The 72,089-nt window shown below is 36.9% G+C and overlaps 2 protein-coding genes across 8 annotated transcripts in view; both read right to left on the bottom strand.

Annotated features, from left to right (window-relative positions):
* Window positions 1–12,672: 12,672 nt before the first annotated feature.
* SCFD1 (sec1 family domain containing 1) lies at window positions 12,673–70,235 on the bottom strand. Of its 4 annotated transcripts, none has more exons than XM_026068885.1 (25): window positions 70,169–70,235; window positions 65,172–65,242; window positions 64,228–64,316; window positions 63,133–63,223; window positions 62,175–62,297; window positions 60,857–60,944; window positions 56,495–56,584; window positions 54,944–54,999; window positions 53,901–53,986; window positions 51,946–52,045; window positions 48,380–48,519; window positions 47,326–47,416; window positions 46,887–46,960; window positions 44,605–44,686; window positions 36,462–36,558; window positions 32,542–32,612; window positions 31,416–31,495; window positions 30,794–30,856; window positions 27,937–28,012; window positions 23,839–23,892; window positions 20,147–20,199; window positions 16,740–16,773; window positions 15,564–15,629; window positions 13,582–13,650; window positions 12,673–12,881 (listed from the first exon to the last, which is right to left on the bottom strand). In XM_026068885.1, exons 1-25 carry the CDS (start codon window positions 70,197–70,199, stop codon window positions 12,858–12,860), a joined length of 1,899 nt encoding a protein of 632 aa, XP_025924670.1. In that variant the 5' UTR covers window positions 70,200–70,235; the 3' UTR covers window positions 12,673–12,857. The 4 variants fall into 4 exon arrangements, with proteins under 4 accessions (XP_025924670.1, XP_025924671.1, XP_025924672.1 ...); XM_026068886.1 differs by having other exon boundaries at window positions 32,542–32,609; XM_026068887.1 differs by lacking the exons at window positions 63,133–63,223; window positions 65,172–65,242; window positions 70,169–70,235 and having other exon boundaries at window positions 64,228–64,298.
* Window positions 70,236–71,223: 988 nt separating this feature from the next.
* The window catches only part of G2E3 (G2/M-phase specific E3 ubiquitin protein ligase), a 23,405-nt gene continuing 22,539 nt past the window's right edge, over window positions 71,224–72,089 (bottom strand). For all 4 annotated transcript variants that reach the window (XM_026068867.1, XM_026068870.1, XM_026068869.1 and 1 more), the window contains one exon: window positions 71,224–72,089. This exon is cut by the window's right edge and continues 3,778 nt beyond it. The gene's annotated coding sequence lies outside the window, so the exon portion shown is untranslated.

Genomic DNA, 72,089 nt, shown 5'->3' with positions numbered 1-72,089 from the left:
TACAAAAGTGTCTGCTATTAACCACCCCCTGAGAAATGACTATATCTGTAGGCAAACTGAAAATTACATTTCTGTTGCCAGATGATCTTTTAGTTAAATTTTCATCACAGTGGAGAAGGGAAAAAGGAACATGAAGTTACAAAAAACACTTTTATTAAAATAAAAAAAAAAGAAAAAAAGTCTATTTCAAGCTGATTAGATTCCATTTTAAGAATTGCTTACACTACCCACGTACCAGTCAGGTTCAATGCAATAGCAAGTAGAATAACTTGATGTCATTTGATTAGTAGTAATTTTATTTTAATTCACATCATTAGGTAAGCTCTTTTCTCATTTCCAAACAACTGACTTACTGACTTTTTAAATTTAGACATGTTCTAAATTGATATGTGATACTTCTAAGTATCAGACACAAGTAAAATAAAGAAGACAACACATTCATTTAATTATAACTTGGATCATGAAAAATGTTAACATTCCTAAAACCCTGTTTTGTTTTGTTTAATTATGAAWTTGCTTCTGTCCTTACATGTGTGGGAATATTTATAGCATACCTGCCATTGTAGTACATGAAGTACTGAAGTTTTAATGAATTCAGAGATGAGCAAAAGAACACACACAACACTGTTATAAAGATCCTGCATGTAGATACTTCTTAACTGTTAATCTTCCATTATTTTTCAAGAATTTAATCTACAGAGAGTTGCGCATACTTATAGGAATACTGGAGTACTAAAAGACTTGAGAATTCAATTCTCTGTATCTCAGTGCAGCCTGTTGGCATAAACTAACATTTTCTTTTGCTTCCTGTCCGAAGAGCTGGAATGCATAAATTTTTGTAGCAAAAGATGATTTTAGTTTTTAGTGAACTTCAGTCTGATACTTGGGCCTGGTTAGGATTTTCTTTCCTTTGAATCCAGACTTTTTGGTAGGTAGCAAGAACAGCAGGACCTACCTAATGTTTTTAATCTCCATCTTTTGTTGTGACTGCCAAACCATCAAGTCTTTTGTGTCCCCACAAAGTCTTATACAGTGGAAGTGCAGCTACAGCACCAAACAACATGCAAGATCTCAGAGCCACCTGTAGTCCTTTGAACTGTATTTTCTTTGTGCTTATGGCTTCTGTTGACAAAAGATCTGCAAATAGTCTTTGGGTAGGCAGCATTCATTTTTGCTGGTATTCAGTACCGTCCCGAAATATGTGAATTTATGTGCTAGTTCCTCAGTAGCTGAATCTTCTAGTGATGCTTGCAGAGTGTCCCCTAATCCCAAGCCGGGCCCAGCCTGGGCCATGCGGGATGTACTTGGATGCTGGGGGCTCTCTCTGCGTCTGTTTGGTAATGAACGCTGAGGTACAGAGCTCAGCGCCCTGCTCCTCTCCTGGCTGCCCACGTGGAAGAGAGAAGGGGGGAGAGATGGCTCCCATCCTCAGCCCATCGCATGGGATGGGGCCCACCGTTACTGTTGGGCCCCCTGCTCATGGCTACAGCGTTGAACGTGTGGGAGCCGGAGCCCAGTGCCTCTGCAGGCATGCTGACCAGCAGCRGCATTGCTTTCTGCCCCTGCCTTTTGCTTCAGGGGAGAATCCCCCGCTTGGATTTGTGCTCCTCCCAGTGCTCCTTTTGAGATCCATCGCCTCTTCCACACTGCTGCTCAAGGAGTCCCTGGCCTCTCTGCACCCAGGCCTCTTGGCAAGGGCCTGATTCGCCCTTTTCCCTTTGCAAGACAGGCTGAAACCCCCTCGGTATGGCAGTATTCCCTGGTTACAAATCCTTGCCTGTGGATACGCTGAATAAAGATCCTTTTAATATTTGACTGCTCCAGAGCTCTCAATGAACCAAATAAGTTACCTCTGAGCTTTGCTAGCCCTGCAAGCCCTTCTGGCTGCTTGTATTATCCCAAAGACTTCTAATCTGGGCCTTCAGTTGGGAAAGGGCAGGGGGCTCATCTGGAACATACACTGCCCGTTTCACTGTCCCTTTCTGACCCCAGCCAGATTCCTACCTACCAGCAGGTAACAGTGTTGTCTGTGCTGTCTGACCATGGTCCTGGGTCTCACTGATCTGTGTATTCTCTTGGTACTCCTCAAGCTTCTGATGCACTAGAATTTGAGCAAATGTGCCAACCTCATTGCAGAAAAGGCAGGTATTGCACAGCTGAGATCCAGGCTGTGCTGTGCTGAGGCTTGCAGCTCTAGAAATCGTGAGGCCACAGACACAGTCTGAACTAGTCTTCAACTAGCAAGGAAACTAAGATGGTAATCAAAACGCATCTGACAAAGGAAACTGTCAGTAAGTACTTCCACCCCTTCCTTGACAATTTTACTAGTGTGAGGAGGAAAAAAATAGATCCCCAAAACTCAAAAAGTATGTTTGAAAAGCTGGTCTTGGAAACAGTGACTGGTTGCTTACAGATACAGAATTCTCAAAGATACTGGTGCAAAACTGCTCTTCATCTTACATTTGGGAGCAGTATGCAGTGCAGCCTTATTGGAAAAAGACAGAACAAAGCTGGAATACTGTGTATGCAGGCAAATTTGGGGGAATCAGTAAAATATGTGAACAAAATGGAATCATTTTAATGTAATAATTTTAAGTAAAAGGCAGAAGGAGACTAGAGTAAGATTGCATCTCAATTGATATACTTTGAGGACATTTCGCTTTTTAATTGTCATTGTGAAATTATATATCTCAACAGCATGAAAATGTCAAGTATTAACAAAATGATAGAGACATTGGTTCTTGGTCTCCTGCTGAGAAAGCTTCCAAAGTATGCAGTCCTGATTTCATCTTATTTCATCTTTCATCTTCCTGAATCTAAGTCAGCCAGAGTTAGCTTTATTTTCATAGCACTGTTTTTCACTCCCCAAATGGCAGCTTATTAGAAATAGGTAATGGAAAGTAAGGTCATCCTGAGCCAAAAGATTCTTCTAAATATGGCGTGTTTTTGCTTCAGGAACTTTAGATGTACAAATATTTCTGTGGTTTGGGGAAGGCAGCTAGCTGTTTCCTTTGATCAGGTATCAATGCTAGCATTTTGGGGCTAAATCCTTGTCTCTGTTGGGATGCTGGAACAAGTTTGAGGCCTGCATGGAATTCAGGGCTCATGCCAGTGTAGATGAATGGACCTGAAAAACTGGCAGGCTTCACAGAAAGGCTGGCTAGGAAACTGGTGAGCGTTGGCACTTGAAGCCCACATGCTGACAAGATAGAGATTGTGAGTAGGGAGACCAGGCCAGGAGAAAAGCAGAACAAATTACAAATGACACCTAAAGGGGGAAAATGAATTTGGAAAAATCACGGATTTGGTGCTTGTGGTTTGAATACCACAATTACACAACTACATCGGTTTTCATTAAGTTGTCCCTGAGTGTTTGACTAATCTGAAACCTATCCTGAAGTATGTGGACTGTGGTTTTGATCATTTATATTCCAGTGAATTGAGGGGAAAGAGGGGAAGAAAAAAGACATACAATTAATTCTAATTAATAAGAGAGAAATTGTCTCACAATAAATAATGAACTTCTGTACAAGAATGACCTCCTTTTGGTTTACCTGGTTTCATGTGACTCGCTGAGTCTACAGAAGCTCAACTTTTCCAGAGAGGAGTAAGATGTGGCTACAGGTATTAGCACTCACGCTTCTCCATGAGAGCACTGAGCTGCTGRTAGCACTGCTTTTTCTTGGCCTACACAAATCCTGGCCTCCCAGGCGAACACACACTCTCATACCCTTTTTGTGATCCCAGAGGTGGCTGTGACTGTGTCATTTTAGCTATTAGAGTTTAGCTCTGATAATTATTGTTTCTCATAAAACAAGAAGATGTTTAATACCTTGTACATCTCRGTACTTGCAGCATGGCATGTATTCTGTTGTATCGCAGGACAGCTGAGGTTGAGAGGGACCTCTGGAAGTCATCTGGTCCAACCCTCTTGCTCTAGCAAGGTCAGCTAGAGCAGGTTGCCCAGGACCATGTCGGGTTTTGAATATCTCCAGGCATGAAGACTCCATATCTCTCTGGGCAACCTGTTTCTGTGCTCAGTCACCCTCACAGTAGTGTGTTGTTTGTTTGTTTGTTACATTCAAGGGGAATTTCCTGTGTTTCAGTTTGTGGCCATTGCCTCTCATCCTATCACTGGGCACCACTAAGAAGAATCTGGCCCTGTCTTCTTTACACTCTCCTATCAGATATTTATACACATTAATAAGCCTCCTTTTCTCCAGGCTAAACAGTTCCAGCTCTCTGTCTCTCCTCATATGACAGTTGCTCCAGTCACTTAATCCTCTTCATGGCTCTTCACTGGACTTGCTCAAGTATGTATGTCCACGACTCTCTCGTATGAGGGAGCCCAGAACTGGACACAGCACTCCAGATGTGTCTCACCAGTGCAGTTTTTTTTTTTTCTTTTTGTTGACATAAAATGTGGGGATTTGAGGGAGAGGAATGTAAATATTTGACGGTAAAGATATCTTTAAGCAAATGCAAGAAATAGAAATTAAATCATAAATGGAAGGATTTGTCATGTTGCTAACGGCAGCTAACATTTCTAACCTTATGTTCCTTCTGCAATATCTAGAAAAATAGAATAACGCAATACTGAAGTGCAGAATATTTAAAGGGAGTGAGTAGTGAGGTGACAGTTTTTTGTCTGATACTGAGTTATTCGGAGTACTATAGATGAGAATCTATTTTTAAGCCTGTGGAGAATAGGAAGATCATTGGGAAYAGACCACATGGTTATACCAAGGACAAATTATACTTGGTTTAGCCTAATTGCCTTCTTTGAAGTCACTGGCTATGTAGATGCGGGGAGAGTGGCAGATGTAATATACCTTGCCTTTCGCTAGGCCTTTGACATAGTTTCTTTGTTCAGATGCGGCAGAGGTTCGGGTTGGAAGAAGGGACTGCTCTGTGGGTAGGTCGCTCCCACAGTGAACAAGGCAAACTGCATTGGACTACATCAGGAGGAGCATGGCCAGCAGATTGAGGGTGGTACCTTCAAACTAGGCTGTTCCAGTTTTGGGGTCGTAGCTCAAGAGAGGTGGTCTAATAGAAGGCTACTTTGGTGGGCTGCGACCTAGAGCACACAGCTTGTAAGGAAAGGCTAAGGAAGCTGGGGTTGTGTAGGCTGGYGAAGAGGACATTAAAGGATAATCTAATAGCAGCCTACAACTACTTAAAAGGTAGTTACAAAGATAATGGAACCAAACTGTTTTCAGTAATGTCAGATGACGTAACAGCCATGAACTTGTGGGGTTGGATGTTAGAAAAAGCTTTTTCACTGGGAGGGTAGTGCAGCATTGGAACAGGTTCCCCAGAAATGTTGTGGCATCTCCATCCTTGGAGATTTTCAAAACTCTTCTAGATGAAGCCATGCTGACCTGAGCACATCAGCATGATATGTTGGCAATACTACCACTTCAAGCAGCAGATTGGATTAGATGACATCCAGAGGTCCCTTCCAACCAGCATTTCTATGATTGTTGCAGAAGAACCTCTTTTGAAATTGAGTGGCAGTAAATGCTTGGGAGAAAGGAAGAAGGAAACATATAGGATGTCTGCTTGACTGGGTTTCTGCCTCCTTGAGCTAGAGCATATGTGTGTGTGTGTGTGTGTGTGTGTGCGTGTGTAATATATATAAAAATAAATAGTAAGAGGGAGACTAATATAGCAAGCTAAGGAAGCTGGTTTTCATGTTTGGTTCCTTTTCTTCATTCATAGCTGCTATTTTCCTGAGCAGATAAACAGTTTCAAAAATATATTTCAAAATATAACACAGGACAGCTCTCTGGAACAGGAAATAAAGCCTATCAGGCTGCTATAAATAATAACAAATTACAGAACAAGGTGAGGTCCTATAGGCTGCAGAAGGGCTCATACTCTGGAGCTGGCCCAGACTGGGCCACAAGAAATTGCCTGTTGCTACAACTGTGTAAGAAGAGAGGTGCGTGCAAAGGACAGATTCAGGAGCTTATACAGTGAACCAGAGCTACGGTTTGTATCTCTTGGAGACAGTTATGGCTGAGGAGAGTCCTAGTGTGGCTCTGCTGACCAGCCACGATGGCCCAGCTGAGAGCACACCCAGAAAGGTTTGCCAGGTGCAGAGGGGAAAGCGGCAGYAGGGGCTATCTGCACAGCCTTATGAAATCCTAATTCAACAGCAGGAAAAGGTCAAGCAGCCCTGTTTGCTTCAAACCCCAGGGCCCTTGTACTTCTCCAAGGACCTCATTTGCTATGGTAGCTGGATACAAATGGTGTTCAGGAAGGGGGAGATGCAGTCTGCAGGGCTAAATATATCTCGTAATGATCAAAAAATGCTAAACACAATAAAATTTAAACATTTCAATATTCAAAGGAGACCCTGTGAGCAAATTTCCTGTCAGGGATGCCACAATGCAGAGGCAAGCCACCTTGTATTTTTTAAGGAAAATATAGTTTTTAGGAAAGGGGAAGCCTTCTTGCACAGGTAGCACACTGCTTAAAGCGTAAACTCTCGGGTCTAACAAGAGTGAAGTGAGCTCAGCAGCGGGTTGTCTCAAGGCATGAGCTCTGCATCATGTTTGTACAACTGGGAAAAAGCAGTGAGGGAGATGATTTGCTACACTGTTATTCAGGTTAGTAAAGATGAAGGCAATCTGTTAAGGACTCTTTATTTTATTGTCCTTCAATCTCATAGCAGATCACATTCACTGGCATGGAAATATCAGTTCGGCATGGGTAGCAGTTACAAAAGCAAATAAAATGTTAGGTATTATTTGGAAGGGAATAGAGAGTAGAATGGAGACTAGTACATAGGCATTATATAGCTGGCGGGAGTGGGGGGAGAAGCTGTTGGGGAAGGGTTCAGGAAGGTAGGCTGCGTGACATGACTGGAAACATCAGTTACAGTATTGCTGTGAGCCATTTCTATTTAAATAAAGAGCCAATTTCCCTGTATTGTAGTGCTTATCTTCAGGTTGGCTGCTTTCGAAGCACTCACCTGAGGGTGAGTATGCTGGCAGCAGGCTAGTGCACCAGTGCTCTTTCACGGGGCAGAACAAAACTAAAAATAGTCCTCTGTACTGCAGTCATTAACATTTTTGATTTTTTTTTTTTTAAAAAATGGATAGACTGTGGCATTTAAGAGCAGGTAACAGGATCTTTCCCCACAAGTTAACAATTCACAAAATGTTTGCATGAATAGGGCCCACGGCTGATTGATGGATGAGCTATGTGAAACATATCGCTGTTCTTGTTCAGGCGTGCGCTGCCATCACAACTAGAGCCCAGTAATGTAGCTGTCAACAAATGAAGCAGAAGAGCTGCTGTCCTAGAGGACTGGAACACATTAGTAAGGGAATCTGAAGAAAATATTGTGCCAGCATTGTCTTGCTTCATTCACTTATAAGTAGAGAGGGGTTTTTCAGTGCTAGGGAAAACTGGCAATACAGAATATTAGCAAAGCTAATATACAAGCTGTACACAAAGAATCGTGTATTTACCTGTGTAACGTTTTGTGATGGATACAAGAACAAAGAAACCAAAGAAAGAGGACTACTCTGATCATATGTGATTCACAGATGACAGAAAATGATGCCCTTATTCAGTCTATTTCATATGGTCAATATTTATGGTCTAGAAAAAGTCAGCATGTGCAATGCATGAACAGTTATTTGCATTTGAAACAGACGGATAGATACAAACTATATTTATTTGTGGTTTAGAAAATTTTTTGGAGAACCTTGTGTAAGACTGAATACTTGGAATCTATTTTAAAACAATTTAATTTTATGTTTGAGTTGAGTTGAAAGAAAAACTTCTGAGCAGAGCTCCTGATATCATTCATATATAAGGTGCCAAACTTGAATCTTTAAGATGTTGCAGTTACTCTCCTTGTTTGAAATGCAGTAAGAACTGAGGAAAAAGCTTTGCTACGGTAGTTGAAGATACAAGTGGCTCTAGTACACTTCAGGGAGTAAATTAAACAGCTTAGCTAAATCAACAACTAAAAATGGTTTTTACTCTTTTTACTTTTTAAATTTTACTCTCCAAAAAGAACTAGGAGTAATCCCATTATTTGTTAAAACCAAAGATAGATGTCAATATAATTTCAAAACCTTTTCAGATCTATACAGAGAGGGAAGCCATTTAAAATTTATTTAGGGGAGGGAGGGGGAAGGGGTGAAAAAGGCTAAGAAGAATGAAAAGTAAAAACTTCTGCAGTAAGTACTTCTGTTGAAAGAAGTAAATAGAACTTAGTTTCACAATAAGAAACATTTTTTACCTATCATCAGTTATATAAGAAGTACTGATTGGTGACGTTCAAGAAATGTACTTAAAATTCCTTTTTAGTAAGTAAAACTTTATCCATGAATTCTTATTCAGAAGTAATAGAGGTGAGGCTACACTTTCTGCTTATTGCTATGTTCCTAAAATAGGGGGAAATTAAGATGTTGCAAAAAAATTTTTTTTTACTTTTTTAGTTTTTGCACAATATTGAGAAAGTATAAAACAGCACAAAACTGTTTCAAGAGACTTGTATTCTTATCAGGTCACTGTGTTCATATTATGTCATTACTACTCAATCCAAACCAAAACCTCCCAGCAAAATATGTCTAAAGTTTCAGAGTGGAGAAATCATTGTCACTATAGCTAATATTTCCGTAACACTCAAGCACTCGCTGAGCTTAGTTCTCTATTAACAGCGCTAGCTGTCAGCAATGAAACCAACCAACCAACCAAAGATGGTGACTAGGTCTTGCCCTTCCCTGTCAGGAAACTAAGGGCAGGATCTTGTTTTGTCTCAACAGCTTTTATTTCAGATCTAAAAAACTCAGTCTTGAAAATTTGGAAGTTAATTCATAATGCATCTACATATAAACCTTTTATTCCTATTTCCAAAATACTACTAGGATTGCTTCAGTCAACACATCGGACTAACAATTAAGAAAACATTTTGGAATATATCATTTAATATCATTAAATCCTGCACTTGCTTCAGCTCTAGTCATGGAACTTTTTATGCACAGCTGTGTTGGATCTGCAACTGAACGACAGAATAATTCCAGTTGTTGGAAGTACTGATACATTTTGTGAAAAAGCTGAAGTTTTACATTCCATTTAGATTGATACAAGCATCAGCAATCTTAGCAATATTTTATCCTAACATAGGAAAGAAATATTGATTTGTAGCAGTAAGTGATAGTGTTGTGCTAATAAGGGCATATAAATCAAGTAGTGGTCTTCAGAGGCTTTTTTTTTTCTCATTCTGCTCATTTCTTTTTTATTGTTATGGACTTTTTCTAAAAAAGGCTCTTCTAAAAAACAAAGGCAATAAATTAATTCATCATTAATTCACAAAACAGCCATCTAAATATTCACAACCCTTTGAAGTAAAGCAAGAAGAAAGAAGGATTATTGTTTCAAGCTGTGAGTTTGAGATGACAAGTATATACTTCTTGGAAGACACGTGCAGATTTTCCACAGCTGAAGACCAGACTGCTTATTTTCTTCCTGAGAACAGATACAGCACTTTGAAACCCAGCCTTGCTCTGCTTCTACTTACCTAACTGAGAAGGTAGAGCCCAATGAATGGTTGCCAGTCCCGAGCCACCAGAGCTASAGTTACTGTGCCGGAGGCCAGAGCTGCCTGTTGGCACTGCCCTGCCAGCCAGCCCTTCCCCAGGTTTATTAACAAAGAACAACTGTGAAAATGTCTGACTAAGCAGCGAGGTTAGAAAAGCTCCCAAACCTGCTGCTCCTCCATGCACCCACTTAACATACTTAGCAACATGAATACTGCTGGGATTGCTTTACTTAAATGTTCACTCTCAGAGCCCAGGCATGTGGCTCCCTGGCCCTGATCTGTCTTTTATGCAAAGCCTTTGAGGATGTGAAGGGTATGGGCACTGGCTGTACATTCAATAAGCTTGCAAAGGGGTCAGTTTACTTTTAATTTCATTTGCCTCTGGAAATCATGTACAAGCTTTTACATTCCTCATTCCACAGAAGTATATAGGGAAAAGGGCCACAGAACAAAAACAGCATCTAATAATCAGGTTGTGTCAGAAAGGAAGACCCAAGATGAGCATGCTTTTACAAAGACATGGTAGTAAATCTGAGATTTTAATGTTAACACAGAGCTTTAAGACTACTAATATACCAAATACAAAAATCAAATTTGGGGTGGAAAGAGAAAGAGAAGAATGTTTAAAATACTAAAATTGTATTTATTCATTAAAAAAACCCCAAAACCTTACTTGATCAGTGCATGTTCACAAAACGAACCTGAAGATCCAGGTATAAAGCTGGACACAAATTAAATCTGTCTCCAGATGCAATAGAAAACTTAATTTGCAACCTTTATGAATATGTCAACCAAACAAATTTCTGCTATTTTAAACACTCACATTTTTAACAAGCAAAGGAAGAGGGAACAAGTAAAAGCTGTATAAAAACCTGTATCTTACCTGTCTATCAAAAGAAGCAACTGATACCGCAACTGGCCTGCGATTTTATTTTCAGGTACCTTATTGCTATATATGCCAGGTGAAGTGAGCAATTCTGCGCACCATTCTTGTGCCATTCCTGTTACCTGCCAGAGACAGCTGATGTTGGCCATTGCTGGAGACAGGCTGCTGGGAGAGATGGACTTCTGTGCATACCAGCTATGGGTGGCACTCACCAGGTATGTGCTTTCACAAGGGCAATCGGAGTGAGACCATGTTTGACTGAGTTGTTAATGAGCAGCCATTTGAAGAATAAATAAATAGCATAGTCTTGTTGGCTGGTAGTTTACAGCCACAGACCTGAATGAGCAAATTCTGTAAGCTGTGATTTAGCTCCCAGACTGCTTGCTCTCAGATAAGATGATCTATAGGATCTACTGCTTTGTCCTTTTGGGCAGCGAAACAACTTTGCTTATATGTACTTTTGACACTTCCTGGCAGAAAAAAACCAATTATTACCTAGGCATGAATTGACCATCCACAATTGACTGTAGAACCCAGAAACACGTGTCAGCAGGAGGGATTGGTGGACACCTCTGTGCTTAGTCTGAGAACTCCTAGAGAACAGTGTTATTTCAAGTTGTTCTTTCCCCTGAAGATATTAAATTACCAGGGTCTGTCATATCACTGACAACCGAAAGTTCTAGACAAAAAACAGTCAGCAGATTTTTCCAGACCTTGGGTGTCAGCTGTGAGGTTCAAGCTGTTTTAACTGATTTTACAGGGATTATTTCAAGCTCCTGGAACACCTCTTAACAGGAAACAAGAACCACCTTAAACATAATTTTCTTTTCTGAATGCACTTCTTTGACTTTGTTTAACAAACACAGCATATATGTAATTATAATGCACATTAGGGAATTAGAGGAATAATAAACCGCATTTGACAGAGCAAATCCTCTAGTTGGCTGAACTATTGGAGAGTGCTCACTTACAAGAACTATAATTAACATCAGCATAAATACATTTATTGTATTAGTGAAGTTGGTAGTTTAGAGCTGTAGTGCAGAGCTTGCATTGCTCTGCTGAGATAATTAAATAACATTATTACTTTTGGATAACATGGACTAGATTATGCATATTTTTATTGCAATACTTCTATTTTAAGGAAAAGATCAGCTGCACTTCTTGTATAGATGTTCTAAAAAAATTCTACTTGGGGAAAGAATATTGCCTGTAATGCAAAATTAACATTAAACATCGTCTGAGGAATACTGCAAAAAACACTTCTAAAAATTTAAACTAAGTCAATAATTCTTGTGTATTAACAGACTGTGAAATCATAATAAGTGTTTTCTTTGCATACACTGTGTTAAATGTTTTCTTTTCACTTTTTGACTATGTTAGGCTTCATTTGGAATACGCTGTATTATTGCTTCACCTGTAGCAGTGCAATTCTCTGAGGGGACATTTCCAGAGGCAGAGAAGCACTATAAAGTAATTGTGTTGCCTTCTTTAAATTCCCATTCGTATACTCTCCAGACCTATCACTACTGTGAAAACTTAATTATAGCAAGAGATTTGCTAACATACTGCCCACACCTAAACCAGCTCTTCCTAATGCAACTGATAAAGAGTGTATTTTAAATGTGTGCTTATAAAACAGCTAGGAGTTGTACTATGAGTGTGGCTTAATTTCTTCCCAAATGTAACAGTGAAAGCAGTTACAATAAAAAGTGCAGAAAAAAGTATTAAAGTTTTCACAGTTTTACCAGTTGAAACTCTGGCTAGGTTGGCAGGCAGACAAATACAGATGCTCAACCTTAGAGAGGACAGCTCAGTTACCGTATCAGAAACTTGTATTGAAGTGACTTCAAGTACAGCTTCAGACTATCGAGTTAAAGACTGCACAAATCCAAAGTCAAAGTATAAGGACTTTGGTAAATATTAAAAGGACAACAACTAGAAGTAGTAGTTCTGTCATACTAAGGCTGTTATCTGTGGTCCTAAAATGCAGTTGTCCTTTTCCATTTTGTTAAATAAAGATAGCCTCCCTTTCAATAAGAACATGTCTCCTAAAAACACAGTTGACTTTTCTTCAAACTATTGTTTTTATTTACTCTAAAAAAAATTATATACAAGACCCTGAAAATGCTAAACTGTGCAGATAGCTCTGTCATATGCCATAGCTAGTACTGCATTTAGAAAGTAATAATGTGAAATTGACCCCCACCAAAAATATAGCATGTTTTAAGGTTTATTTCTGAAATGTTGTTATACACTATATTAAGTATAGATATTTTAAAAAATATATCAAATTAATGGAACGGTTTAAGTTTTAATGTAATGACAAAGTTATAGATATGAAGATACGAGTGTTGTAACAATCCTTTTTTGTCAGGCCACCACCCAGGTAATGGTGTTTCAGTCTTATTTCTGGCCAAGTTGGGACAACTAAAGAGGAAGAGACAAAAAATAACATTAGGTTGCTAATCTTATTCATTCAGTCAAACTAATAACCAGTTCATAGAGTAAACTTTTTCTGTCCTACAATGTTTGGTTGTTTCTTGCAACCAAAAGCATGGTAGTAATAGAGAAAATATTTAAGGCATACACTCACAGGAAGGGATCTGAACTTCTTTAAAATCATAAAATATGAATAAATGTAGGTGGTAAAAGTCCAGTACACACAGCCAGTCTCTGAGGAATGAAAAAGTTAATTAAACTGACTGAAGAGCTGTAATCTGATATGTACCATTTGTTTTGTCTCTTTCAGGTGCAACAAGAATGAGTTTAGTGCTGTAAAATGTAGTTCTGAATAAGAATGAATTTATTCTCATGTTAATAGGAAGTAAAAGCATAGATGGTGACAGGCACTGAAGGACTATTAGTTGCTGACCAAACATGAATAATTTGTATTTTGCATCTGTATTGGAAAAAGGCATGGAGAAGTAATGGCAATGAGAACTTCATTAACAGCATTAAAAGACTGATTTTAATAGGTATGGACAACTTTGAGCTCCCTCTATCTAAGTTGTTAGAATAACCTGAAAAGACTTGCTATTTGTAGAGAGTGCCAAGAACTATATAACTCAAAATATAGTTACATAAGTAATAAAAATTACCGAGGTGTTACCAAAGGTAACCTACCTACCTGTTTTATAAACTGCATAGCATTAAAGAGTTCACTGCAGCCATAGAGCACGTGTTTGCCTTGTTTACCCTAAGAAAAGACAAAAATGGGAAGAAATCAAGTTTTTAACAGAGTTAGCAAAAGTGCTAAATTAGTTTAAAACTAATTGTACACCAAAAAAAAAAAATCTCTATAAAGTCCTACATTGTTGGCCAGGAAAAGAATAATAATTTGTCCACCAGGAAAAAACCCTGTAATGAAACTGAAACAGAAAACAAGAGACCAGAGGCAGAAAAAAAAAGTAGAAAAAAATGAAGCATTTTACACATTTAAACCCCCTGGAATCCTAAATTCTTTGATGTATCTATGAATGGCACAGTGGGGGAGGGAGGGTAACAACTTTATTGGGAAGGTCATCCCCTCTGTTGCCTCCCACAAAAAACAGCCAAACCTCTGCCCCCTAAACTAACTGGACATTGCTGTAAGAATAGGAATGGCATATTTACTACTACTGTTGTGATAGAACCAAAAACCCTCTATCTGTAATGCATTTCTGTACTATGGTGAAGTTAGAAGCAGCATTTTTTGTAAAAGGATTTTGAAACAGAATGTTATGATTAATTCAGTTAGATACATAATAACCCTAGCTTGCAGTGAATGCCTGACAGTAAAAAGGCTGCCAAAGTGCTACATTAGCATTTTGAAAGTGAAAATTAGTACAAGTAATACATAGTTTCAAACTAAGTTTATTTCCAGTGTTGAGCTATTAACACCATCGTTCCTCAAAGTTCAGGGATAGTCTTGAGAAATCAAATTAAACAGTTTCACTGTTAAATTATTTTGCATTTTTCCATATTACTTAGCCTTCTGTGATTAGAAAAGGAGAACCCTTCTAGCTCTGTGTTCATGACTAACAAACGAGAAGTGGTCAGGAGAACTGGCAAGACAAAAACAGCCTAGAATGAGCCTATCTGCAAAGACTGCTAGTTTTTCTGGCAGGAAGGTAAAACTGTACTTATTAAAGAACGAAAAAGGAACATAAGCCTTCACAAAGTGTTTCTGTTTCATAAATGCTATGAATTTTGCTGTTTCAGCAGAAAGTAAGAGGAGGAGATGCTAACAGTCCACTGTTGGTGCTTGCATGCTAACTGGGGAGCTGGCAGTCCTGGTTTGTCTTCACCTTTTCTTAAATTTGAGTGATTTCTRATAATATGCTATTCTTTTCCCTAAGCAGGGTCTTGAGCTTGGGTCTTCCCACATTTCAGGCCAGCTGAGGTGGGGTTGCTTTCTGTTTGTATCCTTGCACCTGAAAAGCTCAGTTTTTGATCTAAACTGGTATTTTGACAGGTCCCATTTTCAGCAGTATGACTGAATATCATTTGTTTCTCCATAGTACCAAATACATTTTTAAAAGACAGAAATAATTGTGAAATGGGATTGTTGCCTTCCAAGTAGCTAAAATACATTCATGTACGCTTGCAGTGTGTCATACATATTCTTCTAGAAGGGTAATTTTAAATAAAAACACTTTCAGTGTTACTTAGAACACTTATACAAAGGGAATTATAGCTATATAATTACTGGAGACAAGTTTAAACCCCTTAACATCTCAAATAAAATAACCTTAGTACTCTTCAAAGTCTGATATGTTTTGACTGAAAAATTATGTTGGATCTAAATTTCTTGGGCTAAACTGTATTGTCTAGCACAGGTAATGACTGAAACTTAATGCCCTTTCTGCCAAAATAAAACCTGATGCATAGTAGTAAATTATAAAAGACAAAATAAGGCAGAATTCTGTTTAACTCAATTCAAAAGTGCAACACGAGCAAAATTAAAAATCCTGATTTCCTACTGACGTTTTCTTATGTATTTTTTCCCTGATTGCACATATAATAAAGATGTTAACTTCACAGAAGCAGTCTTCTAAATGTTACAGAAAGTCTGCTAAAATTGGTTGCTATCAGTGTGTTACACAATATAACTGTCAAAAGTGTACGTACCTTTATGTAGTCAACAAGATTTTGATATTCAATATAGTTGCCTCCTCCGACTACAAATACTATTGCCTAAAATGCAACAGACAGATATTCAGAATATGCAATTAAATCTTAACATTTCAGTAGTAAAATATATACTAAATCATTAAACATAGAGCAACAGTCATCCTGATCAATCATGTTTCATTCTAAGAAGGACTGGAACCAGTACTGGCTTTCTACCTGAAATATGGTGATAGAAAAATTTTGCAGGTATACAAAGGGGCAAGCAGAGAGCTTCTAATATGTCACTTTTTTCTAATAAGAAATTTTGGAAATTTATGCAGTTTCAACATGTTACTTTTTTCATGTGCAGATGTCTCCAGTGTCCAAAAGAACAGTTAAAAATATTTTTGTGGACCATTAAGAATTAATTTGGGAAACAAAATACTTTTGTAATTGTTTGACTACCTTATATGAATTTTGTATAGTAACAGCTTTGTTAATACTGTCACAGCTGCTATGACCTTCTGTTAGTCATACATGATGCCTCATGGTATATTCTTTTCTTCAAGAGGATAATTAAGACATTTCAAGAGAAATAAAAGACACTGACAAGGCAAACATTTTGCATCTGAAACTTGGTAGTAGGTTGAGGTAAGACTGCTACTATTTCCAAAAATAATGACAATTACCAGCATAAAATTTATCTTAAATGGAAAGGGAGGAAATGATAACAATTGCAGGTTTTTTTTTCTTAAATTACAGAGACTGTCTAAAGTACAATCACTTATATCAATGATTGACTGTTTAAGGACATGCAAAGGATGAAATTTAGAGAATATTATAAAAGTCTACTATAACAATGGGAGTTTTAAATCCGAGTACCATACTTGGAGCAATAATGCTGCAATCAGTATTATTAAATTCCTGTACTTGCCTCCAGAAGCATTTTCTATTTTTTTTTCTCCAGGATTAGTTAATGCTTTCACAGTCCTTTGAAGATGAAAAGATTACTTCAGAGCAAGTGCTAAGTACAACTAATGCTAGATGTAATTAGACTAAGTGGTTTTTGCAAACAGAAACTTCTAATTTTCTTAATCATGATCATTAAAAATGACTGGTACTTTAGGGAAAAAAATTTTTTTTGTTTTTTTTTTGATATATGAATACTGAAAAAATAATTTCTACATGACTTACCTCCTGGAATGGATTTTTGTTTCTTGGAATTGAACTATAAGAAAAATAAACAATTTAACTTGAATCTTATTTGACACTGATATAAATACACAAAATAAGTTATCATATACACATCATGTTTATGGAATGCTATATAATATTAGGCAAGGACTTAAAATAGAGCAGTAATTGCCTTTCTGTGTTCATCTTAAGTAAATGATTTATTATATAAAATCATTCACCCTACCGGAATGAATACATGAGTAAATAGGAATTCTTCTACTTCCGTTTTAAAGCTGTCCTTTGAATCATGAGCTTTACAACACTTTTGTGGAGCTTGAGCACAAATACAGTGACGGAGATGTTAGCTAAAAACCTCATCACCATTAGTTAAGTTCATACATAAAAATCATGGTTCGTGACACTTAGGAATCCTCCCTACCGGAACCTTCCCTTGCTAACCCGGCAGCTCCCAGTGCCTGCCCTGCCTGCAAACTTATTCGTSTTTCAAAATCTAAACAATTCCTACAGGCAGCAGCTGTCTGTGTGCTCCAGCGTCAGGTTTCACAGCAACAACATCAGGAGTAAAATGATTTAAACAGGAAGTGGCAAGTTACAGTCTGAGTGGTACAGCTGCCTCCTCTCCATCTGATGACATGGTTAGCCATGGGCAGGTAGCCGGTGAGGGAGGGAAACCTCGCCTCCTGCACCACCTGGCATACGGGAGAGGAAAGGAAAAGGAACAAAGGAACAGGAATGCTCTGAAGCAGCAACCTGCTCTCCTTCCTTTGGCTCGCAGGCTCACACTACTTGCTGCCTTGTACTGGCCTGCAGACCCAGGCTAGTTTAATCCATCTTAGATCCTAAAACAAAGCACCATATTTCCCCTTCCAGCTTATCTTTTCTCTTATTCCAAGAAGTTTTTCCCAATCCCTGAAGCGACCAATATGAGTTCATGTGACATAGCTCCCAGTGTACGACGAAAAATAGCTTTTAAGAGGCAATGGCTATCTTTAAATATGTTGTTTTGAATGTGTTGTGAATGCTACAAACCCCACGTATGCAGAATTGCTAGCCTAATTCTCTCCTTATTTGAATATGATATGACAAATCCACACATATTTCGGGTCATCCTTTCAGATGGCAAGCCCTGTTTATGCTTTACATAGGCTCTGCATGGGATATAAAGGTGTTGGTTTGCTAAGTCCGAATTAGAGTAATGTGATCCCCACTTTATTTAAAAATAAGGCAGAAATGCCTGGAAGGAGTAGGTTAGAACAAAATGAGTCCTCTTAAGCAACACTTTTTAAATATTCTTGCATTAATTATTCTGCTGAATACTGATATTTTAAACTAGGAATATTTTGTCAAGCCAGTTAACCTACCTTTTTGGATAATCTATGAATATTTGTGCTACCGTCTAGATGGGAAAATTAGACAAATGTCTCTATGGCTATACTAGAGTTTTGTTGTCATGCTCAAATTTGATTTAAGGCAATCTGAAATCTTTAAAATAACCATGCAATGGATGATATATATTAAAGCTGTATTATTAGTGGCTGTGACAAATCTTGTCACATGAACAAGACACACATCAACATACAGCCCTCCAAGCATCTCGTCTCTATGAGAAAACTAAATACATCTGACATGCAGATTTGGTTTAATGACTTAGTGCTCGGTTTAACGACCATTATATTTATGTAACTACGTATTCAAACTGCATGGAATGCACTAAAAATAATAGTAACTGTGAAAGCAAAAAAAAGTCAATGACTTCTGCATTAGAAGTCTTAAAAGCTGATCCTGGACACTTGATTTTGATAAAGTAATGGTGCCTATCAGTCTATTCTGTTGAAAACCCAACTACAGAATGGAAAAAGACACATTTCGTATCCCACCAGTATAATTTATAATGGATACATCAAGTGTAGGGTATAATTCCGATGAAGTGACCTTTGGCAGGTAAGCCTCCATAAATCTGTTCAAACAATCCATATTTTAGCATTATATAATGAAGTTTAAATAAAAAGTACATTGCATACCGTTAACTTAAATATGCTATTAAAACAGATTCCCAATATTTTCTCTAGGACATGGGTTTTCAACATGTATTGTCTGTGAACTACTACTATAAAGTCTTGAAAAGTTACAAGAAAACCAGGCTAGCTAATTTCTGCACTTCCAGCGTAGGGGCTCTCCAATCGAGAAAGGTTAAAAAAGGTGCAGGAATATAACTTGAGTTCATTTAAAAAACAAACCTCAAACCAAAATTTAAAACCTTCTTCCTGTAGTAATTATTACAGTCACACAGAATGACACATTTATGAACTGCTGTAGATGATATCATTAAATTGGTTAAACTAACAGAAGCAACACATATAATGGGTAAAAATACACATTTATGTAAAAAGAATTGTCTTTAATAAAACAAAAATCTTTGCTCTCAGACAAAATACTAGGTCTAAAATGCTACAAAAGGAGAATGAAACACAACAAAAGATGCAATTAAAATAAAACATACTGTCATTTTTTTTCTTTAATGCTTTCAAAATCTGCTTAATTTTTGAAGTTATAAAGGCTGAAGTAATACTTTCAAATAAGACATTCTATGGAATTTGTTTTTCATTACCACTTTTGCTATTGTAAATATGCAATATGCAAATATTGTAACTATTAGTCCAATAATAAACTTCTGCAATTAAATGAGCTGATTATTTTCCCACAGCTCAGATGGAAATTATTAGAAAGATACATTAAAATGAAACATCATCTTCTTTTCTAGAATATTAGAGGTGAGCTTATCAACCATGGGTATTACTCACAGAAGCAAAAGTTATAATAATAAGTAAGTCTACTAAAAATTTATAAAGTTATTTTCCTCTCTTTTTAGTGGCAACATAAATTATATCCCTTTCATATGTACATGAATATAAAATGTGCATCTGTCTACAAAAGCAAACGCACTCAATTTTTAATTATTTTTAGCAAAGTTACTAACAAAAGAATTACTAAAAAAAGAATGTATTCAAATTAAAATTTTAACTGAAATTTGATAGAAAAGTTTTGGTGCACTATCAAATGACTTCAGTTTAATAATGAATGCACAGTTTCAAAAAAACAATTAGTATTACTGTAAAAACTTCTAATTTTTATTACTGCTAAATGTTAGTACATATTCCTGTGTCTCCACAGATGTAGATTTTAGCGGTATGTTCAATCATTGGAACAAAAGTTTTTGTGCAGTATTACAAAAACGTAACTGGTTGATCCAGGTTCTAACTGTAAATTTCTTCAACATCAACTTCCTTGACTTAGCATTAACAATTAAATATCTTGTGCAGTCAGTATATAAAATAAAAATGAATTTCTTAAATTATCCATTTCATGTAGCAGAAGGAAAAAAGCAAATTTCATGGTAAACTCACCTGTCACTACCTCGGAGCATCTTGGGGTCAAAATACCTGTAGTCATCTGTCTCCTATTAAAAAATATGCTTTTAATCATAATCTCAGCTTACAAATGCTTGCTTATATATTAAACACAATTCAGACCAATGCAATTTTCCATGAAGTATGAAGTTTGCATGAAGTTATATCATACAAAATTAGTTGTGATGTCCACATATATTTATAATGCTTATATATAACTGAACCAGTACAGTACAAACAATAGTTCTTCCACAAAAGTTAGAGCCACAAAGGGTGCTATTGAAGTGACTCTTTGTTTCTGGTTCATCTAAAATCCACTATTATGAACTTTCCAAAAAATATATTGGTTGCATAATAAATCCCAGCAGAAAGGGAACAGGCAGAAAAAGAAAAAATTAATGTGTCACCAGCTTTAGAGGAATATCATGTGGTTAGTTATGAATGTTAAAATTTTCCAGGTTACAGTGATCTCCTATTGATTTAATATTGAAAAACAAAACAGTTTTATGGCAATGAAAGCTAAATGCAGCATAGATCAAAATCTGCTACTATTATGAAACTTATCCTTTTCATTTCATGATTTATGACTATTATTAAAACAAAATTACGTTTGTGAAGAAGCAAGTTCTACAAGAACTGTCTAAATTACACAAAATTTTTTTCTTCATGCAAAACATTGAGACATATCCAATATTTTTACTGGCAACATGCAAGATTTTTGCCAGTTATTATAGATGAAAAACAAAGCGTCTTAGTAACCGCTTCTGACAGCTAGYTGGCTTTCATCTGTTTCTATACTACATTTTCAGCCAGGTACTGTGAAGTTTAGTTTATGGATAAATTGCATGCAGGAGTTAAGCTGATTTCATTTGTGTGCTACATGCAGGATCTTTGTGTTTTGATGGTTCTGTATAGCAGAAATAATTCTTCTTGATTTACAGGATGGTTAAAAAAAAACACAGGATGGTATTTTTTGCCTCTAAGAGTTGTTCTTTCTGTTCCTGCTTATGAAAAACTTTGAAACCACAACTGTGGACTTATTTGGCCTTCCTAGTAGTTGTCCTTCAGACAAAACAAGCAGCAGGGACAAGCACTTGAGTAACACACAGAGTGATTTAAAGACAACTGTGCATTAGTTATGCACAGAATACTACTCTGAATAATTTCAAATTTTTAACTGACACAGTAATATTTGTGAACGGCTGTGGCACAAGTTTTACCTTTAGTATATTACTTTATGCTAAATATAAAAAGCAGCAATATAATTTAAATTTATTTACACTCAGTTAGCATGACTTCTGAATAATGTTTTAATTTTGCATAAAAGTGTAAACCTTTATCTGTGTGTACATTTCATACACTGACCACTGTGGTTAGCTAGTAAAATTCAGTGAATTAAAAAGGAGATTTTCTTCTGTGTTGGAAAAAAAAAAAAAACCTTAAAAATCTCTCTGCCACGTCTTTTGCCAGCAGGGCAACGGCTGTCCATTCTGAGAATGGAAAGGACCTCAAACATCAGAAGAACAGAGGCCACACAGGTGTAAATCTACACACTGTCCTTTTCCAGATACACTTTTGTTAATCCAAAAGCAAGCCTAAACATATTTCACAATGACTCTCTGGCTTTCTTCTATTAGCTGAAAGGGAAAATTTTCCTATAGGTTGAGAGAACTATTCTTTAGGGCTTCCCTGGTCTCCTAAGACTTGATAAATAGGATATCCATTTTTGGGTCATGAATTCTAGTGTCTGACATGGCAGTGAAAGACGAGGCCTCTGTCTGAAGGACTGCCTCAATCTCTGCTTTTTCAAGTGAGAAGGTCAATGTTTTCTCCAAATTATCCAAGTGATCTAGGCTGTTCTCTACTAAGTGCAATTTGACAGTATTAAGTCAACAAAAATAAAGCGTATGACTTACAAACTTTTCCAAACCAATTCCTAAACTTGTAGGCTGAGGAAGTTAGTGTTTATCAGAATTTTTTTGGTTTCAGTTTTCACCAACTCTAAGTGACCAGTAGCTTTTAATTTCAGTTTTCCATATTGAGCATTTTTGAGTGACCTCTACTGGTTGACTATATAAAATTGGTTAAAAGGTCTTTTCAAACTTGTTGACATTTTTCTTTCATACAGGCAGATTTACTAGAATGGTGGGGCTGGATAGCAGGTGAAGGAGACTACAGCTCTGTTGACAGTGCTGTCCTGCACAGCGTATCTTTTCCAAGTCTTGCATATAAGCACAACAATCCCCCTTAGCCCTGAAAACATCAATTTCTTGGTTTGTTAACAGAAAGCAAATTTTCTGCCTAACAATCATGACATACATTATCTATAAAGTAAAGTTTAAGAAGAGGCAGGATTACCTGCATGTTGATTACTTTCTTGTTTTACTATTACTTATCTCCCTATTACATATGATTAATGCCTTATTATTAATACTAGGCATACCTACATTTCTGTCATAACCAATGCAGTAAAGAGTAAAACCTATCATTAAACTTGCTGGACTTGGGTAGCTCAGAAGAGGATGCACAACTGACCAGGGAAAAGCTAGCTAACTAAAGTATAGGCATATCTTATTAAAGAGGCAAAGATGGATCAGTGGATGCAAATAGCCCAGGTCTGAACAGCCAGAAAGTGTGAGACATAGTTAAGCTCCAGTGTGAAAATCCAGCTATTGCCAAAATTCAGAACTGCCATGTCCATATATTCTTTGTACTTCTTTAAAAACATGGTTAACTAAAATAGTGTAAAAACTTGCTTTTGTAGTGCCAAGAATGTTGTTCAAATGATGAGATCGAAGCAATTTCCCCTTTTCCTTATCTCTTTCTAGGTATACTGCTAAACCAACTTGAGATATTACAGTTGTATCTCTATCTGATTTTAACGTCATTAAAACAGGAAGACCAATGAAATGTGGCAGGCATATTAAAGCTTTTAAAGTAACTTTCAAAATGTGATTTTTCCAGAAGAAGTTAATGTACAGTATGGTCATATGCAAGAACRCTGAAGGAACTCAATATATAGTGAGAATAAAGCAGCCTTGACCATACACTATGTAGACAAGATTTGGGGCTATTTTTTGCTTTAAATTCTAGCAAATCTCTTGACCATGTATCTAAAATTTAAGCTTTTCAAAAGTTTGTAACTTAGGCAAATCTGAGTAAATTTTCATAGAAACAAGGGCATTTCTGACACAAAACCAAACCTGCTTGCAAACTGAAAGACCCAGATAATGCTATTTTCCCATAAATATCTTTAAAGATGTGGAAAACACAATTTTATGCAATATACTCAGTAACTGCTCAACTTCCAAAATTGCACTCTTGGAAAAAAAAGTCATCTTAATGCAAAGAAAATTTCAGGCCCCTGATTAACTTCAAGAAATTTAAAAGCAACACAAGAGTATTAGAAGCCAAGAACTCAAAAACAGTGCTTCCACTCTCACTTCCCTTAACAGAAATATAGTAAGAAAGTGATAAATAGATCAGTGATATACAATAAATGGTCTTCATTTAGAAACTATTTTTATGCTAAAAATTCTGATGCAATAGTTACAAAAATGGTTCTGTTATTGAGACACAGCGTCATTAGATTTAACTGCTATATCAAAGAATTGCCATGACTATTATGTATCACAGCTTAAAGATTTTGTTTGTCCCATCTCTTTCCACTTGAAGGCAGTTATACTCACAGGGTTTGACTTCATCTCCATAAGGTTGTCCAATATACGCGTGACTGGTAGATTCTGCGAAATAGAATGTGAAACTAATGGAATACTGAATTGTTTACTATTCACAGGCACACCATCATTAATGGAATAAGATGTTTGACATTTGAAACATTTGAGTCATTTGTCAACAGAACATTTGAAAAGTTACTTTAAAGTGTTTCTCATGTTTTGTAGAGGTTGAGCATTTTTATCATTACCCAAATTACTTTCTGTACAGCACACTGACTATTTTTTTCCCCTAGGCTACTTCTCAAAGAACAAATATAAAGCTACTTTAAAAAATTACTGAATCAAAATAAAATCTCTGCTATAAAGCCCAGTATTTTCCTCAGCAGTCCACATTTAACACAACCCCCTTTCTCGCCCCCATTCTCTGTTTAAATAAGCAGCCAATCCAAACTGGAAGACTTCTAGGAACTCAAACATGAATAGCTCTCCCAGAAGTGATATGTTGTGTAGCTATATATGCATTGTAATATAGAAACTTTCCAACACTGTAGGTCTAAGAAGGTTGACTTTGTTAGGTTTCATGACATGAAGGAAATGTGTTAAAACATGACTTATTTCATCTAGTGCTTTTCTTCCCCATGTGTATTTTGTAAAGACTGGCTGAATGCTCAGCTAATAGCTTGCAAGCTGAACCACTTGGGATCCACAAAGGAGCTATACGGTACTTTCTAATTCTAGACCCCTGGGTTACAAGATCTTCATCTTGTAACAGCTTGCCCACTAGCCATTGTAACGGTCAATCATGACAGACAACCTATTTTAGGAGAGTTTTAAATTCTCATTGTACTAACAGGATTGGGCAAAGGAGTTAACAAGAGGACCAACATGTTAGTAATCACAGTGGTTAACTAACTGTACCATTATGCTTATGAACAACATTTGTTAACATCAAGTTCTTTAACCTTGAATTCCACAGATGTTCTTTGTATAAAGAATAAACAGAAGTTCCACATGAACTAGTAACACTGGCAGAAGATATAGCAAACAACAGAAGATAATGCAGATACAATAAATGGTCAGAGTTTCATGTAATGTAGACTGCTATTAAGCATTTTTTCTGTAGGCCAAACTACTTGAATTTCAGGAAGCCTTTTGAATGTTGAATGTCAGGAAGTGAACCAAGTGAAGAATCTCATGTCCAAATGTATTTATAAAGCTGTCTTCTAATAGCTAGCACAAATACAATCCAGACCAGGAAACTCAACTGAGTAACTGCACTTACCTGGAATGAGTTAAGAAGGGATTTAACTTACTGTATTGCAAAATAATATACTTGAACTGTGTTGGCAAAGCATTATTTTTGTGACTAGTTTTATTTCAATAATAATACAGTATGTCATAATCTAAGAAATTTACATTTTTTATCCAGCTGCACTTTTTATGGTACAGTATTCACTGTACTACTGCTTCCGTATTTTTATTATAGTAAAKAGAAAGCCTTAACGGAAAACATTTCTTCCTCTTTAATAAAGTAAACATACCTAAAGTTTAGGAGAGAGAGTCTGTTACATACAGTTAGTACAAAGCTGTGTCCTAGAACCCCCAGCAGATGGCACTATACTAGCAAAACTGTTTTCCTGGAGTAACTGGTTTTGGTTTGTTAGAAATCATTACAATTTTCTGATTACGAAGCTATAGTTGCAATAATAGGAAGTATCCTAATGCAGAGCTAGCATAGAAGAACAATGTTCCTATTAAAAAAGGAAACATTCATTTCAAGTTTTGGTTGTTCAACTGAAATGGTTGTACCATAAGAAACCAGACCACATTGCACTTTGGTTTACATTTTAAATTCCTAATCTACATAATACTTAGAGGTATTACAAATGCAACGGCATTCAGAGAATGAGAAAACTAGTACTTGTAATGGACAAGCAAAAAAAAAAAACCCAGACCCCAGAACAAATGCTTTTTTTCTTCTTTAAATAAAAAAGCATTTGGTTCAAGAGCATTCATTGGTAGGGCATGGTAAACACAAAGGAGACATTCTGTGATTAGATAGCAGCACTGTCCTCTGGATGCCTAGCAAAAGCTTGGATGGGCTAATACATAAATAAAAACCAATAAAGGCTTACATGAGAGACAAAAGAAAATAATAAAGAAACAGCAGCAGTGCTTGTCAAGCAGAGTGAGGCAACTTCAGACAGACTAAGGTTTGCAGGGTCAGCTGCTTTCAGAGCCTAGTTCCACGAGAGCCCGATTCTGTGTTAGTAGAAGTTAAGTTTCAGACAAAGAATTCCTACTCCAGAGGTGGAAACAGAGCTACATTGTCCTGCTCTCCATCGCAGTTCCCACCAATAGGCCCCCCAGTTGTCATGCTATTCTAATTCACCTAAGTTCTTCTCAGCTCCAGACCACACTGTCCTTCGTCTACCAATGGCAACCTCCAATCTGCCACTCAGTTTTTATCTTTCTGCCTCAAAGCAGCCACAACCTCCATTACAGTTTGTGTAAAGCAGCTTGCTCCTATAGGATATTTTTAGCCATTTTTTGGATGTAGATCCAAAACCAAAGAATTTTTGACCCAAAGATATGTACATCATGCTACATTTTTAAATTCAAGCCTGAAGCTACTATGATGCTTGTTCTATAACTAAATGGTAGCATCAAAACCTATGCGGGCTCAAAACATGCTGAAACAAACCAAAATGTAATCTGGTACGGCAAAAAGGATTACAACTCCCAAGCTAAACGCAGATGAAATAGCTCTGCTGCAAGAGAGACAGTCATTCCCTAGAATTGCCCAGGAAGTAAGAACAGAGGAAAAAAAGGCTCAAGGGTAGGACACCATCCTAGGACTTGGAAGCTACACATTGAAAGAAATCACATAACTTTTAATACAAAAATAGGAAGTCTCATATAGAATGTAATTATTACTACTATTAAGAAAACCAGTTTATCTGAAGTTCTGTATAAAATAAAGAGGCAAGCTTCAAATTTAAAACAGACTCTCTCAGTTGAGATTCTTTCAACTGAGTATTTCATGACACTGCACTGCTTTGTAACTGTGCAATACGATTTATCAGCTCTAGTCATAGTGAAATTCCTGCAGAATTACTTTCACTGACTACCTTATAAAAGCTATGGAAACCAATTTTAAAGCTTTCCTGTGATAGCTGATACTTTTCAAGCATCAATTAGCAATGATTAAAGGATCAACAGCTATGATCAGGTTAACTAGGTCAAGCAGTTGTATAATCTAACTAGAGTTGAGATTTTCTTTTGTTTAGTACCTACATTACACAACCAAAGGCATTTACAGTATGCTTTATTTCTAAATTAATTTCTGGTGCTTCCACTGAGAGTGATAATATGACTAACAATCTTTTTCTTAGAAATCCTGATGTTCAAATATTTCAGAGTTAAGATTTTAACAATCAATATTCAGCAAATATTTAGTTATTGTCACCTGACAAAAGTGTGTATCAGATAAAATAACGTGTCCTTTACAGGAAAGCAGGTTTCTGGTAACCAAAATTTGAAATTCAGCTACAAAAATGTTATACAAAGTACATAGAGATGTCTTGAAGGTACCTTGAAATTAACTTGAGAAAACAGAGTATAACTCATGCAAAGTGAATGTTCAAAGGTATAACACATCTCATAACACACTGACTTTCAAGCACATTTCAAGATTGTGCTTGCGGTAACCGAACAGGCAGAATGAATGCTTTCAGCACTTCAATCTCTCTAGAACAGTTGTATTTGATATGTGCTGTCCTAAGCAGAAACATGGAGGGGTTTTTGGCTTTATAAAGGTCTAGTCTGTTTTAAGTATTCCACAGCTGCTCTTTTTATAATGCTGAAATCAGTCTTAATCACCCATATTGGGATCTAATTCCTTACAAATGGAGGTACTCAAAGACAATTTGAACATTATTCATTACTTGCCTAAAAGCTGAAAGCTACAAAGTGGCAAATCTATCTACCAGCAGTTTTTTTTTAACTGCACAACTAATTTCATTAAAATTTGTCAGAGATAGAGTCTCATTCTAAGTGTTCACAATGCTCACTAGTCTAAAATTTTTATTTAGTAGTATTTAAACTTACTTGTTGTTTCAGTACCAAGTTCTTCACTCCTTCCATCACAAACTGTGATCCAGTATTCATAACACGTGAAAACAGACTGAAAAAACAAGATAACGTGTAAAAAAAAAAAAAAAAAAAAAAAAAGATGCTCACTTCATCAACATCCTTTCTTTATTCGATAAGAACAATTTTGGAGTTGAGTACAACTTCGAAGGAATTTCACACATATCCTGTTTTTAATCTGACAGGCGCTAAAAAAATGTTTTAATGTAATAAAGGAGTGCTTTCAATCCCTGTATCAGTTAAAGTTTGCATAAAACTCAACTTTTTTTTTTTTCCAAAAAACCTATCATCTTTGATGGAAAAAAACCCAACAATGCATTCAGGAAGTTATTTTACTGTTCTGAAATTTCAACTAACTTTACAGCAATAAATAGTCCGCATTAATCTTTATACATAGAAGATAACTGCTTTTTTTAGTAAACATTTATTGACATCTATGAAAATAAATTTTATATTTACATATAAAAATACATATTTTGTGAATTTAACTGAAAAAATAACATACTTCATATTTGTTGTTTACTGAAACAAATTTAGAGGAAAAAAAATAGTTCTTTTACAACACCAGTTAAAAATAAAAGTCATGCATATAGCCATGGCTCTGACTTCCAATAAGTTAGGTGCTATATTTACATAAAAACTAGCCAAAAGCAGCCAGACAGTTTTTTTTAAGTGAAAAAAAGTTCAATAAACTGCTGATCTATCATCATGATCTCTCCTCTTTGATGCATACTGCTGAGCAGTCAAAAAAGAGCTAAATCTTCTATCTGTGCTGCCCCCCTTTCTCAGTTACTCTGAACATACCACTCTTCCCTRTCATGACCTGTAACATACATATTAAAAACTCCAAATTTAAACATCCTAATTTCACAGGCAGATTAAATATGAAAAGTTGTTAGTGAATATCTTGTATTCTTTGTGCTTCCAGATAACTTTTCAAGAGAAATGCAAACCAAAACAAATACTTTTCTAATAAGGTCTGAATTTGAAAATCCACATTTTTATATGCATTGTTAGCTTTATGCTCATATCCAACTCCCACAGAGCCGATGGGAGTGAAGCACCTGTCAACTGAAATACTGCTCAGAACCAACAGCTAAACAGACTTCATAACAGCTGTAACATAGAAGTCAACAATAAAAAAATTAGATATTTACAAGGAACCTGAATATATTAGTACAGGACTGCTATGTGAAAACTACATATTTATAAAGAAATGACTATAAAAAATATGTTTTGTTGTTAAGAGCTGAAGTAGGAAAAATTCAGATTAACCCTCTGCCTCCCACCTACATATACCTAATATAACCTATAATCATAGACTAAGTAGACTTTGATTAAAACTGTCATTAAATGGTCATTTTCAATGTCAAATTACTTAAAAGGAAATGTTCTTCACTAATGAGATGCACATTTCACATGATGAAAAAAGTGTAAGGGATAGATTCAAAAAGGGGTTCAGGCACAGACATCCTTCATCAACTTCTATTTTAGGTGTCTAAATCCAAACAGAAAATTTTAAAACTGCTCAGTTGCTGTCTCCCCTGAATGGCACATAATCTTCCAGCTCCAAAAAGCTTTGCATCGGGGTATACTCAGAACAACCACAAACTTAAAACTCAGTCTTTGCCTTACACATAGATTTTCAAAGGAACTCATAAACTAGTGTTTTCCTCCACCTTTGCTGCCTGATCTAAAAAGACGTTCTTATAATCATCAAACTAGGAAGAAGGGGATACACAGTGGCACTATTCTTTTACTGAAGTCAGTCAGTACAGGCAAGATTCACCAAGCTGTGAAAGGGCTAAAATATCCTACTTGTTAGATAATTTGAACCCCATAGTTCCCATAACACCCACATATTTGTACCCTAATCCTTAAGTTACAAAGGTAGTCTGTTGTGATGGAACTCATGCATTGCTACCCAAGTCGGTCAGGTTTTCATGAAATAAACTATCCTTCAAACCAGAGGGCAAGCAAGTGGAATGGGAATACACCTACAACATAGCAGTTAGATCCTCACCTATCAATGGAAGTCTTGAGTTCTAGTCTCTGATCCACTGAACAAGAGTGCTCCTTTCAAGTGGATGCCCTAGTAACAGAGATGCTCAGAATCTCCAGCCTACCAAACAGTAATTTTTCCAAGTGAGATAGCATCAGTGAACATGACGGAATTCCTAGCCATACTACCCCAAAGCCTCCTCGTGACAGAGCTTTTTCAGAAAGAATGGGGGTAATGAAGATTCAAATCCTCTCAAGAATGGAGTGACTCAAGTCCCATATCCTGTATTCTAGATGGGGTACGCGTACCCCTGGCATATGTACAGTCATTATCTTCTCTGGTCATGTCTTGAAATAAATAACTTTCAATATGATGTCAGACATCAAGTCCAGGAGATCCTAAAGGAAAAACAGGGCATTCTTACATCCCAGACTGTCTCTCAGCCCTGGAGGGAGTTAGTTTTGAATGCACAGGGATGTTCTCCATTTCTGCCATCAGGCTCAGCACAATGGCTGTCATAGATCCATCTCTTGGTAATGAATTCTCCTGTGGGAGCCTAAACATTTAACATGCAGGCACAGATACCACTATACTAAATTACTTTGTAGATTTAGTCACAAATTCTATTTTCCTGAGTGCAAGTCCTGTGCACTGTTAATGGGCTATGAAAATGATGTGTGCTTGTAATTTTGTCTTTAACTTAAAACTTTTTATAGATGGGGAAATGTTTTATTCTTGGCTTTGTAACTTTCAGTACTTCTAAAATAAGGTAACAGAATCCAAAAGCTTACAGAAAATGAATGAAAAACATACCCCAACGGTTTAGGCGTAGTGTTTCCATAGCTGGTTGGAGCTGAAGCCATCTTAGTGAAAGCCCTGTGAAAGCAGGGGTAGAAATCAAATGCTTCATCTCATGACACATCCTGCTGTAGAATGCTCCACTCTGGTCATTTGAAAGTAAAAATACTTCTGATTCTCAAACTCAGTCAGGAAGTAACTATTTACTACATGCATCACTCTTGTCTAGAGATACAATGGTTAAGAAAGTGAAAGGGACTAGATTTAAAGACTTTATTTCTATAACACGTAAAACTAAAATAACTGATAGGCATCATGGCCCTTTGGTACAAACCAAAAAAACTGGTGCCTGCACTAGCCCAACTGTTTCACCGAATTGGCTTCAGTAAGTTGTTACTGTTTTGGATCATTAAGTACACTGCTTTATGTCAGAGTTCTGGCACCATTAGAGTTTAGTTTTAAAATAAGCCTTGCATGTATTACCAAAACAATGACAATAAAATGTTATGCCAGAATAGATATTTAAGGATAATTTACAAGATATCAGAAGTAACGCATAATTCTTTGATATCAGTACTGAGTTCTATAAAACTACCAAATTATATCCTCAACTAGGAGAAAAAAAGACGTGACTTACTTCCATTGTTTTATGTAGCTCAAAGGAGCAAGATTACATCCTGCATCCATCAATGCTTTTTTATACTGCTCCAAATCAACCTGAAATGATAAAGTGGAGAATTGCAACTGGTTTAGACTACTCTTAACTCTCTTTATGTGAAAAGACAGATATCCTTAACTAAACAATAAATAAGCAGCGTAAAGCCATAGCACAAAAAAACCTAAAGTTAAAAAGAAATTATTAAACTTTATCTCATCCTCTAACAAGTATGCAAATTAAAATGCAATTTGCTAAGAGTAGCTCTCATTAAATTTAGCAGTAGTTGTGGAATTAAATCCTATGCACTTTCAACTTAATGAACAGTCTGTTATATAAGCACCTTTCAAAAATCTGACAGAATACTGGTTTCTCTAAAATGTCACAACAGAAACTAATAAAAATGAAGAAGAGTTAGAATAGATTTATAGAGACTATTCAAAGTAAATACATTTAAAATAAGATTCAAAGAGGCTACTTTCTCTTTGACTAAACTAGCATATTTTTTTCTACCAGTTTAAGTCCATATAGCAGTTCATGATAAAATGATTCCATGTTATCTATATTAATTCTGTATAACATTTCAACAGTATAATGAAAAAACTCCTTGAAATTCATCTTCATAAACTCAAGAGAAATATTAAGAAATTTCTTCCTGAATTATTCATATGTGAACAAGAAGCATTTCCTTTATGTATCTGCTAGTCAACAGACCAAATTATATTTCTGAATGTACAAGGACAAAGTGAGAAGAATCTTATTAACATTTTGTTATATCTACTTTTATAGAGCAGTGGAGCAGAATAATAGCATACTAAGATGTGTTTTGTGGTAACTTTGAACTAAATATTTCAAAGATGAAAGTTTTCAAAAGATTTCAAAGATTTCTTCATTCTAAGTAGCCATTCATATCCTTCAAAAGCATACCTAAAGCTTTGAAAGCAGAGAGATTCCCTGATAATACTACAACATTTGTTTAAAGTTTTAATATTACCTGGGCATTTCGTACTTTTCTTTAAAAAGAAGAAGAAATATCTACTAGGAGCTGAGATGATACAGAAAAATCCTGCCTGGCAAAATTTGGTGTTGCAAGCTGTAAAGAACATACCTCTGAAGGTGCCTGAGCTGAGCTTATGTAATAGATAAGAAACAATCTCATTTTGTCTTCTGGAGTTCCTGCTGCAGTGAACAAAAGAGATTAAAAACCCCTAAAATTGTAACTATGCTACTACGTTAATTACCTTTCAGTAATAATATATATGTACATTCAGACCTTCAGCTATGATGGTAATTATTATACCTATAAAATGTCTATGGAATCGTTCAGACTGTAAAATGGTAAAAAGACATTCAGCAATTTTATTGAAAAATTGGTTAGACTGGATCGTTGTTTCTGAAAGCATTATTGACACTTGCCTGTTTTGCCTGGAGCAATTCTTTTTCAAATAACACACAAAATAACAAGTTTCTAATGGCATTATGTCTCATTTTATGAGAAGATTGCAAGATCAATGAAAGAAGAGACTAAAGAGAACACATAAAAGCAAAAGCCACAGCACATTATTTCTTTAGCTCTACAATTTGTTTATGCAGCTCTATGGCTGATGGTACTGAAACCTGCAAAAGCTGCAAAAGCACTTATGTGAAGCTTTAGTCAGAAAAAACAGCCTAAATTTYCAACGTCTTCTGGAAGTATTTCACCTCCTGAATCACCTACTATCACACCACTCCTTGGAAAAAAACATTGCTATGAATTTTTGGGAGCAATTATCAGTGGCAATTAAAACTAATCTTTGCTACATCAAAATGATCATATGACTGTTCTTGTGTGTGTTAGGTTATAAACAACTGTATCAAATTTTGAACAGCATCTACTAGTTTCTAGAAGACCAGAATCACTGTTAGCAAAGTGCAAGGTTTAAAAGTAAGATTTCGGAACCAAAACTTCTCGAAACAAACTTATAAATTTGTAATTTAATATCTCATTAAAAAAGCCCTTTAGATATAGTACAACACTAAAAAAAGGCACTTTTTACATTTGTGGAGTAGAAAAGAGATAATCTTTTCTTTTTTCCCCCACTACAGAATGCAACAATCATGTCAGCAGGGGATCATCTAACTTAAAATGTAACATTGTTTATAAGTGAGCATATATTTAGTTTGGCAGAAGTTAAGTAGTCCATTCCTTAGTCCATTCACTGTTGTAATGAACATTTATGAGTTGGTGTAATTTTTGTGGAAAGTAAGTTTTATTAATCTTTAACAAATATTAGTAAGTCAGAAGAATAAGAACTGGAGAAAATTTGTATTATCAGAACCAGAAGCCAGCTTTTAAGGTAGATATCCACTTGGAGTCATCTTGGGTAAAAAAAGCACTTCAAATGTTCTAAATATACAGTGTAACTGACCATAGTTGGCTTCCAACTAGCCAATTTATAGCTTTTTTCAGTACTTTGCTGATCACTAAGTTTCATTTTCAAATGAAATTGGTTGGCACCTGGTAGCATTTCCCTGAGTGAGCAGATTTACTGTATCTACRAAACTGCTGGAAGGTTTGTGCTCACAGGAGTATAAGTGGTCTCACAAAGGAATGTAAGTGGTATTTTGTCTTACCAAAAATAATAAACTGAAAAAAAAAATCTGTGATTATATCTTGTACCCTTCACTGAATCTCAGAAAACCCATTTTGCCTGGCAGGAGTACGTTCCTCTAAACAGACTACTGATGTAAATCATAGCTGCGATAAATCAAACAGCCAGGTCCATTGCCTCTAAAAATGTTCATTGTTTTATTCTAAGGTAAGAGCCTGTGACAGCATGGGTGGTGGGGGTGGGGAGCGGTAAATGTTTTGAAGAAAACTTAACTTGGCAAACCTAGAATAGAAACAATTTTATTCTCCATTCACAACCCAGCAGGAAGCCTTTAGGGCTACTGCTTAACTAAGCAGTAACTCCAGTTTTATCACTACACCAGGGTGTAATAATATCCACTGAACTGGGAGGCTGCTAATTGCAATGAGTGGTAGATTAGCTACAAGATAATAAGAAAAAAGGAGATGGGAGMCTGAAGCTGTTAAGTGGTCAAGATCGCATGCTGTTGTGAAAAGCTCTGCAGAAATCATTGTCCTCGAGACAAGTATCCCACTGATAATACAAACAAGCAGTTCACCACTGAATGTGCTGGAAGACTTTATGCATTATTCCTTCAAAATAAATGTTTTCTGTTGGTATCTCACAATAAATCACTCAATAGGAAGCCAGCCATTTTTACAAGACAGCATGCCCTTAAACAACCTCTGTGCTTTAACTTAAATCCTTTTGTTATATAAACTTATCTTCATTCTAGGGAAAGCATATGAAATATTAAATTAGTGTGTTACTGTAAATATCTGACTACTTAGCTTATGAAGGAAAACTCTACCTTGGAAATATCTAATCTTTCTCTTGTTTGAGAACCAAGCATTTTATTAATAGGAATGCTGATATGATGCATCAAGCTTGGAAAACAGTTTGATATATATTGCAATCCAAAAATACATAGAAAATGTGGGTTCAGAGAAAAAGTAACCGATCCAGCAGGAAATACTAGAAAGCATAATCATTCTGTTTTCATGTATAAGCATCAGCTGTTCATGCAAACATAAAAGATAAAATCAAAATAGTACTTGAACAATTAATTCTGAACATGAAAAAGCAATAGTTTGCACTAATGCTAAACAGAAGTAGAGATTCTTATGAATATTACATATTCATATTAACTTTACATTAACAACAGGTATCTGTATTGAATTACTATGTCTGACTACAGATTTTCTGAAAGTCTGTTAATTTCCAGACTGGATCTGATCTGAGATTTGTGAAACTTTAGCTAGAACCTTCAACAATTATGTATTATTTCTTTCGCTGCCTTTGACTCTGTAGGCACAGAAAATAATAAAAGATTAAAAAAGAAACACTGTAGCATTTATATACACTGTTTCTATAATAGGAACCATTCTAGAAACTCCAAACATACCTTATGTCTAGTACATAGCTACAAGGCTATACCCACAGGCATGCAATAATACAACTTTTTTTTTGTTAGCATATTGGGAAAAGAGCAGAGACCCTGCTCTGCCTCTGAAAGCTCAAGGTTTGCCACTTACTAATACTTTCCACTGCAGACAGGTCTGTGGTCACAACTTCAGTTTTATGACCTTGTTCTGCAGATTATTTTGTTCAAGCTGACCGGTCGCAGATCATACTGGAAACCATCAGAAGGTTGTAACAACTCTGGTTGTGAAAGGTTGCAATGACAGTGATCTAAAGCCACTGACTCTGTGCTACTGATACTATGAAATGCTGAGAACCCATTCTGGTCTCAACCTGTTGCCAATATAGAATCTGGGTTTCACCCAGTATGCAAAGCTTTGCTACGAATGAACCGTATATGAGAGAGAAGCTGGGATGCTCTGCTCTTAGATGCTGAAAGCAAACAGAAAAGCCACAGCTGGATAAAGGCATATAAAACCTCTTGTGGGTCTCTAAGGGAACCAGCCAATTTATATTTTGCTTCCCTTCTCTCCACCTTCTCCCATCCTTTTCCTCACAAGAGCAAAGTTACCGACATTTCCACTCACTGGCCTAATCAAATCCTGTGAAATGTCCATTTTCACACTATTTGTGAGGTTTGTATGCTTTATAAAAAATGCAGAATTCTAAGGGAGCAGTATTGTTTAGACTACAGAGTTTCATGCTATCTTAGCAAGTACTGGAGAAGCATAAAAAAWTTAAATATTTGACTTTCAGAAATAAGGATCTTGGAAAGGATTTTGAGCTGTACAAAATTTGCCAATATTTCAGATGTTACTCAACTTAAATAGTAAACTCTTTAGACTGCTACTAAAATCTGTAAAAACCTGTTTTCTTTAAAAGTCTTGCATAGCTTACAATAAACATATGCTCTTTACCAAACCTAAAGTCATAGCAGGTATAGATTTATTGCATCTCTTAACAAAGTTTACACCAAGTTCAGATTTAAAGTACTTACCGTCTGGGTCAGAAATCATGTCCAGAAGAGATTTATCCAGAGTAGATTTGCTCATTATTTTTTCCTCATATTCAAAATACAAATCCAGCTTTCGAGTCTGTTTAAGTGTTAGAATTAACATTTTTAGATTGTGAAAGAGTATTTAGTTCCTCTTTAAAAACATACATGTTTTACTGATCAAGACTACTTTTAATAATTTTTAAATGTAAATTAACAAACAAAAATTAAGGCTTGCATTATAATCACTTACTAACTCTCAAAAAATTGATGCTTAACTAACTTTCATATCAAAAGTAAAAACACACTAGGCAAGGGAAGACTGACATGCAAATATTAAACTGGAACAGGAGCAGTGTTTTCAACTATGGTTTCACCATAGCTGAAAACTACATGACATGATAGGTACTGCTATGCTGTAAAAGATAAAATTATGCTGAAGTGCAAATGAAGTCAAATTTACACTGAACCTCAAGTCTCTCAGTCAACAAGGCAATTAGTCACTGCTGATGAACGTTGGAAGTTCCTAAATACATTAAGGCATCATCCCAGAGAGAAGCTGGCAGTCTTCCATTTGAATCCAAAGGGCTTGCACTGAAATAACTACCTCAGATGAAAGTCTTGCAATAATTCATTCATGTCAAAGATGGAAGAGTTTAGAATAAGGTTATCTGAATAACTACCTCAGATGAAAGTCTTGCAATAATTCATTCATGTCAAAGATGGAAGAGTTTAGAATAAGGTTATCTGACTAACACTGGAAAAGAAATCTCTTTTTATATGGTGACATATTTATAAAGCAGTCATGAGGGCCAAGCTGCACAAGTTCTTTTTTAAGGAGGATGGTATGTCTGTTGCATGGAACTAACGAGGTGGAAGCCTTATGGAAGGCATCACATGACCATGCAACTAATAACTGCACTACAATGCAGCAGCACAAAGAGCCAAGCTTTGCACTTCTCAACCATCAAATCTTGAACTTTTAATCTAAACAAACAGAAAAAGGCATTTAAAAAATTAAGCAAAAACATAAGTTCCATCACAGATAATTCTGAGGATTTGAACATTAAAATGTAGCATCACAACAAATGTTACAACTACTCAGTTTACAAAACCTTATTATCTGGCAGCTACCTAAATCCTTACGTTTGGACGCATTCAGCTATGTACTGGCTCAGAGAAGAGACTGGTAGAGTGAGTGTCCATCTCATTGCCTTGGAGGTGTTTCAGCTCCACATCATGGCCATTGTGAAACTGAGCTGATATTGCCAGAGTAAGGCATGAGTCTCTAGGTCTATACTTCAGCTGAGAGATTTAGGAAATTTTAGCTGATGTTGCCATGGCATGCAACCTGCTATGGCACCTTCTAACCCACTGCAGAGGCTGTTGTAACGACAGCAATACCAAATAAACACTTTAAAAGTTTTTCATTTGTTTTTGCATCCTACTAAAAATACTCCTGACATCACAAATAAGGAAATGGCATTTTTAAAAAGTAAAAAAACCCCCTGCTTCTCTAGTCTGAAGGTATTTCACCTTTGAGTATTAGAAGTTCATTAGAGAAGAGTTAGAGATGAGAATACAAAATAAGAGAAAAGGTAAGTCACAAGAATATTTTAATATTGAAAGCTTTTGGTAATCAGCTTATGCAAGGAACTACTTGTTTCCTGGTATTATATAAAAAACACTTGCAATTCTCATTGGCTATCTACTGAACTCCTTTAAAAAAGCAGTTACCCACAGAACAGCAACTTAATTTAAAGTCCTTGTGGAAGCTTGTACCTACAGTGATAGAAGATCCGTACTTCTGAAGAAAACGGTTAAAATTAACTGTGCTCAAACAATGACCACTCACTACTTTTAAGGGACAGAAGGATGTCTTCTTTCCCTTTTCACAGCAACTAAGACTATATATGTGTATGAGGCGAGAAAGAAAAGAGTCAGAGCTCTTTTCAAGCTGTATTTACCTAGAGCTCATATAAGAGGAGATTAGTTACTGTCAAATTTTGCTTGTTACACTACTGTAAACCAATGTAATACCTTGGATTAGTAGTATCTTATTTAGCCAAAAGGTAAAGTGATTATCAGTGGCTATGTTACTCTAGTTTAAAGTCTGAATAGAACTGAACTACCAGTATTTTATCAAGTCCTTACTTTAGATGCAACTTGGTATCTGGCCTATCAGAGAAGTTCTGTGACATCAGTTCTACAGTATCTTGGAGACTGCTTGCGTTATAGTTTCCTCAGCTCTCTATAGAGAAATAAAACAAGTGCAAACAAACCACTACAATTTTTCTAGTCCTTCATATTCACTTCCTTCCTGTATTTAACTACACTTCTGTCTCCTCACATGGAGCAAGATTCAATGCTTTTAAGTTTAAAATATTTTTTCTAAAAAAAGGCATCTAACAAAGGATTGTCAAATCTGGAATCTTCGTCTTATTAAAGATAAATATATTAGTGTTGAATTTGGCAATACATATATTATRCTGGCTGGTGTTCTGTTTAAGACAAATTTATTCAGATGGGGTGTAATAGTGTACGATGAAAAAATCCCATACTAAATAATTCACTTAAAAATTAAATATTGAACAAATATTAAATTAAAATGCTATTCTTATAGTTCCATTATTAAAGATTTTAAATTATAAAAAGAGATTTACAGCTGTCAACTTATTTTGAGCACAAACTGCACAAAATTCTTCTCAACCACATGCAACTTCACAACTATTTGGCTAAGGCTACCAACCAAAACAGACTAACTGCAGCAAAGAACACTCACTGAGTATTTTTTGCTATACTTTGAACCTAAACAGAAACCTTAATGGAACGTGTATACTTACTCTCTTCAAGAATTTTGGCCAATTACTTTAAGTGTGCACTTGGCACTCTTGGAGAAAAAAAGCCGAACTGAAAATCCTAGAAAAACTCTGGTACTTTATTTCTATCCACAATAGGGACACCAAAGGTAGCAGCAATATAAAATTTTCTACATTCTCTTGTTGATGTGACATAAGTATGAACTAAAGAGATGGATCAATATGGCAAAATGAGTCTGCTTAGCTGCTTCTTCAGTAGACATCTGACCAAAATTTCTAGCAAAGGTGCTAATTAGTGCAGTGTTTTTCTTACACTGGTTCACTAGGAATTAGATGGACACCAAATTAAATTTCACATAGATTACTGAATAGTCTTAGAAACTATTAGTTACCTTTTGACAGATTTCCCAGATATGCCACATCAATGAGACAGTTATTTCCTGAAGAGCCAAATGTTCTAAGAAGCGCTGATATGAAGCAGATGTTCCATTTAATTTAAGTAATTGCAATTTTGCTCACTCACTGGCAAACTCACAGAAAAGCCAGGAAGAAAAGCTGGGGGATAGGAGCTAAACAATCCTGTAGATTCAATAAGAAAAGCAAGGAAGAGGTTCTAACGGATCCTGAGCTGGCAAGCAAGGTGAAGGTGTTTTGTGAAAGCTTTCAACTTAGCATCTTTAGAAACAGTCTGTTATTAAGCCAAAAATTCTGTTTTAGGGAAACTGATTGAAGCTCTGGGGATTCTGACAGGCAGATGAGGGGAGAGCAGTGGATGTTGTCTACCTTGATTTCAGTAAGGCTTTCAACACTGTCTCTCCTAACATCCTCATAGGCAAGCTGATGAAGTACAGGCTAGATGAACAGACAGTGAGGTGGACTGAAAACTGGCTGAAGGCAGAGCTCAGAGGGTTGGTCAGTGGTGCAAAGTCTAATTGGAGGACAGTAACTAGCAGTGCACCCCAAGGGTCAATAGTGGGTCCAATACTGTTCAACTTACGGCTCGATGATGAGACAGAGTGCCCTCAGCAAGTTTGCTGATAATACAAAACTGGGAGGAGTGGCTGATCCACCAGAGGGCTGTGCTGCCATTCAGAGAGACCTGGACAGGCTGGAGAAATGGGCAGAGAGGAACCTCATGAAGTTCAACAAAGGGAAGTGCAGGGTCCTGTACCTAGGGAGGAAGAACTCCATGCACCAGTAGAGACTGCGGGCTGACCTGCTGGAAAGCAGCTCTGCACAAAAGGACCTGGGTGTCCTGGTGGACAGGAAGTTGATCCTGAGCCAGCAACGTGCCCTTGTGGCAAAGGCGGCCGATGGTATCCTGGGCTGCATTCAGAAGACTGTTGCCAGCAGGTTGAACGAAGTGATCCTTTCTTTCTATTCAGCCCTGGTGAGGCCACACTTGGAGTGCTGTGTCCAGTTCTGGGCTCACCAGTACGAAAGAGAGATGGAGTTAATGGAGTGAGTCAAGTGAAGGGCTACTAAGATGATGAAGAGACTGGAGTATCTTTCATATGAGGAAAGGCTGAGAGAGCTGGGACTGTTTAGCCTGAAGAACAGAAGATTTGGGGGGATCTTATCAATGTGTATAAATATCTGAGGGGAATGTGTAAAGACTGTTTTCAGTGGTGCTCAGCGACAGGACGAGAGGCAACGGGCACAAAATGAAACACAGGAAGTTTTGTCTAAATCTAAGGAAAAAAGCTTTTTACTGTGAGGGTGACTGAACACTCGACCAGGTTGCCTGGAGAGGCTGTAGAGCTTCTATTCCTGGGCAATGTGCTCTAGGTGACCCTGCTTGAGCAGGGTGTTTGGACTAGACACTCTAAAGGTCCCTTCCAACCTCAACCATTCCATGATTCTGTAACTCTCCACCTGAGCACTCTAATCCAAAACAAACACAAAACTACTTCCTTTTTAAGCAGAGAAGTAGAATCCATTTAAATCTGTTGGAGGGTCACTTTGTAAGGACTTGTAGGAGACTCTCCTATCCTCTTTACAGTACAAAAGTTCTTCCTTTTAGAGAGAGAGAATATGCAGAAAAAAGAAATTCTCAAAGAAGAAATTACTGGAAGGAATCTCTCAAAGACACTAACAGAAAACAGAAAATGACCAGGCACCAAATAAAACAACAGAAAATAACAGCCCCATAAGAGTCAATGGAATAAGTGAGGCTTGTCAGGAATTTATAGCCTGCTCTCATCAAGAGAAAGAAAAACTTTGGGAGAAAGCTGAAAGGGGCAGACAGATCCAGTTCCTTTCAACTGAGCTGTACAGAATTATCCAAGGAATAATGAAAGAAAGGCCACTGTAATTGAACTCATCAAAACTGTCACTTATTGGGAAGTTACTTAATAATGAGTTCTGAATCACACAAAAACAGCCTGGTTCACTGACAGTGATATATATTTTGCAACACACACTTTTTCACATGGTAAGACAAAAAATGTAACTTGTCTTAAAACAGAGTAGTTAAAATAGTGGAATTCCTTCACAAAATAAATAGATAATTTGAAAGACTATTGGCCATACAGGTAAAGGAGTAATGCAGACTATCAGTCCTTGAGATTAAGCCAACTAATAACTGTGGAACTGGAGGTATATGATAAGAAAATTATGTAAGGATTAAAAATCCTAAACCTATCAGCAATCTAAAATGAGAATAATCCACATAAAAAATTGCCACTTACATTCATAGGTATAGCATTCTAGCAAGGTGTTATCTAATCTTCCCCTCTCTCAAATTAATTGCTTCAGAAAAGTCTAAGTATATCCCTTTTCATATGTCATGATTTAACATAGATCAGTAACCCTAACATTAATATTAGACAGACAAGCAAAGATAAGCATTACTCAAAACTCTAAAGCAGCTTGAAAGACCATCCACCGTTCTACCCTTAAATCTGTTAACTTTTGGGTACACTCTTTTAGTGAACAGCTTCTTCAGAGCAAAGGCAATCAATGCAAAACAAGGATTCATTTGTTCTAAGCATTGGCAATAAATATTTGATGGTTCAGCTAGTGAAAAAAAGTGATGTATTCTTTCCATCTTTTCACTAAACACTTAGATATGCCAGAAAACTGCCAGTACCCCTGAGTAGGTGATTAATTTCTGGTTTCCTCTTACTGTGTCTCAGAAAATGATCCAAGACAATGTGGAAAGCAGCTGTAAACTGAACACTAAAATATGACCATTAAGAAAATTAAACTTACTTAGTGTATCTAGAGCAGGTCTCAGGGAATTCTTTGCATTGATTCTCATATGCAATGAAGAAAAATGCTTAAAAATTTACTGTAGTAAAAACCATAATGAACAATGCGAACAATCAATTTTAAAGTATAATTGTGCTTCCAGTTTATTTTAAAAGTGAAAATACAGCAACCTGAAGAAAAGAATAGATTTATACGGTGCCTCAATACCCTCTCGTGACTTTGGCACTTGCCAAACATTTTTTAAATCTTCCTCTTACCCTAGTCTGGTTTAATTATTTAACTGTATGTAAACCTGCTACCACAGCCTGAAGGTGCCATCAGAATTTCTTTATAAACACTGGCTGAGATATTGCTTCTTTTGTAAATGTTTTTGATGGCTACGTTAAGTAACAACTCACCTTACTTTAGAATTCTACAGCTCAAGTTAGAAAGATACTGTTTGTAAAACAGGAGGGAAAATGGATGGGACCGTTTGAAGAAACTTCCTATTTGTTTAGTGAAAAGGCTTTAGTGTAGGTAAATTCCAATGGAGAAAATGTGCTTCTACATTAGTATGAGTTTTAAATAGTTTTCTAAATATTTGGAGGAAGGAAATTATTCTAAATCAAAAGAAACGATGATAAAGAAGCACATACCATCAACATACTGAAGAAACTGCATGCCCATTTATTTTGTGATCTTGACAGCTATACAATAAGAAGGTAAGGAGCCTGAGCACTTTGCAATTCCAGAACTAAGAATCTTTCATGGTGGAATCTATCAGCACTCCCTGGGAGCTTTCTGGTAGGACCCTCAGATAATTCCTGCCACCTCTAGGTAATAGAAAAGTGTGTCACTAGCATGTAAAGGAGAATCAGCATGGGCATCTGACTCCAGTTCGCTGCCAGGAGGACACAGTTGATAAAACTAATGTAATTTCATTCTACATCCTTCTCTGAAACCTGGATTATGTCCAACAAATTAGATAAAATACCACTGATGTAAGCCTGCCATTACTGTCAGTATCTTTCTTAGAAAAGTGATTTTATAGATCAGACAACAAATAAAACACCACTGTCAATTTCCATTTTTTGCAATGGAATTAATGTACTGTTTTTAAAAGTTGCCAGATCTGATAACTGACATACATGCCTAATACTGCAAAAGCATATAAAATTAGCCCCCACAGTAATAAACCAAACATATTCTGAGTTTTAGCATAGAAATTAATCTTATTTGTATTTTTAAAATTGAAGAAGAGACATAAGTGTGTCCCTATGAGTACATTTATAGTAGTGAGTTAAGAAAAAAGTAGCACCTAGAAGTAAAGACAGACTTCACAAATGTTAGCAAAGTAGACTTCAACACACATTGCTTCCTATGACTGTTACAAATAGCACGGGGTAAAATTTTCTTAACTACTGACTTTCAGTGAGACTCGATGCCTAAATCACTTTCAAGAACAGAATTCCAATCTTTCTGCTTTAGGAGAATACAAATTATAGACAAGCCTTTCAGAAACTGATATATCTTTTATTTTTTCCTACTAGTAACCATGATCTTTACTTGATACTGAAACTGGCTGCAAGTTCTTTGTTACAAGAGCAGCAGGAGGAGGACAAACATCTTTCCGAAGTTCTTTTCATCTAGTACAACTTATGCAGAAGAAACATCTAACACAGACCCTCCTGGAAAGACCAGTTCAGTAACTGGCATCATTATTGCCACACCTCAGGAGATTGCTTTCATTTGGTGACCAATAAATAGTACTCTTTCAATATGTGTATACCAAACAAAATTGTTTAGATTCTAATCATAACCTGCCATGACATGTACCTGAAGCAAAGCAAAGGCTTCTCCTTCAAAAACATGTTTTAGAAGGCCTTCAACCCACAATAAAAGTTGTGGCCATCATAAATAAATGATAATATATTAATAAGTTCTGATACAAAAAAATTGGTATATTTATTTCACTTTTAATGCATAGGCATTCAAAAATCATTCCATCACCCTTCAACACTAAGTAATGTTACACAATGATTTCTTTCAAAGGTAACACAATTGATTGCTTCACTTGTTCAAATATATTTCTCCAGGTAGACTGCATTACAGACAGAAAACTGAAGCAATCATACCTTTATATGCTCCAAAACAGCAGTTGCAACATTCGTATGGAGATCAATGAGCCTCTTCTTTTCCAGTAGCTCTGGAAGAGAGCTGAAAAAAGTAAATATAAAGTAACCTGCTGAGTTGCCCAGTTAGTTGAATTGTGTGTTGTACATAGTAGGTACAAAAAAACCTATGGAATGGTAAGGTTAGAAATAAAAAGTTAGAAAGTATAGATATAATAATTCTCATACCAGAACTGAATTATCCACATGGAATATATTGAAACAGGTTTTTTACGTTGACTAGCAAAAGACATATATAACATGGGTAACTTAGCATTACTATTGAAAGCTCATGATCAACAAAAACAGGTATTTGCTCTTCTTATCTAAACAAATAATCTACCAGAATTCTGGTTTATCTAATCAACATTTAGTTCATGTCTGATGCCAATAAAAGTGCAGTTATCTGTCAAATAAGTCACAGAACCTCTGGATGTCCTTGAATGTGTCACAGGTGCTACTGCATATGACACAAATCTTTGCGTAAGACTCAAGATTGAAGAGAAATCTTTTGTAAAAAGGGAAACTGAATGGTTAAGTTTACTTTGTAGTAAATGGGTTTCTTGAGATGTTGTAAGCTGTATTATTTCCACTGTTGGGATCTGGGCATCACCAGTATAAAAGCTGGATTCTTTTGGTCAGTAGGAATCACATCTACTCAGGGTCTATAAACTTTCATATACAAAAGAATGGAAAACAAAGATGACCAACTAGATGTCAGTGCCTCCGTGTTTAATAATAAGATGATAATAAGGCACTGAATTACACTGACTACATATCCTGAAGATCTGTAAAGTTAAGTAACTAAACCTTCCTCTTTAAGTAATTATAAATGCGATGTCACTTAGGATGATTTGCCATTAATGACATTGTAGTTGGAAGGTGATTAGGACTGCATTTGTAAAGAACTGCATTAAAAAAGGCAGGAGATCCTCTTTTAGAACCTCTGTTTTTTAATTATTAGTTATTCCAAAGTTTTCTAGAAATTGTAAAACCTTAGAGACTGAAGCGTGTCTTTTTCCTACTAGCAAATGATGTACAACAACAGAAGAGCAAAGCCCAGCTAAATTCTCCCAGCAGAAACATGCCTAAATGGTAGATCCTTTATAGTTCTCAGCATAATCCAGAAGACTGGGGCTCAAATGTTGCAAACAGAAGAGCTTACTGCGTTACATGCTTTTCTGAAGTAAGACAAGATTTTCCTTAATACTGACAGATTACAGGAAACACAGGAAACAGTCATGAAGAGACTAATTGAACAGCAAAACTTCCTGAAAAAACTTTAGTCATATGATGCTTTTTTTTTTTTTTTTTTTTTTGGGCTGTAAGTTTAAAGCTTTTGATGCTTGTCTCTTTCAGTCTTACTGCCATAACCCAAGAACCAGCATCTTGAGAACTTGGAAACATTCGTTGGCTTGTTTGGAAACGTGTGATCAAGACATCCTTTGTAATTCCAACCAAATTCTAACTATGGCATAGCATATAAAATAAATTTTGGAAATCACTAAGAGACAACTAATTAATGTAGACACATAATGGATTTACAGGACATATCACCCTATCTACGCTCAAAATAATTCTTTCTGCCTCACACTGATAATTGGGGTCTTAGTCAAGAACAGCAAACTGAACATTTTCCTTTTCCAAGGCAGAAGCAGAATGAAGAACAGATCTACAGTTAGGAACAAGTCTAAATCTCAGACTTTCAGTCTCATCCACAGTGTCTAAGTATCCACTAACAAGGTAGTAAATTTCCAGTGCAGAGTTCTTAATGACTATAATTTTGCTAACAGATGTTAATATATTAACTACAGTAACTGCATTAATCAAAATGTAATTAATAACACATTGTGTAAAGAAAGCAGATGCTTCAAGATGTGTGTTTCACTGGCAAATTTTTAAAAAGGAATGTAGAGGTAGATGGGTGTTTCCTCTGGGAGAATGCAAGCAAATCTATGATGCAGTAAAACTGTTCACTATTCACAATTGCTGTTGATGAAACGTCACAAATTCATGTTTATAGGACTTACATACACCTGCTGTGGAAGTTACAGGGGAAAGTACTTGTCAAGAGAATTGTCTTAAACTCTACCAGAGTAATAAAGCATTTAAAGTCTTCTATTGAGCTGAATAGCCTATTTTTAAAGTTATTAATTTCAAAGGATATTAAAAGTCAAATGGCAGAGAGAATTAGAAATTGTTCCCCATTAACTTAATTAAGTAATAATGCATTATTGATGACTTACCTAACAGCTGAAGTTAGCTTAGCTGTATTATCAGAAAGCATACTTATTGCTCCTTCATCCTCCCCTTCTATACCCTGGTTTTGGAGAAGGATTTGGGAAGAGGAATAAAAATAATCATCATAAATATGAAAACTACACATACAAATACAGTCAGTGCATTTGTAACTTATTTCTCATACTGATATTAATGTTTGGATCATATTTTACAGTTATTATGAAAGTAATATAAATGTAATGCCAATAAATACAAGAAACACTGAACTTTATGATGAAACATGGTACCCCAGTCCTACATTTCAGCTTACATTATGCATACAATTATCAACATGTGCTGATATTTGGAAAAAACAACCAGCCTCCCTGCCAGCAAGTATACAAATATACACTATACAAGTGCTATTATACTTTACTTAAAGCAAATATATGTGATAAACCTTACCATGATACTTTTAAGTCTTTTGACTTCATCTTCCTGGGCTCTGTAGGACTCCAGTTCTTGCTGAACAGACTCAGCTACCTCTGGAAAAGGACTAACACAATACTCTGTATTAGGCTCAGTTAAAGGAATGAACTGAAACACTAGAACCAGACAAGGTTGTATGATCAGGATGATTATGGAAATGTATTTCAGAAATACCAATATACTAATCATGCAGCAGACTCAAACCAGTGAAAATAATGACCTCTTACTGAATGTTTACTGAAACTTTCCAAGATATATTCACTGCTTTCTGTGCATTTTATATAATCCTGATAAAAGGTTTTATTATTTTTTCTGGTAAAAACACAAGTTGTGTGCTATGTAACAGAAAGCAAATATACAATGAACGCGGACAACAAACTGACTGCTTAATAAAAAAAAAACCTTATATATTTCCAAATAAACTTAAAAATAGAAGTACCAGAATATGAAAGAATCATTAGAATATCCTCATCATTTTAATTTTTTAATGATTTACTCAAGGAATTAATTCTACTTGTAATGAATTCTCCCCCTAAAATTTAGTATTTAGTAAAACAGATGGGACAAGCCATATGAATCAGATTGCATCTTTTTTCAAATACAATAAACTTACAGCAGACAGAACTCTGTATAGCTATTTGTTCATCTGAATAAGAGTAAAGACAACACCCTTTTCTATTTCTTTTTGTCCTTCCTAACCCAGAACTGCTCAGGGCTCCAAAAATATTTTATCAATCCTAGCAAAGCTATTACTAGATATACTATGATGGTCGCAACTTTTATTGTGGGTTGAAGTCCTTCTAAAACAGTATTAGAACTGTTATTAATACCCTTAAAATTAGACTTAAATGGTTGCGCTATAAAAAAATATACCTAACTTTGTAAGATCATACAAAACTTTTCCAGGCATATGTTACGATTTGTGAGCCTCAGCTGCAGTACCATGAGCTAATCATATGCCCTTATAGTCAAACAAAAGCAAAGAAATCCTTCCACACAAATTGACTACATAAATACCTATTCAGCTTACCTGCCTTTATGCTTTTGCCAAAATTTATCAGATGCAGTTAAGTCATAGGACTTCTTATTTTTTTTCTTAGGTCTAGCACCTGCTGGAGAACTTTCCATTCCTGCTGATTCTTCCAAGTTAACTCTATTTAAATGGAAATCCTAAAAAAAGAAATCTTAGTTAAACACTCGACAGTTTTTAAATCATTTAATCAGTCATTTACACTCAGCCAATTATTTTCTAAAATATTTTCTAGAATAAACAGAAACACAGCTGTCTATTAAAATTTCTTAAGAAGGCAAGAAGCTGTTTCCTAACTAACCAGATAATAACAGTAGCAGTGTTAGAATTCCAAAATTACTCAAACTTATTGAAAAACTACCAAACAAAGCAACAGATTTCAAGCAGGAATATCTGATTGTCTCACAGGCAAGCAATCTACTTAAATTAAACTGATAGGAATATTGTTTTCTGTAGGGAAAATAAATTATTTAACAGTAACTGAGCTTTAACAGCTGACTAAAAATTTACCATCATAAAAGTTTCTGTGTTGCAGAACAACAAACAAGTTTCTCAGACTGAATTCCACTTACGCAATTACAGCAGATGTATCAAAGCGGCAAAGAAGTTCATGACATGGGCAATGGGAATATCCACTGTGAGGACTATTTATCTACACCTTCACRGGTCTTCGTCCCTCCCTCCCCACATTTTTAAAATACTAATGAAATAATGCCCCCCAATAAAAGTATAAAAGTATTGCTTGCAACACAGCTGAAATTTCTCCATATAGCTTTTCTTCTTCCACAGATGTATGAATCAAGAAACCACATTTTCAGCTAGATGACACAGTTATTTATGCTCACATGCTATATCACCACGCTCCTTCCTGTATGCTTTCCCTTCCTACCCTGGCCAAGGACAGCTCTGCATTTTCTGCAGCACATTCCTTCTGGTTTCCAATACAGCGCTTAGCTAGTACCCCAGTCACTGACTTTACTCTACCTTTACTGACTACTCTACCTTTCAAAAAACATTTAAAATTCCGAAGTTGTTCTTTTCTTGGTAAATAATGATAAAAGGAGTCAAATCTTGGACTTTACAGAATTTGTCAAAAACCTTTCAGATTATGTATTTTTTTTTTGAGAAATACAACTGCATTTTATTATGCTCATTACAATATTCAGAACTAGTTCATTATAAGTGAAACTGTCACATAAAAACAATTTAAAAAGTGTTTCTAGCTATCACTTTACAGAGTTCACACTTAAAATGAAATACCACAAATCATCTGTGCCAGAATGGAAACAAAAACAAACAGCTACTCAAAGGAAGCATATGCAGTCAATGGGGAGAAATCTCATTTAACAAGGCCTGTTTAAGGTTTCAGTAAAAAGAGAGTATTTTTCACTAACATTTGTTCACTAAAAAGTTAAAGGGAAAAAAGTCACTTGATTGAAAACTCAGCTGTGATTTTTTTAATGGAGATCTATGTTTTGGCTCAATTTAACTCAGCAGTGACCTGAGTTTCAAGCTAGTTTTTGCACTTACTAGCTTTTACCAAAATGATTCTTATTGACTAAAGTCCTCTTCCTCTCTCCTCCTCATTTTATCTTTAAAAGGCTTTCTATCCATGCCACCCACCTTTCCCTGATCACTACTGGAAGGTATTTTAATCACAAATGGCAATCTTTTCATTCCATTATTATCTACACAGACACAGCACACAATTTTGTGGTTAGGTTAGCACTTAGTTCAACATCCCACAAGGTCCCTGGACTATTTTAATTGAGAATTGAAATGAAAATCATCACCTTGGTAACATTTTCATTGCTGTATTTTAGGGCCTTTTAAAAGGCTACTGTGGTTACTTCATAAAATATTATGCTCAGTTTGTGAAGAACTTGGCATGCTTGCCTTTAAACTGAGTAACTTGCCTGGTTTTGAAATTAAACTTTTCCCCTTAACACGAAACACAGGCAACTCAGTTATAATTTCATTAGACAGACTCATAGTCCTATCAATTCAGTCAAAAAAAAGACACAACATGCAACATTCAACAAGTTGTTTCAGAGAAATTACTAAAGCCTGATGCAGCACAGAGAAATATCCAAGGATCCTCAAACCATTCTTATAGCATTATTCTGATACCTCTCCATATATGTAGCATTAGTTATTCTTAGCTTCCAAGACATCTTTGACCCCTCTGCTTCTTGCTGCACCAAGTCTGACCTCCACACATGCCTGAGGCCAACCAACACTACCTTCTCTACTGACCAGCCGAGTAAGAGGCAAGTACATAGAGGTAGGCATGTATTTTTCTAGCTAGTCAGCAAGTATTTGCTGATTGAATGGCAGACAAGTAAAGAAGCCTAATAAGTTGACCTTGTGCAACAGCATTTACATCTATGAAGAGTCTAATGTGGGTCTCCCTCCTCTACTCTGTCACTGATTTTCAAAAAAACCCCCATCAGAACACTAGAAATTCAGTACCTCTAGTTGCAAGTTTTCAGATGGTTCAACAGTTATTGGAGAAAACACAGTGTAAACTGTATTTTTTCATATATGCCTTTCTTAAAGAAACCAGGCCAAAGGTTTTTTTATTTGTGAATACTATTCTTTTGTTTCAAAGAGGAAGGGACTTTTTATAAAGCATGTAAGCAATGAATTACACAAACAGAATTCAAAAGTCCTAGAACATCCTATTTGTGCTAAAAAAAATCTTCATCACAGCCATGCAAGCATTTAGACACCACCATGTATGGCTATTTAATTCACAATAAACTTTGAATGCAAACACATAACCTTATCTACATGTGTTTTTGTGTGTATGTGTATGTGAGGCTCTAACAGCCTCAATGATAAAGACAAAACATTTCTCAGAAAAGCTACATATTCAAATGATTTGCATGGTAACTCTAAAGTGTAAAAACCCCCTCAAGATATTATTCTTACTCACATTATCTTTTATTATTTCATTCCATAATTATGTATGAAAACTATAAATCCCAAGTAAACAGTATTTGCTTTTGTTCAGTACACTTCTACTACTGGTTTTATAAAATAAACTCCGGGAAATGAGTGTGCTTTAAAGACATGTGAACTTCAAAAAAAAATCCCCCCCAAATCTATTTTACATTCCTCACAGTAGGGTCATATACTGCTTGGCATTTCTATACTAAACAGCTACACCATCTTGTGGAGAAAAACAGAAATAGGCATTTTTGGAAGTTCTAACTAATACTAAAAATGGCTTAGAACTTATTTACACTATTTCATTTTGAAAACGGAGTTGCCCTTGATGAATTTAGAGCTTACACAATGTAAAAGATCATGAACTACTGAAAACAAAGTAGGGTTGTTGAATTATTAATGTTCTGATAATATCAGGATTTCAACTTTTTAATTATTTTAGATGTTATAGTCAAATAAACCTTCTAGAGGAAATCTTCCAAGTTGTTCTTAACTAAACAACCTCCAAATAAAACAGAACAAACAGTGTTTTGATTAAGAGAAAATATGATATTACGGTTAATAACAAACTGAATGAAAAATATTTTTGGTAATAAAATTAGGATTATTCTTACCAGTACATCATGCACTAAAGCTTGGTATGTCCAAGTATGATGTAGAGGAGTTGCTAAATCTATGTTTCTGTCAACAAGGACTAATAGGGGCCTTTGGAAGCTGAAAAGATGACACTGCATTAGTACTTCTTTAAACATGTTTAGAACATTCCAGTAACATCCTGAGTGGTATCAGCCACCTTCTACCTCAGATTTCAAGTTAAAAGCCAGACTGTCTACTAGGGAGTTTTTCCAGCCTTCCCCGAAGCATCTGGGGCTGACCACTGCCAGAAACGTCATGAATCATTGTCCTAGCAATGGTAAAAAGATAATTCTGTTTTGTACTCAGTGACATTACCAATGCATAACAATTAAACAGAAGTCAAAACACCAATCAGTAACTAGCCTTTTAGGTATTAGTTATTACTTGTGTGGATACATATCTGAATTCTAATCAACTGTTTTACGTTGTAAGAGATGAGGTGGGTCACATTCAACCTTAATCCCCAATATGAACCTTAAATATAAAATCTCTCAAGTGTTTTTCATTTCATTTTTCCTATTTGCTTGCATATGAAGTCTGTAAAGAAAAGATTATGAACTTCTGAGATGCACTGTAATGACTTCATACTCAATTTTACAGAAAAAAATTTCAGACGAGCCTAAGTATATTGGGGTATGGTTACATAATTTATAGTGAAGACAGAAATGGTGTGAATTTACAGAACATTATTGCAACCATCCCCTAAAGCACACTAACCTTACAGTAAATATGATAGCTAAATTACAGTGTATCTGAATGGAGTAAAAGCATGCTAATTCCTTGCAATAAGTACTTTCATGTAGATTAAAAGGCTCAGGAGTCTTAGTCACTTGCCTGTATCATTTTGAAAAGCAAACTCAAGATCTGAAGCCACTTAAATGGTTAAAGGTTCCCATATTTCTCTTTTTTTTGCATCTTGATTTTCTGAGGGTAATGATGCTATACTGTAAGAAAAAACAAGCTACCCCTTTTAAGGAAAAACAGTGGCTACAATTCAGTTCCCATGAAAATGAGGGAACTGGGATTTCACAGCTACTTCCTCTCCTTTTACTTTCTTATAGCTTTCAATCTCACTTTATTTTGCCACACTTACAGATGTTTTCATGTCTTTCGTCAAAGTGCTGCTCTTGATTTGAGAAAAAAATACCATGTAAAGATTATTTTATACCTAGCTAGGAGATCATACCCATTTCTTTTAGCTTCAATCTTTCCAGTAGGTCTCCTTACCTTTTCATGTACAGTGTAAGCTACTATAATACCCTCACCCCCCCAGGCAGTCTGTAGAGTCTTCCCTAAGATCAAGTATTTGGGGGTAAACGGATGTGGGGGAGGCTACGGAGACCACATATCAGATGAATGGAAGCATCTGCAATTTCTTTTCCTACCCCTCCTTCCCCACAAAGGATTGAGATGTTGGCGACTTAAAAGTTCTTAACTGTCTAATGATCCAGGTGGCAGTCCCTGCGTAGTCGTCCTCTTGTAGAAGCAGAGATGAGTTGAGAAACACCTGCCCTTGACGTAATTGCAATTGATAACAGTGCTCACAAGCGAGAAAATGTGAATTTCTTTCTTTTTAATTGACTAAAGGATGCTAACAGATATGTTCAGACACCCAACTGTACATTCTACTCCTGTACACCAAGTATATTGGCAGGGACTTGGGTGAACAAAATTGCCTGCCTCTTTAAATAATTTTTGACTCACAGCCTAGGACTGCATACTTCTTAGCTTTGAAAGTTTTCAACCTGATTATACAAAGAGATATAAAAACTCACTTAGAAGAACTTCTAATTCTTTTAATACAAGCAAGCTACTCAGAATTTGAACCAAATCCTTGTAAATAGTTTTCAGTACAGTGACTTAATTCTAAAGAGATCTTTCAGACAACTGAAATATGAAAAGTGAAAATACAAAGTCATTACTAACACCATACCTGAATTGGCCAGCTCCAAGTGTGTCACCTGTAAAAAGACTGTTCCTGGCATCTCTTAGATTCTCTCTAAGCTTCTTATCTAATTTCTGAGGGGGGAAAAAAAAAACAAAGTAGCTTTGAATGACCAATGGTTTTCTAACCTTTTTATATGAAAAAAAAAATTAAAGATCGATTGTGCTACTTTTGTGGTAAATAAATCTGCAGGAAATCTAGGTCCACAGCACACTGAACCCAGCCCAAGAAATCTCTTCCTCCTTTTTCCTCCCTCCAGCATTCTGGATCCAGGACTGCACAGTAGATACTTCCTTTGTGTCCACTAACCACCCTCTCAGGCAATCAGCACCCTCTCCCTAAACATGTGAACAAAAACCGCTAATAGGAGGCACCAACAGGGAACCACAGCTCAGAAGACCTGCAGAAGCAGCAAATGGGCTGTCAGACACTGCCACAGTGAATGTTTCATGAGAATGAGACTACTACTACTACTGTGAATACACGCACACTGAATACTTAGTTTTAATCAGCGTGAGGCATTTTTTAATCGTCATTTAGTCTGGCAATTTCATCTCTACTTGATAATCAAGTTTACTTTGATATAGTAAAGAAAGTCTTGTATTCATAGGGTTTCCCAGTAAGATAGCTAAAAATTCCTTATGCAGACACACAGAAAACCCCAAGCCAGACAGCTACTTTTCAAACAGTGAAGATACAGCTTAATGGTTCTAACTATAACGCCTCTCAGAAAATTCAGATAAACTCTAGAGTAGGAAAGATTATTCAGGTTTAAGTTTCTCATCAGCTGATTCATAATATTCCTAAATCATAATATTGCAATATCATAGTATTATGATACTATAATTTCTATAGAAATTTCATGGAACTGAAATCAGAAAGGAGAACTGGTTTATTTCCTTTCCAGTTTTATCTCCCTGGTAAGAAAAAGTGTATGATACCACTGGATCTCTGTCTGATATTGAAAAAAGTAAACATGCTGTTAGGAAAGTTTTAAAACAATGATACTTTTTCAGAAAAGAAATTCTTACCACTGCCACCATTTCAGCTGCAGTTCCTCTTGAGCATCTGATTATAGGAATAGCTCCTAATAAAAGAGATAGCAACTTCCACTTGCACGATAAGTTTCAGATCATAAGCTAGTGTACTTTTCATAAAACAAACTTGGGACATTTTGAGGTCAATTTTTTTAAATGGACAATACAAATTATACTCAACTTGTCTCTTGCAGTCATTATCTATGAAACCAAACATAATGTACTGAACTATAATAAAGTTTTACAAAAGTAAATGAATATCTCATGCAGGTTTTTGTAAGAAGTATAATGTAAACAAAAAAAATAGCTAATGTACTGTGGAGGGGAAGAATAAACTATCTCATATGGAAGTATTAAAATTGAACATTTCAAAACCTTAGAAATTACTCGACAATAATAACAAATTGTAATATAAAAATAACAACCAAAAAACATTATCAGTTATAACTCACTGCAGGGGAATGTTCTATTCTAAAAGACATTTTCCATTGGATTGCAGGTTTCAGTGTCTTTAGCTGTTTCTGGCTTATGACTATATAAATATGAAAATCCAAATATCAGAGTTTAACTGGCTCAGTAAAAGAGATTTAATTTGTATCATGCTAACACTTCAAAGAAATCAGCAGGTTCAAAGAAATCTCTCCTGAACAGATTTCCCCGTAGAGATCCCAAACTCTCCTTGAGAAAATACTATCTCAGACAGTGAAGACAGTTACGGAAAGTCGGTGAGTTTAGCATTTGAACACTTTTAATTTTAAACCCAAGAAAAGCATAAACTACATTAACTGTAACACTAGTTTTAAGATTTATATATTTATGCCACTGCTTAAAGTTAAAAGTGACAATCCCTGACACAACACAATGTGCGAATGATGTTGTCTTTTATATTATTTTAAAAATGTTTTTGTTTGTAGTTTTGAAACTGTAATACATTACAAAACATTGTAATAACCAGCTGGCAGCAAAAAATACACAAAAAATACACTTTTTGGTGGGAATTTCAACTTCTGTCTGTTTCCACTACATTATTTAAACTATGAAGCGGTGATACATGAGAACTCATGTAGATGTCACCAGCATGAAAATGTATAAGCCAACCATCAAGAAAATTCACAATAAACCAAATAAATTTAAGACACCTTTCTACACGTTGATTTATTTCAGTTAGACCTTTGCACAGTTTGTTTTGGGGGGGTTGCTGCTTTTTTTTTTCTTTTTTTGCAAGCCATAAATCCAAACTCAAAGCACTGTTGATTTTCAATATAAACTAGGATTTTGTAAAAGCAATGAATCCAAAATCTTGCATTTTAGCAGTATGCTTCACCCACTGATCTTGAAGGCTAAGACTCAACTCCCATGTAGGATGGACTTTATGTATAGCAATAATCTTGGCAACTCAAACACTGAACTATTTAAGGTTCTGCAACAAGTATACTTCCACCTTTCCTTGGCTACTTAATCATTGAACTTCTCTGTATCTAACTAAAAATGCATCTCTTCTAGAAAGAGAACACATTGAAAATATGCTAGAATTTGAAAACTTACCAAGTGTAACAAAGAAACAGAAGAGACTATCAACAATAGTGTCCATTATCGTTTCCATTTCAGTGTCGGTTATATCTGGTCTGTTAATGGCTACAACAGTATGGAAAAAAGTTAATAGGGTTAAAGCAGCTCATAATGCCATGTTAATACTGAGAAACTGATCCTCCTCTTACCCAATGGCTGTCAATAGCCAAATGCTTCTGTTGGTGAAGTGATCAAATTGTGAAATGCACCTTTTAGCACTTCCATTACTTTAAGTCAGACATTGGGAGAGCTTAACTATTGCTCATTGTGTAAGGTCAAACACTACACAACCTTCCCCCCTCCTGCTATCTCTAACAATGCATACTAYAACTTTTTGATTGTATTATCTCACTGTAAGTAAAAACCACCTAGAAAACCACGTTATGAAATATGAATGGCTATCCACTTGGAAACCATTTTTCAGACGTGAAATCTTCAAGAATTAGACTCGTATATTTTTAAGAGAATTACAGTACACTGTTATCTATATTTAAAGATTCTAAATACCACCTCCTGTAACAGAGCACCCATTTATTTATTTTTTTTTTAAAGAAAAATAAAATCACTGTCAGTTTCTAGTCTAGGTAAAATTCCCTAAAACACTTCATGCTACAGATAGAAAGATTTCCCTCTGCTGTTTAGTTCAGTAAAAGAACTGCTTAGCAACACTTCTGGTAAATAATTAATACTGACAAGAACATAAAAGCTAACAGGAAACATCAAATTTCATCTTATTACAGGTATCAAGTCAAGCACTACCTCTGGACTGATGCCATAAATCCCCCCTCCTTTATTTTATTTTACTTTTCAAAAATCTCTGAAGTAACCTGTCTTATCCCCTTACCTCAAACAGGAACTTCACTGCTCAGAGCATTAATAAGCTTTCCATCCCATATTTATGCATGGCCAGTCACAATCATTCTCTAAATTTAAGGGTGATTTTTTTCTCCCTAGTTTTTGTCCTCTGAAAACTTTATAGAGATTAATTATATTAGCAGTTTTTACTAGTAGCTAGACTTAACAAGTCAAACTTATTATTAGGCTACTAGGATGAAACAACAGCAATAGGAGTGCTCCCCTCAGCACCTTTTTTATTCCGTGTTCACTTTTCTTAAACATCAGTACCTAGAAACGCAGACTGTTCCCAATACATGTATTTTCTTGTAATGTCAAAGTTTTGACATTAACTGGGGTTATCACTTTCTGGAGTTATCTCCAACTAATGGTCTCCCAGTTTACAGGGGGAAAATAATTTTTTTTACTCCCGTACCATTTTCAATTTTAAAATTCCATTCCCTTCCTATTATTATGTTCAAAGTCATCATATAGTATGCAGAGTATTGAAACATCATATCAGTGCCTTCTAATTTTGTTAGATGTACACTTTATGAGCACATTCCTTTTACTATACCATAGCAATCAACAAAAATACTTAATATGACCGCTTGTTAAGTAAGACCAACCTTTCAGAATCTCTCATAAATATTCTTTCAGCAAAACATTTTATCATGTTTTCTCTATATATTCCTCTCTCTCCACTTTAACAAGCTTATTGAGAATGAAGCTATTATAGAAAGCAAGGTTAGATTTCCTCCGTTTTCTTGTTTTTTTACAAAACTGATACAAATGTGGTATAGAAACATTTGAATAACATCCTCCAGGAACATCCACATTATACCATTATTAGTCACTCTTCCTTCTACACAGAGTCATTGAAAGACAGAACCAGAGGGAGGCTGAGGGATCATCTAGTCTGTCCTCTTGCCCAAAGAAGAGCTAAACCTATGTATTTCTGTGTCTAACCAATTCCTAAAGGGCTTCCAGTGATGGAAATGCCATAACCTTTATAGGTAATCTATTCTAATATTTCACTATCCTTAATGTTAGAAAGTGCTCCTAATACCTGACCAGAAACTTTCTTGTTGCAATTTAAGTTCATTACTTCTAGTCCATTACTACATGGACAGAGAGAATGCGCTATCTCTTTTCTCTCTCTGAAAGCCTTTTACATAATCAAAGAATGTTATCATGCTTATTTGTCCTGACATTACTTCTCTGTAAATGCAGTTATACCACCAACAAATCAGGAAACTGAAAATTAACCTTTTTTTGCTGTATTAGTTCCTAGTTCACCCCTTCAGCTGAACGTGTGGCCACATGATCGAGCTGCCACAAGAACAGCAAGCCTCTTGCAGCAGCAGCAGATTCACAGCGGCTTAGGCAGATTTATGAAACTATACGAACTGGCAGCTTCCTGTGCTCCAAAAGGAGAGGAGATGACTTCTCCTTTGCCTGTGCATTCCTACTGCCCCCCTGCGTCAGAGCTAGCACTCATGCACTGAGATCAGCTCAGTGCTATAATGGGATATAGAATCACTTCTGTATGGAAGGCTAGATTTCTGTTTGTTTAGTTTTTGGTAACAGTCCACATTTAGATTGGCTTAAACAGAGTGTGAAACCTCATGGTGTGTGGCAAATTTCAGCAACTCAAGAAAGGAAAGCAAAACCACAACTTATGGTAACTGATGGCTAAAAACAGTTTTCAGTCATTTTAATTCAAACTCGTTGTTAGTTAGTAGGAATCTTATGAGACCTGTTCCACTCAACCATCTTTATGCACGCACAAATACATCACAAAACAATTATTACTACAGCTCTTGACAAAAGATTTTCATAAATGGAATAAAACCCAATGTGAGACAGAGCTTGGTAGTCTGGATCCAGTTTTAAAAAAAGGTACTGGCTTTGGAAATTGGGCAAGAGAGGCCAAAAGTCCCACTGCTAAGTGTTAGGCATACAGAGACTTCTCATCTCTCTACCCGGTCATTAAAGGAGAGTATTCTGTGCATCCAACTAAATCAGGAGTTAACTGTGTGAGGGTACAGCTAGACATTGTGACTATGCTAAAGTAACGAAGAGTGCTGTTAAAAAACGGTTGTCTTGCCTCTGACTTGCACACCTTTGCAACTTTCCTGCATTGGATTTGTAGATCACACAAATGTAGGGTGAGCTGGTATTTTCTTTAGAATGAGCCAACTGAACAAACACATTCTGCAGCTGCAAAATCCCTAATTCTGATGTAAAAGGGAGGCAAAGATGAGGGAAATGACAGCAGGGGCAGCAAGACAACTCACCCTGTAGTAGCCAGCCATTTGAGTAAGAGGGGCACTGGGTGCAGGATGATAGTTTTCTCTTGGCTTAGCACACTGAATGGGTCAGGGAAGCACAAAAATCAGAGCAAAGGAGGGAGGAAAACCACATGGCTGCTGGTGACAGCTAGTATATATGCTGACTCAAGCTGCAGTAGCACTGCAGCCTACAGGTGACTGACCTAAGGCTGGCACAAGCAGCCACAGAGTTTTCCTGTTAGGTTCCAAAACAGGCCTGACAGAAGTCTCAAGACAAGAAAAAACAAAGAAGTTCCCTGAGACTGATTTCACTTGCAGCTCTGAGATTTCACGGAGAAGCTGACAAACAGCTCCTTGGTTCAGGTGCTTGTAGAAGCCATTGGCATTTCTTACTTTCTATACTTTCCTTCCCTAGATTCTTCCCTGTGCTCCTCCACCCCCTGATCTTAACCATCTCCCCTCTGTACATCCCCACATGTTTGGATCCCTGCTTTCACATCTTGACTGGGAAAAGCAGGTACTAACTGGTAACTGTCTAGAAGGTACAAACAACTCTTTATCAATTCAAAGTCATTTTTCTTGCTTTATCTTCCTCACAGGCACTTTGCAACAGACCATTCACACAGAAACAAAGTATTTAATTCCTTAAGAACTGCAGAAGAGATTATGACTAAACAGTAGTGTCTACACACAGCAGTCGCCCAGAGTGTTTCTCTACATGTGTAAATAAGGAGAAATATTTCCTAAATAATTCCATGCATAAAAAGCCCTACTATCCATATATAAATCTATGCTACAATTTCCCTTTACTAAATTTTATAATTTGAAAATTAAAACTAGAATTTTTAAGTGYTCAACAATCTTAGAGGGAATCTATATCTTAATTCTTTTCCTAAATGAAAATACAGATTTACATTTCACTATTACAATAGCCACATGGTAAAGATGCTGTATTTAAGACCTAAGAACTGCTTTCTTCATGATTTTAATCTACACACCTAACAGATTATCCCGATGTCTGAACAGGTCAAAGATGAAAAAATATATGTAGATGTAGAGATCTGTGCATGCAATCTACATATTAACACAGTAAAGAGTCTTGAATTAAGAAGTCAAATAGAATCATTGTTAGATATTAACTACAACTTCAATAGTAAACACCAACTTTAGACATTCTAGTATAATTTTTGTACAAATAAATTTTACTTACCACGATATGAAACAAGCTCTTTGTTTTGGTTACACAATACAAACATATCATCTTCCAAAGTAATAAAATTGAGATACTGATCAAATACCTAGAAATCAAGGAAGAATGGTCAGAACAGTCCAGAATGAAGTATAAAATATCTATTTGTGATTTACTGGTACTTCTGTTTGAACCTCAATGTTACAGAACTACCTATTAGAAGACATAAATGTAAGACATTGTACAGACTAAAAAAGCCTTTGTAAGCACTGAGTGATACTGCAGAATATTAGAGCACTCCTGAAGAGTGTTAAAAGAAAACAATCCAACTTCAGGGATTTCTATGGATAAACTTTTAGTAGTCAAGCATCACTGAAAAAATACACATGGAGGACAGTATAATATTACAGGTTTATTTTTTACTAATATGAAGGACTACAATATAAACAGCGCTGAGCTCTCAGCCAGGAGAGATGAAAGAGAGGGTAATATGTATACAATAAGAGATCATATCTCATATAAGTCTGAATTTTCTGTAAAATACTTGTACATTCAGAAAAAAAATGAAACCTCTTTATAGCATAAACTGTGAATGGGACAAATAGATATAATAAAATTAGTCAACAGCACTACACCAATTTACCCCTGCTGAAGATCTAAGCCTTAAGAAACATTATTAGTTTTTCATTTAAAATCACAACTGTTTCCTTCTCTCGCTCCAGTAGTAATCCCCAACAGGACTGAGAAAAAGCAAATGTATTTAAATACATATGAAAATAGTTATTTAATAATATGTAGTCTTGGTAAAGGTATTAAACAAAAATGAGAGATTATATGCCAGTCATTGGTCTTTAAATCATAAAGGTCTAGAAGTGTACAGTATCATAGTGTATATGTATGCAACACCCACCTAACTGTACATTGTCTGTTTAAAATGACAACTGCATTCATACAAACATTTTTCATGTATTTACAAGCTAAAAACTTCACACCATTAAATATGACTGGATGCAGTGACTGAGTTGATGAGATTGGGAATGCTCTGAAACCACTGTATTTCCTCCCTTATCATTCACCGCAAAGGTCTTGCAGCATTTGGACTTCTGACTACGATGAAGTGTAGTACTAAGCAGCATTAATGAGATGACTGTAATTCCCTTATTTTCCCCAATAAATCCATGCCTGTCACTGAATCAAGCTATACAAAAGAAAAAAAATCCATTTATTTTGTTCATGATTCAGCCAGAAAAGCTGTGTGTGGCATAGAAGTGGCCAAAACAGACTACAAGAACATCTGTAATGGTAGTATCTTTAACATCAGAGACTATGATTTTCTTACCTTAGCCACTTGTGTTACTGCATTAGCACCTATGGCAGCATTTGCAATATCTTCCAGTTTACTTCTTGAAATGGCAGAAATAAAGTTTAAATAATATGATTCATAAAGTTGACTTCGAAGATCCTAAAAGCAAAGAAGACCACAACCTTTTTCCTGAATAAATACTAATACATTTCCAAAATATAAATACTTTTACAAGGTGGTGTTCCAATATCATAGTGAAATTACATTTTCTGCTTAGTGCTTAAATGCCTGGTTCATACACCCTTGTATGTAGTGTTTTGACTAAAATTACTAAACAAAACACACCTCTCACAGAACAGCCAGGAAATGAAATTTAAGCTACCAAGCAACAACTACTACTCTACGCATTAGCACTGACAACAATTATCCTTTGCTATTTTTTCTTTCTTTGGTAAAGATGTCAACTTTCCATCAACTCCTCCCACAGAATCAGAATTGTTGAGGTTGAAAGGGACCTCTAGAGATCACCTAGTCCTATCCCCCTGCTCAGAGCAGGTTGCTCAGGGCCACATCCAGCCAGGTTTTGAACATCTCCAAGGAGAGAAAGTCCACAGCCTCTCCAGGCAACCTGTTCCAGTGTTTGATCATCCTCACATTAAAAAAATAGGGTTTTTTTTTTTTATGTTTAAGTAGAATTTCCTGTATTTCAATTTGTGCCCTCTTGCCCCCTCATTCCCAAAACTCACTCTCCAAAACTCTGTAGACACACTTACTCTTCTACTCTCTGGGAAACAGAAGTTTTCCATGTAAAAATTTTGGGAAATATTTTGTATGACAAAGATTTGCTAATAAATAATAAAACACAAGCAAAGGTGTGTTCAGACACGCACAAGAACTGGATGTAGAATAGTCACATTCCCCTCAGGGCAAGATTACTTCACACACTCTCTCTGTGTTGTGTCTACTCATTTCAGATATTGAGCATGCAAGCTACCTGGCACATTCTGTCAATATTCTCTTCTGTTGGCATTACAAAGTAAACAGCTGGAACGTCTGGAATAGCATCCCGATCTGAATGCAAAAGCCTGAAAGGAAGAAAACTAGATCTCTAATGTGTCCCTCTTCAGAGTTGTGTAACATTATAACACTAAAGAAATCATTTATCTATAAGAAACAATCCAATTCCCTAGAATTTCTCCTTACATTTTATTTACTTAGATTTTAGCGAGACCATAACATGAAAAAAATGAAAAACCACATTTAATTTTTTTTGGTAGCTAAATATGTCAATGGAGATCTCCAAAGTTTATTTGAAAGACAGATTATTCCATCCAAAGGAAACTAAAATATTACATACAAAAAGTTCATGTATGAACTCCTATTTATTGGCTAATTTAAAGCATGACAACAAAAAAACAGCTTATCTTATACTAGTAAACTTGCCTTTCCTGCTCTTCTAAACAAGGACAGGCAAGGTGCTAACATGTTCCTATCATATTTCTGCAGATGTGTCAGTATATTAAATTGTGTTTCAATTTCTAGCCTTCACTTAGCAAAAGTTAAAAAACTTTTGAAGAACTTAAAGGTATGTTCAAAGTGCCTCCATGGCTATTACCACAGCTACAGAATGACAGTGAACTAAATAAACGGAACTTAAAGAAAGAGAAATCCAAAATCTCTTAAAATAATACTTAAATATTCCATATCTTTGACAAGATACAATTGAAGTCTGTGTGTAAAAATGTATGCAAAGAGCATAGGCAGTCCCATCAAACCATTTGTACCAAAGAAATCTTAACATATATGAAATATAGAGGGATTTGTACAAATAGATGTCCAAAAAACCCTACTGGATAATTTTTATGTTTGGACAGGGGCCTGCTGTACTGAGTACAAAATCCTGCTGAAGAATATGATCTCACCAGTTCCTGATTCTTAATAATACCATTTGAATTTAGGAAAAAGTAAGGGTATAATCTTTATTTTAACAGTTGTTCATTGAATGATTTTTGATGTATTGTTCATGACTTGCTGGGAATGTCAGGTAAACTTCCTAAAAAAAAAAGTCATATTTTTTAAAAGTACTTACAGATGCAAAGTGATCCCCATATCTCTCAACTCTTTCACTGACAGCAAAGGTGAGATTATATCTTGGCCAAATCTGTCATAAATGAGAACCTGTAACACAAACATGGCTGTACAGATACACACCTTCTTACAAAGAGGTAAACAGTGGATGAAGAAGTTCAGGTTCAAGGTTATGGCAGTAGTTCCTTAAAGATGCTAAACATTTACCCATTTATAATAAATCATTAATTTGTTGTGGACTTCCTGTCCATTTGTGCTTACTAAGACAAAAAGAAAAAAAGAAAATAAATTCAAAGATAAATGGAAGAAAATTCATCACTTCCTTCTGAAAAATGTCAGTCAAATAGGAATCAGTGGCTGTCAGTAATTTGTTACTGTACAGGCAGAATTTCTCTGGCTATATTTGGGAGGAAACAGAGGGAGAAGTAGAGGTAAAATACAGGACCTAGTAACAAAAGACAACAGAACAGAAGAAGACATAGAATATTTGCTTTCTGGTAGCAAAAATTTCTTCAGAATCACATTAATTTCTTTAAAGCTAATGAAGGTAGCTTGATCTCAGCTTATCCTAAATTTAAAGTTTTCAATAATTTTCCCTTTCTACAGGTTTCTTCCTGACTTTGTGAGTTCAACTGTAAGGTCTCACCTAAATTTATGCCAACAGGTATCAGTGAGACCTAAGCACATTTCAAAACATTCTCCCTAGTTGCTCATTAAAATACTCGCCTAAAGAATCAGTTAGTCTTTGGCTCTTTAAGTAACCAATCTTTCAAATATGTATCATCCCCAGAAATTCTAATATGCAATTTCTATATACTCTTAACAGGAAAAAAATATTCTGTACAAGTTAAGAACATTAAACTAAACTTGATTTAGTTAAATCTGATAATCTAAACTTTCTAGAGCACTGTAAAAATCTGCTGTTCTAGTTCAAGTAGTACTTACCTTCCATACAGGTTCTCCTGTGCTGTTTTTAACAGGAGGAACATTGAAGTTCAACATACGTTTCAAAGCCACTGCAAAGTAAGTAGAATAATGATTTACTCTCTTTACGGTTATACTACTTGGCACAACAACAGAAACACATTAACAGGCCTTTATGATATGGTTCATTTGGGAGGAAAAAACCCACAAAATATAAATACAACAGGCCACATTGTCTATTATTTTTAGGCAGCTTTTGACTGACAAGTGACTGACACACATCAGCTAGAATTTATAGGCTCGGGGAAATACTGCAAAAGGAAGAAAAAAAAGCAAGTCCCAACACATTAAGAAAGAATCTCTTTCCTTTATTATATGGGCTGTATTCTGTAACAGTTTGCCTTAAAAAATAATTTCAGTATCTTTCCAAAGGGGGCACTCTATACATTAAGAACTAGTTTGCTCTGCATTTCCCACCAAACTGGAACAGCACTATATACACAAGCCAAAAATACCTGTTTGCCTGACAACAATTTTGATGCACAGATTGAAACATTTTGAGAATGTTTAGAAAACATCAGAAGAAATTGCTGCTTTGAGGGACAAAAATTCCTCTAAGTTGCAGCAGGAAAACTCTTAGAAACAAGAATGTGTTTTCATTAAATGTCCCATTCAACACAGAAAACAAGGCAGATTCCTTAAACTACCTCTAACTCACAAATCATCTAAATAAGGAGCCCTTCCTCATTTACCTGATTAGACAATACACAATATTCTGTTATCCCATCTTTGACTAGAAGCAAAACAATATTTGCATCAATACAAGTTTGTGGCTGTTCTGTCCGAATTCATGAATAAAATCATCATAAACCTTTGCAAGGAGGAAAAACATTCAGAAATCATGGCAATGTACACCACTTTGCTCATAAATGGGTAACAGTAGAAATGGTTCTAACTCTTACACTGAATGAAGCTACTGAGAATACTCAATGCAGCTCCCATGGAGTTCACCGGATCACAGGACAGCTCAAGCTGGAAGGGGCTCAGGAGGTCTCTAGTGCAACCTCCTACCCAAAGCTGAGCCAGCTGTGAGGTCAGGTCAGGCTACTCAGGGCTTTATCCAGGCAGGCCTTGAACACCTCCAAGGATGGATGTGCAATCTGTTCCAATGCTTGACTGTCCACGKAGTGAAAAAGCATTTCCCAGCTTGAACACCTCTTGTTTCAATTCACACCCATTGTCTCTCGTCCTCCCACCATGCACTACTGTGACAAACCGGGCTCCTCCTCCTTGATGACCTTTTCATAGGTAATGGAGGGCTGCTACCTGGGTAGCTTAGGGGTCACACCTAAACTAGCCTCTTCTCCAGGCTGAACAAGCCCTGGTCCCTCAGCCTCCTCTCACAGGGCAACTGTTCCAGTCCCCAACCATCTTGGTGACCTACTGCTTAAGACTTCAGTTATCAATGTCTTTTTGCCCTCCTGAGGGCCAAAAATTGGATGCAGTATGCTAGGTGTGGTCTCATAAGTACTGAATAGCAGGGGATAATCACTTCCCTCAGTCTACTGGCTGTGCTCCTGTGAATATGCCCCAGGATGCTGTTGTGTAGGGGCACGCTACAGGCTTATGTTCAGCTCGCTGCCCACCGCAACCCCCAAGGCCTTTTCAGCAGAGCTGCCCCCCCTGCTGGGCAGTCCCTGGCCTGTACCGTTGCAAGGGGCTCTTCCTTCCCAGGCACAGAACTCTGCATGTGTCCTTGTTGAATTTCAYAAGGTACCTGCTGGCCCATTCCTCTGTCCCATCTAGGTCCCTCTGGATGGCAGCCTTGCCTTCGAGAGTATCAACTGTTCCCTCCAGTTCAGTGTCATCTGCACGCTTGATGAGAGTGTACTCTGACATTTTCTCCGGGTCACTGATGGAGTTTTTAAGCAGGACAGGGCACAGGATGGACCCCATATGGTGCTACGGTTGCTACCAGCCTCCAGGTATAGCATGACTGATTAACCACTACCCTCTGGGCCTGACCATCCAACCAGTTTTTTCTCAACCACCCAGACCACAACATCCTAACTTGGATCCAAGAATACAATGCCAAAAGCCTTGCTGAAGTCAAGGTAAATGACATCCTCTGCTCTTCCTTCACCCACAAATCCTGTCATTTTATCACAAGATGTAATCAGGTTGGTCAGGCATGATTTACTATAGGCAAATCCATGCTCACCTTTTTCATGTGATGAGAGATATGTTCCAAAAGGACTTGGGCCCATGATTTTCACAGGGATCAAAGTAAGGCTAACCAGTCTGTAGTTCCCTGGATTGTCCTTTTGCCCTCTTTGAAGATGGGTGCAACRTTTGCCTCTCTCTAGTCATCAGGGACTGCTCCTGGTCACCAAGACCTTTCAAAGATGATGGAGGCGGCCTTGCAAGAACATCAGCTAGCTCTCTCAACACCACTGGATGCAGCTCATTGGGTCCAATGGACTCATATGGGTCAAGTTCTCTCAAACAATCCATGCTTCAACCCTCATTCACTGCTGGTAATTCTCTTTGAACACTTCCCATAAGCACAAAGGCCTGGAAAACCCTGCTGGTGAAGACCAAGGCAAAGGCGGCATTTGGTATCTCAGCCTTTGCCACTGTCACTAATCACCTACTCCAGTCAGCAATGGTCTCACATTTTTCCTTCCACTACTAATGCAGCAGCAGCAGCTCTTCTCATTGCTCTTAACAAACCTTGCAAATCTCAACTCCAGTTGAACTTTGGCTTTCCTAACACCATGTGTACATGCCCAGCCCTAAAGTCCTCCTTTACAGACTGTCCTTACTTCTACCTCCTGTATACTGCATTTTCAAATCACATCACCAGTAATTAAACTGCTGGCACATTCACCCTTGACTGTGGGAGGAAGCAAGCTGGTAGTGAATGCTGGATCTCCCCGGACCCAGCCTTCCACTTTGCCTAATTTTTTTTTTACCATGAACTTCTGCAAGCTGATTACAAACAGTACGTGGAAGCTTCCCTCCCTCCCTGCCAACGACATCTTCTGTACATCACAGCCATATGAACAATTCCGTATAAAGCTGAAGGGTTATGCAGGTTTGGTACTACTGGATTTGAAGCAGCTTCTTTGTAGAGCTTACCATTTAAAGTAAAACTCAGCATCAGTTCTCTACAAAAGAAGACAGCAATCAAACTACCAGTGTGCTGTGACAATCATGACAAACATTATCCTTTCATCATTTATCTGGGTTTCTTTTTAATATTCACATTGTCATTTAATTTATGTTTAGACTGAACACTCCCTGGAGCACGGATCAGGTTTTTACTTTGCTTGCACAATGACCTGTTCTGACTGGTCATGGACTGGGACCAAGGTCACAACAGATGGTGTACATGCATGGTTATACAAATACTAAATGATAATACATCATTTCAGTTTCCTGTCTGAGCATCTTTTAGTTGTTCAATCCATCTTCTGGCAAATTATGTCTCCAACAGGCAAATTACCTTCCCAACAGAAGACAACATGGTGAAGGATGACTGAAATAATCAAGTAGCAAGGAGAAGCATGAAAGAAAAGAACAAAGTTGTATGAAATAAAGCCTCAAGGACAATTTGCTTAATCAGAAAGCTAACAGAGTGAACAAAAGTAAAGGATAGTACAGAAACATCAAATAGCAGTATTCTCCTACTTATTAGCAGTAGGAGACCAAAGGAATGAGATTACAGTAAGTAGGCTTATGATACAGAGAGTAGGTTGACAGTACTAGTAAATATTTAAGGCCAATACAGAGACTGAGATTCTCAGGCAGATGATCTTAGAAATTTCATGTTAAATAAGTGTCCAGAATCCTCTATGCCACCAGAAAGATACTGCAGCTGTCAAGAAAAAGGCGACAAGACTATAGCTCAAATTATTGACAGCTTCTGCAGGCAAGGGAACTAAACAGGACTATGGAGTGACATGTTCTCCATTTTAGGAATATGTTCAAAGGGATGGCTCAAGGCTCCACAAAGCAGCATCCTGCCTCCAGTTCTTTGAGATTTACCCTGGTCATAATTAAGTTAAAGTAGATTACTTAAGTTTTAGTCCTTCAACAATTAAAATCAAAATTAGGTTGCTGGTTGTTATAAGTACACCAGAAAGGAAGTGCATGCAAGACAGAGAAGAAAGTCAATTATGAACGCAGAGTAAATGTGTAAGGAATAGCAAAATAACTATCCCTTTTACCCACAGATGACCTCCTGCATAATTAATCGTCACGGTAAAGTTCCCATTTTCAATTTCTCGGGGATCAGTGTGCACTCCAAGGCCTCTGTATTATCTTAACAGGAGCATCACAGCAGAAATTTTATTTTTGCACCTTTCAGCGACATTTCCCATTGATCCTTATCTCATACAGGAAGAAAGCCGAAACAAGGCGGAAAGCGCAACCCGCTCCGCCGCGGCACGGGGGCCGGCACGGCTCACTTCCCGGCCCCGTGCAAGCCCCCTCCGCGGGTGATTCCCGCCCCGCGGCGGCCCCGGGCCTCGGCTGCCCGCGCCGCCCCGCAGCGGGAGCCGCGACCGCCCGGGAGCGGGGTCGGGGCGCGCGCGGCCGTTGGTCACCGCGACGGCGGCGCCGCGCCCCTCCCCCACCCGCCGCCGGAGCCCCGCGCCTCCTCCGCGAGCGCCGCAGCAAGACCCCGCTGCCCGCGCACCTCCGCGGCGGGCGGAGCTGAGCAGCGCCCCAGCGGCTCCGCCCCAGCGGCTCCGCCCCAGCGGCCGCCGCGGGGCGAGGAGGAGGCAGCCCGCCATCTCCCTTCCCGGAGACCCAGAGCAGCAGAGAGGGAAGAAACCCCCGGCGGAGACACCCACACCCCGCCCCGCGGCCGGGGCCCCCGCTGGCGGAGGGAGCGGAAGAAGGGAAGGGACGGAGCAAGGCGGCCAGGGCTGCAGCGGGGGGCGGACCGCGCTCCCTCCCTTTGCCAGTCCCCGAGAAGGGCAGCGCGAGGGAGGCGGCGGGAAGCCGCTTACCTGTCTGCTTCTCCCGAATACCGGCCGCCATCTTCCTCCGCCGCCTGGCCGGCCGCGGCGCGGCGCCCCGCCCACTGCCGCGCGCGCAGCAGTCGGTCGACGTGGCGGCCCGCGCGCGGGCAGGGGCGGGCCGTGGGCGGGGCCTGCCCTCCCCACTCCCACCTGGGCGCGCCAGGTGCGCGGGCCGCGCCGCCGCGCGGGCTCCGCTGGTGCCTTCCCGGCCGCGCCCGGCCCCGAGCGGAGCCGGCGAGCGCCGCGCCGCCGCTCCCCCTCCCCCCGGGTGCGCCAGGCGCGCGAGCAGGTGGGGCCTCCGCCCCGCCGCTGGCCTGTCTCCATTCCTGTTCCAGCCTCGCTTCATTTGTACAATTAAGAAATTATGTCTTGCGATTTGAAATTTGGTCCTGCGCCACGTCTTCAGACAAAGGCACCAAAAAAAAAAAGTATCAGACAACAGCTCTATTGCTYATTTTGCCTTTGACCCTGCTTGTTGAGGGTGAGTGGCTCCAGCTGTTTCTGCTCTGCTGACAAGGCTGAGATAACCGAAGATGGTCCCTGGAAAAGCAGCCTGACCACAACCGGGGCAGCTCAGCGACATGGGCATTAGCCACAGGAGAAGGGCAGATGTTTCAAAAGCAGTTTGTTAGCTCCAACCAAGTCATCAACTTCTAAGGAATTATTTACTTAGAGAAGACCTCTCTGTTAGGTAGCGTAGGACACTACAGGCAGGTAGCTAGAGGATACTTTGGATTCTCTATGCCTCAAAGCTGCTGCAGCAAATGATGTGTCCTTGTAGAAATCTTGGAGGGGGAAATGTCCCTGATCAAAAAGCCACAACTGGCAGTTTTGGATACAATGAGTATCAGGGTAGACAAAGTATACAGCTATATAAAGGTATACATGCTAACCAGCTAATGTACACAAATGATACCGAAAATCAAGTCTACGTTTACAGACTACAGAAGCCAGTGATGCCTTCTAGAGCTGAAAAACATTAAATTAACAAAATAAAAAGTCAAGCGGCTTTTGAAAAAAAACTTCATGTTTAATACAAAATAGTAATTTAATCCTTTATTGCACTTTGAACATTTACATGACAGTTATCTCCCACAATAAATGACTGAAACACTGATGCTACCCCTGTCAAGTATGATGTTGCTTGAAGCTGCAACGTTTCAGGCACTGATCCGGCAGTTGACCAAGTCAGAGCTAAAGATATTTACAAAATTATATCTTCTTGTATAATATTATTCTAATTACCATAGCTTAGAAAAACCACATTGTTTATACAATACAAAATTACTCTGGGTTGCATTGTTTCTACATCAAACTAATATTTTGACAATGCTTAATTTTTTGTATACAAGTATAGATGTTTGACACATCAAGAGTTAATTTTTACATTTCAATTTTCCTTTTATCCAACTGGCAGTTCCCTTAACTTAAGCAAAACCAATAAAACTTACGCTTTAAAATGCTCTACCACAAAGTACAGAATCAAGATAAACTTTACAAGCACATTTTGTAACTTCCAGAGTTGCACTTTCCTCTATTTGAAAGAGTAAGATCTTTATGTTTTGATACTATTTTCAAAACAAACATGCAGAATGTGATTGAGATTTTTTGACATTTCTTTATACTCTGCTGTACATTTTAAATACACCTCGCAACATCCTTAACTCTTCTGTTTCTGAGACTGAAGACAAAGAAATCAGAGCTGCAACACACAACGCTTTAAAGTACAAATTGAAATTAATTTCTTCTCATTGTGACTATATTTAACTTGTAATTGTTAAAAAAAATGCTAACTAGCAGGCATCCTTTAACTTGGGTAAGTTGTTTCATTTGAGAGTTGAGAGTAAGTCATTTCATTTGCAAATTGTTTTCCATCTTTTTTTTTCTTAACATAGATCTAAAATACTTT

This window comes from Apteryx rowi, unplaced genomic scaffold, assembly GCF_003343035.1.
Source record: "Apteryx rowi isolate R43461 unplaced genomic scaffold, aptRow1 scaffold_280, whole genome shotgun sequence".
Lineage (NCBI taxonomy): Eukaryota > Metazoa > Chordata > Aves > Apterygiformes > Apterygidae > Apteryx > Apteryx rowi.
The sequence above is the reverse complement of the archived record's forward strand: the minus strand, read 5'-3'. Positions and strand labels throughout refer to the sequence as shown.

Bases quoted from the DNA above. Each gene is read 5' to 3' on its own strand.
- SCFD1 (XM_026068885.1), bottom strand. From the start codon at position 70,199: ATGGCGGCCGGTATTCGGGAGAAGCAGACAG. The intron at 60,945-62,174 runs GTAAGAAAATCA...CTTGATTTCTAG, and splicing joins CAGTAACACAAGTGGCTAAG to GTATTTGATCAGTATCTCAA. The intron at 56,585-60,856 runs GTAAGTAAAATT...ATACTGTTGTAG, and splicing joins AGAGCTTGTTTCATATCGTG to CCATTAACAGACCAGATATA.